Below are 72,089 nucleotides of genomic sequence, written 5' to 3'. Positions count from 1 at the left end.
TGTCGAACGCGTGTTAATTGTTATTTCCTTCTCGCTCAGTGTCAGCAGTTGCAGTGTTTTCCAAACTTTTCACGTCGTAAGCTTGGTAATTAATGTGTAACTGTGAATTAGTTTTTTAAACGTTTGTCTTGTATAGATAAATAAAGTTTAATTTAATACATTAGATTTGTTTTATTTTACTATGTTTCTACATGAATAACTTAAAATTAATGCCGTTAAAATAATTTTCACCGTTGGTTAAAATTCTCCCACATTTTAAAGTTTGAGAACCTGTAAACAGCATGATGACGTAGGCCCGTGTCAGTTAGGTCATACGCGAATCTCGGAATAGAGTACCAGGCGGAGTATATTATTATACCATGGAGAAGACCATGTTTTATTAGACCATGGGCCGCTCCTATACGTTTGCATTTGTTTAACATGCACGCCGCACGACCCGCCCCGCTGCACGCTCAACTCGAGCGTCCACTCAGGCCTTACACTTACGTCCATATTTAAACTTACGAGCAATGAAAATGAGACATTTGGTAAAGAAGATTCCAAATTTTAACGTGATGTTAATAAATGTTAGCCTGGGATATTGAGTTAGTACCTACCGTGGTCGTTATCTCCATTTTATTAACATGCATGTCCATTTTCCACCCTACTGGGCACTGTTTGTTGTAAATTGACAAAGAAATTAGGAAAAGAAGGCCAACCAAAATAAATATTAAAATCTTGACGGCCTACCGCGAATCACGTTCGACGTGTTGCACTTGTAATTTAGTAGGTACGTTAAGGGGCCCACTGATTAACAGTCCGCCGGACAGTATCGGCCTGTCAGTTAGAACAAAATTTTGGCAGTTCTGAACAACTTACAGGCTGATATCGTCCGGCGGACTGTTAATCAGTGGGCCCCTTAAGTGTGACAGGTCGAACGTGGTTCGCGGTAGGCCCTCTGATATATTAATCTGATGATAATGGTATATTACAAATGGAAATTTCAAGAATTTCCTCCTCGCCCATAATCCAAGAATCCCACATATTCTAACGATAACATCACAATGTACGTGGGTATACTATTCACGTAGCCAAGTCGATACCCGACAAGGCACGGTTCCACGTGAAACGTACTATTGTACCCTTGTCGGTGACGCCTGACAGCTGAACTATTATTCTCGGCCCGATTGTGTTCAAAATGTACGCTTTAAATTATATTTTGTTGTGCACCTTTGAAGATGGCAGGCGTATATAGATACGTACTAGAAAATATAATCTCATTACAATTTATAATAATAGGTGTTGACTAAATGATTTCGTTTTGCTATTATGAGCACGGGAGTATTAAATGATTAAATACGGGTAGTTAAGTAGTTGACGCAAATTCGTACCCATGGTCTAATAAAACATGGTCTTCTCCATGGTCTAATAAAACATGGTCTTCTATTCCCAGAGTGACACGGGCCTACGTCACAATAACATTGCCACTTTATTTCAACATAACATGTTACATGGGTACATTATAGCTATGGTTAATAAGTTAAAATATTTCTTTATAATTTTATAATTTTCATTTATAATGTATTTTATCTTACATGTTACAATAACACGTCATTTTTAATTATTCGTTAGCAATATCTTCCGATTCACGAAAGAAATTTCAGACGTTCGGGTAATTCTGTTTACATTACTGGCAACACAGGATAGCGCTGTCACATTTGACAATTCGGATCTAGATAGCTTCATGCCCTGACCGTCATCCTTGTCGAACGCGTGTTAATTGTTATTTCCTTCTCGCTCAGTGTCAGCAGTCGTAGTGTTTTCCAAACTTTTCACGTCGTAAGCTTGGTAATTAATGTGTAACTGTGAATTAGTTTTTTAAACGTTTGTCTTGTATAGATAAATAAAGTTTAATTTAATACATTAGATTTGTTTTATTTTACTATGTTTCTACATGAATAACTTAAAATTAATGCCGTTAAAATAATTTTCACCGTTGGTTAAAATTCTCCCACATTTTAAAGTTTGGGAACCTGTAAACAGCATGATGACGTAGGCCCGTGTCAGTTAGGTCATACGCGAATCTCGGAATAGAGTACCAGGCGGAGTATATTATTATACCATGGTCTTCTCTTCCCAGAGTGACACAAGCCTACGTCACAATAACATTGCCACTTTATTTCAACATAACATGTTACATGGGTACATTATATCTATGGTTAATAAGTTAAAATATTTCTTTATAATTTTCATTTATATGTATTTTATCTTAAATTTTACAATAACACGTCATTTTTAATTATTCGTTAGCAATATCTTTCGATTCACGAAAGAAATTTCAGACGTTCGGGTAATTCTGTTTACACTACTGGCAACACAGGATAGCGCTGTCACATTTGACAATCCGCCATTTTGTCCCTGACCGTCATCCTTGTCGAACGCGTGTTAATAGTTATTTCCTTCTCGCTCAGTGTCAGCAGTCGCAGTGTTTTCCAAACTTTTCACGTCGTAAGCTTGGTAATTAATGTTTTGTTACGAAAATGGTTGGCTGTTCTATTCGGAACTGTAAGAGTAGGAGTGAAAAGGGCAGTATAATACTACTATGTTTCTACATGAATAACTTAAAATTAATGCCGTTAAAATAATTTTCACCGTTGGTTAAAATTCTCCCACATTTTAAAGTTTGAGAACCTGTAAACAGCATGATGACGTAGGCCTGTGTCAGTTAGGTCATTCGCGAATCTCGGAAGAGAGTACCAGGCGGAGTATATTATTATACCATGGTACCAGGCGGAGTATATTATTATACCATGATTGTACCCTTGTCGGTGACGCCTGACAGCTGAACTATTATTCTCGGCCCGATTGTGTTCATAATGTACGCTTTAAATTATATTTTGTTGTGTTTGAATATGTTAGGCGTATGTAGATATGCCTACTAGAAAATATAATCTCATCACAATTTATAATAATAGGTGTTGACTAAATAATGTCGTTTTGCTATTATGAGCACGGGAATATTAAATGATTAAATACGGGTAGTTAATTGACGCAAATTCGTACCCACATAATTATTTAGTATTCTTCAAACTATGATTGTGATAAAAAGTATAGAAAATGTTGGTGTAAATGAATATTAGTTTAACGTGTTTCAATTACGTTTTAGTGAAATAATGTGTGAAAATGGTGAAGATTCCAAAACTATTTTAGTACAGTTAAGCGGATGTAATGGAATTCACTATAAAATAAGGTAAAATCATCCATTTTTTAAAAAATTTTAGTATAGTCTCAGATATATGTATATAATTGTGACATTCTCAACCAAAAGGGTTCTTATTGTCGGTTGTCAATAAGCAATAAGGTGTTATTTCCATAAAGATAGAATTTGAAATCAACCTAATCGACTACTGACAATGTGGTACCATTTATTTGAAAACGTCAATTATATTCGTGTAGCGTAATATAATTCGCTGTAAAATGTCAGTATTTCTGAATCAGGACTGCATTTTAAAAAGCTCAAAGTATTATATTATCACAGGGTGGCCCAAAAATACGTTGACAAAGATTTTTTAGGAATATTTGTCTTACTAACACGTCTTTTGCAAAATGTCATTAAAAATTAGAAGTAGGTACCTACCTACAATTATTTAACAATAACAAACTCAAAAGTTTGTTAAAATTATCTACTATATTACGCAATAAAAAAAAACAACGGGTTGCACTCAGAGAGTGCCGGCAGAAGTGAAAACTCAAAGACTAGTGCAAAATGTACTATGTATAATTGAGGTTAACGCCATCTAGCGTTATTTCGTCGCATTACTTGAAACCCCTAAGCACATAACTGTTAGTAGGTACTCATATTAATACCAGTTAGAGCGAAACTCACTAGATGGCATTTAAATCAATAAAGAAAAACTCAAAGATATTACATGTAACAGGTCCATCTTACGGTCACGTGATCGTCTTACGGTGACGTAATCTCACGCGAGTTTAACATTTTTCCCCACATCAAAAAGTGCACAGCGCCGCTAAAGAAGTTTTCACTTCAAAAATCAACTTAGATTTTACACAATACCTAACAATTAATATTCTAGTCTTTGAAGAGCTCAGGGGAGTTCGTAGAAAATTAACAATGTAACCGGCGTCTTATGTATTTCCAATACCTACATTAATGTCACGGGGGTATTCTATGGACGAGGCTATCGAGTGTCTCTCTTTGTTTTGCTAAAATACTATACCAAGGAAATTACCAAGATTTAGAGAAGCTGAAGGGGTTTTTCAGGGGCAAAAACACACCAATTCTAGGGTGTTCTGCCTTTTAGCAGAACTATTTTTGGCGGAATTTCATTTGCCAACCAACATTTCGCCGACGTTTCACTTTGACAACTAACGATTAGCAAATTTTTGTATGGCAACGTTTCAATTGGTAGAATTATTGTAAAGCAGATTCTTATAACGCCACTAAACTTTTGGGAGACTTATCATTTGTCAAATCTTTCACTTGGTCGAACAACTCTTGGACGAATAACGTTTCGTTGGAGCTACAGTTCGCTTTTCATACATTAGGCAAGTTACAAATAAAAAAAAGATACATACCAAATAATTAAAAATGGCCGAGTTGTTGTACTTTTTATAATGTATATTTTAATATTTGAAGCCAGTGGCAGCGAGCGAGCGAAGCGAGCGAGCAATACCTTCCTGAGCAGAGCCGACTTGGATATATGGTTAGGTTAGAAGACTAAGGCGGGAGCTTTGCTTTGCTCCCGCCTTAGTCTTCGAGGTTATTTTTTTTTCAACAACCCAAAAAACGTAATTACACAGCAACTTTCGGGTCAAATATCTCGGCTATTTTTGATTTTAGAGGAAAATTTATTAAGAAAAAAGTGATTATTTCAACAAAATCATGTAAATTATTCTAAGTGTTTTAAAACCCTGTTTTTCTCATTTTCTCAAAAAAAAAATTAAGGTAAGTACCCCTATTAACGCGCCCATTAAAATCGGCAGTGATTACCGCGGTATGTACAAAAAGGCGTTTTATAAGAAAGCCAAATGACTTTTTTTTAATTTAAGTACACACAAATAAAGCCTTCTCTTTTGACTGCCGAATAAGTATAGCACTAGTAAAGAAACACAAAGTAAATAATTCGAAAACCGTAAACTAACTCATCGGGGGCGCATGATTTGAATGCTCCATACTAACGCGCAACACCTCAAGTAAGCAAACGCGTATTTTATTTAGTGATTTTCATAGTAATGGTGAATATTATAGAAAGACTAAGACTTTATATCAATTCTGAATTATGATATTTATGGTTCCCAAATACTCAATTTGTAAATATTTGCTTGCCAATAGTAAAAAATAGGAATTTCAAAACCTCGGTGTTGGGTTCCATTTTTTTGGTGTGGTTCCTAATTTCGAGGTATACCTCGGTAATAGCGGAAACGGTATTTTAAGTTCGAAGGGTTGTATGTTTATATGTAAATACTCATTTCCATAACTCTTGATGTTTGAAATATTTAACCATCTATAAAGCTACAGAGCTATTAACGTGGTATGAAATCTATTCAAGAACTCTTAATTTTGACTACAGTTTTAAGCTCTTAATTGGAGGTTTTCTTAGAAACCATTATATGAGAATCTTGTTTAAATATTGATATAAAAACAAAAGAATGGTTGTCAAGTCTGTTTTATTCAATGTTTTGTAATATTTAGAATCTTCCATTTTGATTGTATTCAAAATATACACGATCTTTATTTATTTTGATTACTCGTAAATGAGTTTTGCAATAATGTGAATTAAACCGTTTAGCGATGGTTACAAAAGACATCACTCGGTAATAAGATGTATGGGAACCTAATACCGACCCACCTACATCTTTGGTAGGAAATAAATAGGTTCATAATATAATTATCATAAAACCTATTGTACCTATTATTTATTTAATAGTGTTGTAATAAATCTTTCTCCATTATAACATATAATACACAAACATACAATATTAATTTATTTTAACGTGGTAACGCGGCAAGTGAAATGAAATGAAATTTATTATTCATAATAGGTCAATACATAATGGGATTATTTTACATTTTGTATATTTGATACATACTTAATTACATTAGTTTTTATTATTATATTGCAAGAGAAATTGATTGAAAAAATCTTGATAATTATAGAAATTCTTTTCCTCGAGCCATGTCTTCAGCCTAATTTTAAAGCTTTGGACGGATGCTGCATTTCTTACCTTGACCGGCAACCGATTATACACGGAAGGGCCAGGTAGTATACGGATTTTTCCGTTTTGGCAGTGTGATGGGCACCTTTGCACCCGGTACAACTCGCGGAGGTCTTTTAGATTAAAATATTTGAATATTTAGATATATTTAAGTTATTTTTGTATGATTTGATATACCATTAACCTTTTGTATAAATAAATTATTTTTATTTATTTTAATATTTGATTTCCCATATCTTGTATCATTGGATGTTGATATTGTTGATGGGCATTTATTTGTGTGTTGAACACAGATATTTTTTTCTAAGTCATGGGTGTTTTCTATGTATGTAAGTACGTATTTATCGATATAAGTATGTATATCGTCGCCTAGTACCCATAGTACAAGCTTTGCATAGTTTGAGGCTATGTCGGTCTGTGTAAGATGTCCCCTTATATACACCGACTTTTTAAGTTCTACAATTTCTTGTCGGTCTATAATTTATTAATTTTATGTAGATACTCGTATACAGCATGTATTTTTGATACGACCACATATCTATTATCTATGTGTAGGTAGTTAGTAGGTGTAGGCAAAGGAATTAATTTTCATAATTATGTTTTACTAAAAATCCTCGTATGTTTCTTTAAAGAAAAAATAATTGAATCTAATGATTGGAAATCAGATTAAATAAAATCCCTGCTATTTATGTAACTATGTCAAATAAATATAAGTAGGTATATAAATAAGGAACTAAAAATGCGATGGGTTTATCTACCCTCGTAAAAAGGAACCCTTATCCGCGGTATTTGGGTAACAATGATCAATTACCACGGTAATAGGCGATTTCGACGTTTTGGTTTTAATAATTATTTTTTTCTATATAATTGGCCAAAACAAGTCCAAAAACGAATGAAATATAAATTTCGATATACAAACTATCATAAAAAAATATGTCTTTGTTCATACAGAGCCAGCTTATGTTTCATTTTTGGCTGTTTTTGTAAAAGTTGCTTAACCCCCTCGTTAATAGGGGTACTTACTTGTCCCAGAAACGGCCCGTACCGTTGGTACAGTACAGTCTGACCAAATGAAACAATTGGTAAACAATAAACAACTAAGTGTATATTATGCCAACTAAAACATTCTACGACATGAAAGTTGGCATTTTGAAAATTGGCATTATAAAACACAGACCAAACGTTTAGTTGGTAAGTGTGCGGTTGGCAAATGAAAAAAAAAGATTTGAAAAGTTGGGAAATGAAAATTCGGCGAAATAATAATCCGCCAAACGTGAGTTGGGAAGTGATAACCGGCCATACCATTTTCGGCGATAAATAAGAGAACCCAATTCTAGTGATTAATTATTTAATTAAATATGGAATGTAGTGTTATCAATATCTATAGCAACTACGCCTGCCCATGTTTTATTAACTCAAAAGACAAATACTCCATTCAATTACACACGTGTTACATATTTACCTCAAACTAACTCAAATCGATTAGTCTAACTCTAAACACTGGTAATTTAGCGTTATGTTTTGTCACGTACATATAACAAGTTTACGTTTAAGACAAACACTCAATTTTGCACCTTACCCCATCGTAATAAGGCGAGAGATGTGTAGATATTTTTGACGTCAACTGTACGTATGTCGATAGTACAGACACAGATCACTTGAATATCAGATGAAGCGTGAGACGACTCGCGGTCACAACACTGACATTCCTTTATGGGATGACAATATTACAGTTTATTTCAGTTCATTCATCATCATAATCATATAAGCCTTTTATCGCCCACTGCTGAGCATAGGCCTCTCTTTGAGTAGGCCACTTGACCCGGTCCTGAGCTAACCTTATCAGTTCGTCTACGTACACGAAAGTATCTCATTAATCTATTTTTATAGAAAGGGACTTCCATGTTTTGTAATTCATAAAAAATAAAAAATAAAAATCTATGGGCCAATAGTTGCCTGAAAATAAATATTTTCATTTCATTTCATAATTCAATTTTTTTTTCGCTAAGCGGACCCTTCCCTGCTCTTTTCTAAGTTATAATTATCAACATAATTTTAGTTATAGGAGTAAATGGTGTAGTATGAAGCTGATGCTGCTCATACAGGGTTCTTCGTCTCAAGAAAACTGTCAATGTCAAGTTGCAAACCTCATAATGAGATTGCCGGCGACCACGTTAGATGAACGACCTATTGCATCCTAAATTGTATAACTCGCGACGCATTTTACGAGTATAAATGGGTTTATAAACTAGATGTCATTTACCGTAAACTAGGGCCAAGATGGTCGGCTCTTTATCATTTGTCACTATGTCTGTCACGTTCCAACAAATATGTAAGTGCGAAAGAGACGCATGACCTGACAGGTGATAAAAATTCGACCGTGATTCCGCTTCTGGTAAATTTTTGGCGTCTACAGCTAACGAGACGTCGGTATCCGTCCCAATTTCTCTAGTACATACAAGACGCCGGTTCGAATCCGGCCTCTGGAGGGCTTGAATCACGCTTGGTCACTTTTTCTTTATTCTCGTATACTTATGACATCTCGGACTACTTCAAAAATATTTTTATTTGTTGTAGGTACCTATATATGAGTTTTTTGAGTGTTGACCGCGTTTTCATAACTGCTTTATGGAGTCCATCGCCGGTGGTCTACGAGTCCAGCACTCATTATATGTATGCTTCGTTGCTATGTCAGACGCTGCCGCCATAGGATTGTGCGCGTTTCCATAACTAAGTTTTGATTTATTGAACTGGTGCTGGAAGTAAAATACATAAAAAAACCGGACAAGTGCGAGTCTGACTCGCCCACCGAGGGTTCCGTACTTTTTAGTATTTGCTGTTACCTATAGCGGCAACAGTCTTGAAAATTTCAACTATCAGGGTTCATGAGATACAGCCTGATGACAGACAGACAGAGAGACGGACAGTGGAGTCTTCGTAATATTAGGGTCCCGTTTTTACCCTTTCGGTGCGGAACCCTAAATAGGCTAGTGAATTGTAAATGGTCCTTCAAATTCAATACGATTTATCTCATTTATCCTATTCACTCTCCTTATAACTCCTCTCATATTTACTAGCAAATATCCCTGTTTCATTTCATAAGGTCTAAAATGCGTGAGCTTAGACAATTTTCATAAAATTATACATTACTTACCTACTTAATTATGTAAATTCTGTTATATTATGAAAATAGGGTACTTTGTGTGCAAAGTAGACATGACTTTAATATATGGCTTAATATCAGAGTCTTTTTGTTTCAAATACCTACTTAACAATTAAAGGGTTAAATTTTGACTTAGATTTATATTGCTATGATCCAGTTAATTTTACTTAGGTAACCTAGGAAACGGTAGCTTTGTTGACAAACTTTCTAATTTATTACAGATATGTTCGAGCTCATTTCATTTGCGAGAATAATCTGTAATAGGAAAAAAAATACTTACTAATATATACTTATTTAGAAATGCCATATGATTTATGACTATAGTGCATCTCAAAACTATTACAATTAGCCGTGGAAGAATTCCATTCTCGTTTTCATCAGCAGTTCAGTTTCACCAAATAGCACTGTTTATACAAATGCTTGGATTTCAGATAAAAGAATAAGAAATCTCTATAAGTATGCTATAAACTTTGAGGAGTTCCCTCAATTCCTCGTGGAACTCATCATCAGAACCCGACCGTGACAAATATATTGCTTAAAATCCTAACTTGGTTAACATACTTAACGTCACTTGCGCCACTTGCACCGTGCCACTAATCCGAGGTTAACCGGTTAAACCGTTAATCCAGTGTCAAATTGTACTGGTAACCATGGTAACTCCAGATTTAACCGATTAACCCCGGGTTAGGGTAACATGTGTCTCTGTTTATTGCACAAAGAATCTGACCTAACGTAAATTCTCATACAAAAATTTCTAAAGCCGAAAATAAAGGAAGTAAAGGCATATTTTTTACGAGTTTCGGATGGAGTTATGCCAAAATTTAAGCAACTACTGTATCTCCAGAATGTATCGTTTAGTAAGTAGTTTTCATTCCGCTAACCTTATACTCGTACATTTTACCAAAATCCAAGCCGGCCTAGCGCTATAGAATCCCAAAAAAATATCGCAACTCTTTATTTGTTGTCTGCCTCTTTCGCACTCCTAAAAACGTTCTTATACGGATGGCTTCCCTTTTACACACTTCAAAAGTTCAAATTATCTTTAACCCTTTACCTACGGGTGTCAACCAGAGTTGCCAGTAAGGCAACACCGCTGCAGTACGGGTGTCAACTATAGTTGATCGAAGTAATGGTCGTGTTCAACATTTTTTTAAAAGAAAACGAGACCTTGTGGCTTGGTAATAGCAGTCACATTATGCTCTGTGATTAGTATAGATACAAAGAAAAAAATATCATAATATTTCGGTAGATGGCTCTGACATTAACATAATTTTAAAATTACCGCTTTTTTGCTGGCAACTGGAGTTGACACCCGTACTGCAGAGGTGCTAATAATTGAATTCAATATGGCGGACAATAGTGTTGTTTTCAAATTTCATCGACTTGTTGTCGATATGAGAGTATGGCGTGGGAGTGTTTGGAGTGTTATTTTTAGTGTTTTTTTACCGTTTTTGGTTAAAATATTGGAATTTAACATGTTATAAAATCATTATTAGGTACTACCTAGTAATACTTGTACCTAATAATAATTTCACCACAATCATAACTTGTTAAATTTCAGTTTTACATTTACTAGATTATCGATATATCGACAAATGCGTCGATAGACGCACATCACTATTTTCCATAAGTGGCAAATTGTTTTAGTGCAACGTTTTTTGTGATTGTTATTTATGCATTATTTTCATAATTATCGTTATTTAAGTGTTTATTTGTGTTAAGTATATTATAAACTATACGGTTACCATCAGTTTGTCACTGACATAAACGCCGTCGAGAACGTAATTTACTTTCTATACATCTCGCTCGCACTCGCATATTAGTGCAAACGGGATGTATAGAAAGTAAATTACGTTCTCGACGGCGTTTATGTCAGTGACAAACTGATGGTAACCGTACTAATGTTCTTAAACGTAAACTTGTGAAATCCGCGAGTAGTAACTTAAAAATCTTCAACTTTCTTAGTGACTGGTATATTGCTTGATAGCAGAAAAACAAGTGAATATTATTACTCCAAGTGATTATTTATTGATTAAGCACATTATACTTCTTGTGTGTGTGAAGTTTCAAGTGTGTAGCTGTAATACTTCAAAAGTTACAAGTAAGTGAAATTATGCCTAACCGCTGACTCTCGCCAAAACATGCCCGTATTGGGCGGTGACGGAGCGATTTAATAGCCCGTAGGTAAAGGGTTAAGCGTACGTCATTCTAGATCTGTGTCATAGCCATACTCCCTGACGTAAGACAGCGGACACGTACCCTACCTAGCTCATAGCATTAAACGGTCAATATCCACCCACACACGCGTAGGCACCTGTGTGCGGCTATTAGCCCGTCGATACATCGCCACAACGTGGTAAGTGAAAATTTTCATTTTATAATCGATGAAACAAAACCGTCAAAAATTAGAAATATTATTTATACATTTTATTTAACCCCGGTATTTTGAGAAGACCCATTTAGGCCTGGAATTTTTGCTTAGCAACGTGATGGGACCTTAAATTGACATGATATAATTACAATTTGTATTTATTTATTTAAAGATTATTGCACAATACATGGAAGTATAAATGGTGGATCTGAAGTACAAATAGTACAATGGAGGCCATAAGAAATTCTCTACCAGTCACCCATGGGTGGCCTAAACCGAAAGATTCAATTGGTGCAGGGTCATGTTATAGTTCAAGTAATACACAGGGTCATTGCGCTAGTTTTCGTCCACTTGACGAAATTTGAATATAAACCTACATTGCTGCACAAATTTGGACTTAAACAATTTATCTATGTATCTACATAAAAATTATATTTCGCAAGTAGCAAATTAAAAATGAAATGTATTATTTGCTAATCCGTCAAATGGACGGAAACTGACACTGGCTGACGCAATTACCCTACTATTTTTTTTTAACACACAACTATATAATGTATAGTATAGATACATAAATAGTAAATACAAAATAATATAAAATTATTATTGTAAGGTGATTCTCAAGATTTAACTATAGATATGTCATATTTAAATACAATTTGTAAGATATATCAAAACAATCTACCCTTTTAAGATGTTAAGAGTACTCATAAAACATTTATTTTAGTTTTACGACCGTTTTAATGAATCTTTTCTCAAGGGGAAGACAGGCAAGTCAAGTATCTATAATTAGATACACTTTTATACTATACCTTATTTATTATTATTAGGTAGGTTAATTATACATAGAAGTGCATGTTTAAGTTATATAAATAAGCACTGTTTTCAGATTAGAAAGAAGTTCAGAGACATTGCAACATTTTCATAACGTAAAAATAGAAAAGTCAGGAGAAATTTAAAAATAATTAGTTTAAAAAACACTTCAACTATTCCTTTCGTTAAAATAAAAGCTTTCTTGTAATATACTCGTACTTCAAACGGCAAACTGATTTTCTCGCTAATTAATCACGAAAACGCAAATAGCTTTGCTAAATCGTGATCTAATTTATCGAAATTTAAATACACTCATTAACCATTGTCAGCTGCTACACGCAAATAGGTAAATCAATGGAACATCCGTTAGTTAATATTCACAGCAAAAGATATTTTAATTCCCCGTTGCATGATACATGCTTTCTCAATCAGACCGTGGCGCGAACGAGCCCATAGTAGGTCTGTATTACAGTCCCACTAGCACTCAAGATAGACGGTTGTTTTTCATTAGGACACGATCTAAAAACGGTACGATTTTAAAATTAGAACACTTTTTTTTTCTATTCCTGTCTTTGGTGTTTAGTGGCCAGTGATGTAAATAACAAAAGTCAATCGATATATCGATTGATTTTAGTTATATCTGCCTCTTGTTTTTGAGGTAAAAGTGACGTGTTTTTGAGGTAAATTCGTGGCAGTGTCGTGTCAAGCGAGGATTATTGGAGTAATTAAATTAGCTCTAATTGAGTTAGTGTCTCGTCGGCGGCGAACGTCAGAGTAGGCCAATATTTTTGTTGAAATAACTACATTTACGCTTGTTTTTGGTGTTGTGCGCGATTGGATTGTGCAAAGTTTGTATGTTTTGTTTTACTTAGTTTTGCTTGGGAAAATTATCATGTCATAAAGCTAGCTCAACGTTGTACCTACAGGTAATATTAGAAAATAGTAGAACTGTTAACCTGAAATTCTCGAATATGCATACATTTAATTGAGTGTTCAGTGTATGTTACCATATGTCTTAATATTCGTATTTTCACCCGGCGGCATAATAGCAAAAATAAGGTTATGTTTTTGGCGTGTAAGTACCCATAAAAACTTTAAATTCAAAGTACCAGGCGGGCGGTTAGATTAGTATAATTACAATTGTTTTAATAACACTTGCTAACTGTAGGTATTAGGTATAAAGTAGATTGCGAAACTCGATACTATGCGAACAATAATTGCACCTGCTGTTTTATATAACACGTAAGTAACATCTGAGGATATAAAAACAATATTATGAATTATTGACACTGACACGTAACAGTCTATTTAACAAGAAAATTGAGTTTTGAACCGTAATTTGTAAACACACGTGTTTTCTCTATTCTATTATTGGTTTATCTTTGATTTTAATTTCGTATAATTATTTAAATTTAAGGCATATATATGACTTGCATATAAAATATGTTAATAAGCATATTCTGAAAATACCAAAAGATAAATGATTGCATTATAAAATACCCATTACCTCACGCACAAGGAAAATTGTCCAACAATCGTTTTTTTTTCCCTTCGCGGACGTAAGCCACGATGCGGTAAAGTAATCCAATTGTTCTGTTGTCAGGCAGCGGCTTAAAAGGACTATTATTTCATTTGCTCCTAGCAAACATTCACAGGCAAACCAATATAATCGAGACCTCAACTTCCCTTAACTATGACTACTCAAAGACCAACTAATACTGGTCGATTTGAAGCGAGTATATACTTGTGAAATAGAAATAACAGCGCAGTTGCCATCTTGCGGAATTCTCTAGACACCAATTTTAATTAAACTCATTAACTCATTTAGAATTTGAGGTTAGCTGCGCGACACTTTGACTGGACTACAAATTGGTAGGCATCAATACGGCTACCACCAGTTTTGACATTGACATAACGCTCACGTTTACGTAACTTACTTTCTATGCATCTCGCTCGTACTCGCATATGCGAGCAATAGTGGAAGCGAGATGTACAGAAAGTAAATTACGTAGACGTGAGCGTTATGTCAATGTTAAAACTGATGGTAGAGGCTCAAGTCTTTAAATGGTCTTATCGATGAAAAGTGAATTGCAAATGTTAACGTGACGCATTTATACATAGGTACATATGTATTATACAACTAAATAAGATAATATTTTTAGATAAGATAATATTTATTCATTAAAACTTATGCTAATTTGATTTATACAATGGTAATTATACAATTTATACTTAAATACTAGTAATTCATGGATTCAGGTTAAGATAGGTACAGATCAATTTAACAATATTAATACCGATACAAATATGTATTTTCTAAACTCTAATGGAAATTTGAACAATACCTAAACTAAGTAAACATTTACTTGTATCTTAGGTATGCACGTTTTGTAGGTCAGTGTATAAGTGGGGAAGTGCTTACCAAACAAGATGATTATTTATTTATAATAACAATAAACTATATGACTATGACTATATTCTACTCTTTAGAACGTTAAATGGTGACATACTTAGCAATTAGTTTGTACAACACACATATAAATCTTTCTTAACTTCTATGTGACTATTTCTAGTAGTCTTTCTGTGTCCTCGTACGCCTTGCCAATGAGCAACGTTTGTACCGCTTTTATACAGACTTTACTGGGCATTGGGTAAATATTCAATAGGAGATTGAATTTATTGTAAATATGACCAAAAACATTCGTAATATAAATCTAAATTATTAGATCAACACATTACAATGCTATGAAACAATGATTGTAATATCGATGACAGACAATCGATTCTATCACGATCGAACCGATTACGATTGTAATCGCTCATCGGTTACGCGATGTAGTGTTTCACGTTGATTACTTTTACACATCATTAGGTTCGACACGGTTATAATGGTTAAGCCAGGGTTCGCAAACTTTTTGCGTCTTTTGATTTTCCTCCTTGTCGTTTTGTCGAGTGACGCCTGTTGAATCTAGAGCGAATCATTTTTCCAAAATAAAATGCATAGATTCTAGCATGGAAATAACTTTCACGGATTCAGTTAGTGAAAAAAAAGTGTGATTTCTCTCTAAAAAAAAATGGTACATATTATCTTCTGATGCTACCTTCCCATTTTCATCTCGTACACGAAAAAATCGCGTTCAGAAAATGACCCATCATGGATTGAGTTTAGTGAGGGATTCAAATGCCTCTTTGAGATAGAAATAAATTTGCTATCGTTTATTACACTGCATATGAGATTGATGTTTGTCAAAATATCTTGTATTGTAGTTAAGTTTTTTCAAGCGCACGAGGTCTATTTTGATTTCCGTGCGTGCATTTGATTTCGGTGTTTTGAAAAAAAAGGTAACTATTTCAACAGTTATTTAAGGAACACCATTTCCTAAAGTTACAGCTAGTTTGAGCCACATACAAAATAGACAATGAATAAGAAATGACCACCGAAGTCACGCTAAATTGCTTACCCCAGAGAACCGCCTAATTATGTTCATATTCGTGACGATTACCTTTTAAAACTGTCACCACTGCTGCCATAAGTAGTTTAAGAAACAATAGACGTGGCATGGAAGGTCGGACGTGTACAGTAGCGATAGACTAATTAGATACACTCATGCTAAATAGGTACATCGTGCACAATGTTAGCTGACAATTCGTCAACCTTATTGTAAAGACATAAGGTACATTGTAGATCAGTTAAGATTGTTGCTATTACTCGTAGTAGGGGTTTTCCACAACAAAAAAAACTTTGTCGGGGATGTGACGCGGATGGCAGATACGTTAATAACCTGCAGAAATCTATACCTGGTATAAAGTCACCTGATTTACAACCTAGGTCCAAATTAAAGTTCCAGTAAAATATGTACGTATAAGTATTTTTAAAGTTATGTTGAGTATATATTATAGAAAGAGTATTAGTGTATCTAAGCTCCAAAATGGAACGAGTTGAAATCATAAAGGCTCGTTAAGAATCAACTTTAAAAACTGGACCATAGTTGTACTTAAGAACTTTAGTTACCTGATTTTACGGTACCTATAAAGCTGAGTTCAGTAACTAGTTCAAGTAGTTTGCTGCTAAAAAGAGTTCTGATTATTCTGAAGAGTCCATACGGAGTCTGTTCCGAAATCTTGATTAGTTTTGTCACTCAGCCATTTTCGCTCGAATCTTTGTTGGAGTTAAGCCGGTGTCCACTCGCAGTGGAAACCCGACTTAAAATTGCTGGCCATCGATCTGAAGGCGGGCAGACAATGTTTCCATTGGGTACATGCTTCTAATCCATTGATGACGTATGTAGTACAAACAGCAACATTGTACTGTACATTGTGTACATCGATGGACCTTATTACAAAAGGCATAAAGTTCACCGATGTACAGTTAACAGTGTGTGCGATGGTACCTACTGATATGTCGAAGAAAAGTTTCTAAATATTTCGTAATAAAACAATTGTTAATAAATTATGCACGCTGTTATGTAGTGATTTGAACCCAGGACAATTTGCTTCGTAGTATGGATCGCTAACAACAAGACTAGGTACATGCGGGCATCAAAATCATTACACAGGTACATCTGAACAACATATATTTTTTCGGCAATTTACAAGCGACCATACGGCTAATCTTTAATGTCGGGTGAACCGCAAGCTTGTTTGTCACCGATGCCGTATGGAATAAAAAAAATCATATGTTTAATATAATAATTATATTTCAATAATAATGATAATTATTCTGAATCTTTCAATGCAGAGAGTTGAGTTCAAGTCTCACACATGGCAGTAATTTTTCCACTTTTAAAGGAGATCGGAGACTTTTTAAAAGAAAATAGACAAAGTCTGACATGTAAATGAAACTGAAATCGTATCCGCGTTCAATAAAAAGTTATATTTTGATCTTATTCGGAAGTTCATTGTTACTTCTACGGAGAGTGAACAGATTCATTTTAAATCTTCTTTCAATGAAGTAAGGTTTATTTCAAGTTGGCGTTACGTGAAAATATTTGACAGATTGTTAAAAATGGTTGCGTTTAGTTAAATAAAAGTAGCATGATATCGTCGTATTCTGAATTCGTTTAAATCTCCAAACTATGTAACTAAATAAAAAGTCAAATTACTATATTTCTTAACTACTTATTTTAGGCATTTTTACAGTCGATTTAGAATTTAATAGTAGGTATATATTAAATAAATAATGAATGACACTAATAATATTTTGAATAGTATCGAAACGCACTTATGTCAACTATGACTCATGGCTACCCACCTTATAGTTTAATGCAATGAGATTTTGTTACTCCTTAGTGAAAAAACCTCACGGTTTGTGTGAATTTGAGCGTTATGTCAATGCTAATAAAGATGTTGACGACGGCAAGGCTTTTGTTAATATATAATACATTGATTTACGGAAATGAATAATATAATATCTTTTAATTATATATTTCTAATTCCCGTTTCATTTTTACCCAATATTATATCTTTTTCAGTAATAAAATGCGTATATAATTACTGTAATAGTCTGTACCATATACGTGATGGTTTACTCTGGGCCCAAAATCGACGATCTCCTTTATTCTAAGCTTAATGATAGAATCTTGTTTGTTTTTTGATCGCTTATTTATTTTACTAGCTTATTACTACATTAAGTGTTTCATTTACCGTGTCACATTTTGGTCATTTTTAACATAACATCACATTTTAAAATAACTGCCCGATTCGAACTTTAAGATACATCAATTAATAGATCTAGAAACGATATGGATTAGATGTCGTGTCAGTGTCAAAAGTTACGTTTTTGTTTGAAGAATCGTCACATTTGACACTGACATATCTAATCCATATCGTTTCTAGATCTATTAACTGACGTATCTTAATGTTCGAATAGGGCCGTAAGTTCCATCTTTCAAGTCATACGCCCAACGCCCAACCAATCCAAGCGAAGAAATCAATGAAGGTCTTCGAGAAATTAAGCCAACTCGCCAACTCCGTTGCCCTATAAGGGCATTTTCACTTAAAAGTGTACCATTTACTTTTTTTCGAAAATCCATCAACTTTTGAGTTATTTTACTCAGAATCACGAGGATTATCGATGTAAAAAGAAAAAAAATCTAGTTCAAATATGGTCTGTGGCTAACACCGAACCTATAAACAAAAGACTTTCGAGCTCGCAAAATCCTGTCTTTCCACAGAAGATGTTGTCTCAACTCAACTTCTAGCATAACTAATATAACTTGAACCCTAGATCTGTAACAACTGTGCGCAATCCAAGGTCGAAATTATACCGGTCTTGTGGTGTGAATATTTTACATTGTACAAATGCATGACATGACATAGTCAATAAAGATGGTATTCAGTGGGTCTCATCGGCGGTAAATATACGGTAACGGTACGAGGGAGGGTTGGGGGATGGAGGATCTTGTTGATACGCAAGCTAGACAGGTTCAAATTCGTGAAGAAAATACTTTTAATATATTTTCACCACACCAGCCTGGTAAAGGATCTCTTGAATGTTCAAAAACTGATAAGAAAGTTGCATTTTATCCACATGTGAGGCAAAGTAATCAAATGCAAATTTTGAGTTGTTTTCTTATGTTTGCTGGTAGAATTGACTTTTAAATGATGATTTTGAATGATAAATATTTAATAACATTCATGTTGAATCGATTTGCTTCGATTTTGTTTGATATTTTACGGTTAGTGTTTTCCTTGTGTTGGTGTTGTGAAAATGTTTGTGTTTCACTCGGTGGCTAAATTTGTTTCACCCTCGCAACGCTCAAGATTCAATTTTGGAGTTTTTCGCTTGCTCGGGTATCAATATTAGCACGAGAGGTTAAACAACAACTTTGCCCACTTGTAAAACAAATAACTATTACAATACATATGGCCCCATTTTCCCGCACTAGTGCGTAAAATAGCACTTTTCGTGTGTATGTCAAAAGTTTAAAGGGCCATACGTACTGTAAAACGTTGCATGATACACGTGCGAATAGGTAATTCGCAACTCCTGTCGATTTAAAACACTCCCTTCGGTTGTGTTTTAATTTATCGCCACTCGTTTCGAATCTCCTCTTTTCCGCACTTGTATCGTAAATAACAATTCCAATTGTGTCGCTTAACTTCAAACTAGGGTCTTACACTTAACGTAGTTAATAATAATAGTCTTAAATTGTATATAATTTTACTGTAATAAATTGTCAGCCACCATTGCTGCCCTCCTAAGCTAAAAAGCGGTATTTCCATTAAATTTTCATTGAAAATACGTCCTTTTTGCTTAGGAGGGCAGATTGCAATTGATGCACCACATACAGTGCAATGGAAACTTGCACGGATTCATTAAATATTTCTAGAGGCTTCGATCGTTTCATAACAGCATGCTTTCAGGTCATTCCTGCAACAAGAGGCTAACGACTAACACTAGTTGACTGGAAGATATTTCACTCTACGAGGAAACCACAAGTGAGTACAGCTATCATTTAAAGTTAAAGTAAGTAAGTACCTAAACAAAAAGGAAAACTTTAAGCAAAGCGCCTCGCCTACCGCTCATAAAACACATCTCGGGACTCGAACATAATGGCACATTTTGTGCACGTGCCATAAAATGTACTTGAGGTCGACCAAGGTTTTTTTTTTAATTAGAGATAAATCACAATTACATAATATTATGATCCAAAAGCATCGTTAAACCAGAATGGTTTGTCTCAGATAAGTCTGCAATGATTAGCACACACCGTGCTAGTGTTATTTATACGACATAATTTCATAGAAGTTTGACGTTTAAAACAACACAGCATCTGGAACTACCAATCTTGGGCAAATTTTAAATTATTTTTTTGTTACAATGAATTTACCTACTCGTATTAAGTTCCCCGCGTAATTATCACTGTCAAATAAAAATACAATCTAAGTATTTTATACCACGGCGGTACTCAACAAGCGTGCTTAATGGTAAGCAGATATCATAGCATATGGACGCTTGCAACCAGGTAGTATCACATGCCTATTGCTGCATGTATGTAGATGTATGAAGATGCACTGTGTTGACAGCTGGTATTTTTTAATTTATCGAATACTCAAGTGGATAGCTTTTGCTGGTTAAAATAAATTGCTTTAGGTAGCTTCGGTAGGTTCAGGTTGATTAATGATTTTGTTATGTCTGAATATAATCCATGGGGTGAATATATACTCAAATTGAAAAAAAAAATTCTACAGAACCAACCCCGTAATCTCAAAAAAATCTGCTATTATAGATATCTAGAGAAAAACTTAAATGTGATTCGCTAAAATGTATGAGACAAGCAGTTTTTTTTGCGAGATCGGGGTAGGCCCCATAGTTTCACTATGTTGTTTCAGTATGACCTACATTTTCAACCATTTTCAACATACCATAATTATGTAGTAAAAATAAAGTGTCAACTTTTCAACTAACACTGGCCAAAGATGAATTTCTAGGAAACCCCAAATCGCTCCAGTCTTTATCCTTCAATACATTGAACGAACGTGTCACAGATCACGCACTCTAGATACTACATTAAGATGTCTCTCGTTTAAAATGCTTTTGTGTTGCATGTTTGAATATTTTGTATTGTACTGTATTTTGTATAAAGTTTATATATTTTTTTAACTTTTAAACTTATCTCATTTCGTTTAGATATTCCTGAATAATCTTTGTGTCAGAAATCACAATTTTTAAATAATTATAAAACAAAATAACATAAAATGGAGCATTCCATGAATGTCTACCGTTGTCCCATACAAACGCGAATTTTCTGAAGATTTGCAGGAATTGCAGGTACATATAAGAGTTTCCTTTTCTATGACAAATGGTCAAAAATGTGCACAGAAAAATAATCGCCTGCTTTAAATACCGAAAAACAGTCGCAACACAGGAAATAAAATGCGTCTGTACCGGACAGCCCGTGGAATGCTCCATTTATAGTTCGTTTTTTTAGCATTAGAAAGAACTTGAAAGAAGGTAAGTGATCTTGACATGTCTTTTAATTGCTTAAAAACGCTTTTTATAAATCAGTAACTATTACTTATGAAAGAAGAAGAATATAAATGATCGTATTATATTTATATTTATATACATATTTGCTGTAACTTATTTTTAAAATGTGTTTTTCAATTTAAAGACTCATCAAGATTATTTACCTTATTTCTAATGCTAAAAAAAACGAACTATACAAGATAACGCGGGATCTATGGGAGGTAGTCTGCGTTATGTGATCACGCCGACATGACTCAGCACTTGTGCAAATCGCCCGGCGTGTGCAATTGGGCATGCACATGCACTTGCAACGCCGGTGCACAACCGAGCATGAGATTGTAAGCTTGTTACGGGATGGGTAAAAATGTGCACAAATATGTGACGTACCACGGATAAAGGTCCTTATGGCGGTTGGCGCTTAAAATAAATTACGACGCGAAGCAGTGTATTCGTATTGGCGCGTCGTGAATAACAGCGTAAGCGCCAGCCGCCATAAGGTACCTTTTCCTGTGCCACATATAGAGAAAAATATAAAAAAAACAACGTGTGTGAACAATTGAACATCGTTTGATTGTCTTTTGAAATAACTACAGGTGTATAAGGTTTATAAATCAGATGTCTTTGTTTGACATAATTATTGAAAGTCATAATGTAATGATTGTCAGATTATCATTAGGTAGTCATAATTTTGAAACCGTTAACTTTTCAGGGTTTTCGTAAGGTTATCCTATAGATAGGTTAGGTTAGGTTTGTTTTAAAATGGCAATACTGAAAAGTTACGTGTTTCTGAGAAAAACCAAATTATGACTAACAAAAATGTCGACAAACAATACATTATGACTTAAAACTTTATGTGAAACAATAGAGATCATTTACAAATACCTATACCTACCTACCTATAGAAATAATATCCCTAAAATATAAAAGAAACAAATCAAGCTTAATATGTAGAAGCTTTCAATAAAAACTACTTCTGAAATTTTCGGTTGAGCTTACTGAAAATACCAGCCGTATTCGAACAATGAGATACATCAAATACTAGATATAAAGGACGTAAGTGCTTGGAAGATACGCCCTTTTTGCTTTTACCTTTTACGGAAGGAACTGGTACGGAACCTTTCTAATAGGTATAATGGGTACTTCTTTATTTGCGATGATTTAAAAATATTTACAATCTGTGACTTTTTTTTGCAATAGGTACCAAAAAAAGGAAAGCGCTAACACTAAAATTAAAACGGAAGCATTAATAGGTACTAACTTGTTTAAATTTTGACACAACTTGAAACACAAAAAAAAAAACTGATATTATTCATCTTACAAACAATCGACTCTTTTAACACGCCGCACCATTTAGAATATAGAATCCCAGACTTAAGTACCTATAATAAGTATTTCAAAGGCTTCAACATTCTAATCCCTCTTACTTTGTACAAGCCGCCATCGCCTTCACGCCAAAATTGAATACAATCAATATTTTAAGTAGTCCACTTGACCCCATTGTCCCCGTTCTGGGAGACGGGCCGAAAGGCCGTCCAGAATTATCCACTTAATACGATGAATAGGTAATTTAATTGAACGAATTGGTGTCTGTCTATCTATCTAGATATTTAGATATAGTAGGGCCTGCCCTAGGTAACAATCGTACATCGGGAAATGCCAAACGAGAAGAAAAAAAATATCTAGATGACAGATGCTACGAAAAGCCACGTGACTATTTTTATACATAACCTATTTAAGTATCAATTTACGGTTTTCTACTAACGATTGTCATCTTGGCTAGGCCCCCAGGTTATATACAGTACACTTGACGTCCCCTCCCCCGCAAAAACTGTTTTGTACAGAAAATGACAGCCATGACGTCTCCACTTATTAAATGCTCTAAGCTCTATGGATTAACTAGCTCTTTTATTTCTCTATGGATTAATGCAGTTACTAACTAGCTCTTTTATTTCTCTATGGATTAATGTAGTTACTTACTAGCTCTTTTATTTCTCTATGGATTAATGTAGTTAATAACTAGCTCTTTTATTTCCATTTGGATTAATGTAGTTACTAACTAGTAGGGTTTCTGGTTTCTCGACCTTTTTTATTTCTCGAGGCACGGGAATTCTCGGCCAGGATTTCTCGAGTTTCTCGAGTATCTCGAGAAATTTTGAAAGTTTCAAGAAACACCTTGTTATTTTAATTTTTTAGCTTTAATCCAAATCAGACTCATAGGAGTCGTAGGTCAGATCAATAATCAAACAAATGGCAAATTTTTAGCTACCAAAAATTGCCCTTAATTATCAAAATTCAACAACAAAAAAAACTATAGGTGCAGGCGTGCGCGCCGGCGGTGTGATATGCTATACCTAGTGTATTTCTTTAGGTATTTAACAAAATGTACTTAAATAAACCACAATATTGTATTTTTACCATCCAAATTGAGGCAAGAATATTCAAGTTTTTCGAAGTAGGGATAATATGAATACTTAGGTAGGTACTCAACGTAACAATGAAGCTGCTAATATTGTGCTATTTTGCTAGTAGGAATAATATGTATCGGGATGATTTGATTTATCAATAGTAATTTAGTTTTCTAATATTTTGTTATTACATGGCCATATAATTCGTTTTTTTTAGCGTTAGAAAGAAGATAAGCGATCATGACGTGTAATTCACGGCAAATATGTAACAATTATAAATTATATACCTATATCATACGATCATTTATATCATTTTGCTTTCATAAGTACCAGTTTCAAAATTTTTAAAGCCTGTTTCAATAGAAATATCTTGACGTGTCTAGATTGTTGACCTTTTTTCTAATGCTAAAAAACGAAGTACCTATAGTAATAAACATAAAACGAGACAAATTATGTAGACATTTAAGGGTAGTAGTTTAAAAGTAAAACCGAAAGCAGTTCTTTATTTGGTTGGGTAACTAATAAGTGTTTTAGGTTAGGTACCTGAAAATGTAAAAAAAACATTGTTTACATTTATTTAACTGCTTAAAGAAATACACTATACACACATCACGTCTTTATACGCGTGTTTCTTGTTAGTTTATCACAAGAGATTTATTTCTCGAGTTCTCGAGGCATTGAGATTTTTTTTCCCATCTTGACGAAGGACAAATTTCTCGAGATTTCTCGCCCCGAGAATTCTCGAGCAGAAACCCTACTAACTAGCTTTTTTATTTCTCTATGCATTAATGTAGTTACTTACTAGCTCTTTAATTTCTCTATGGATTAATGTAGTTAATAACTAGCTCTTTTATTTCTGTTTGGATTAATGTAGTTACTAACTAGCTCTTTTATTTCTCGATGGATTAATGTAGTTGCTAACTAGCTCTTTTATTTCTCTATGGATTAATGCAGTTACTAACTAGCTCTTTTATTTCTCTATGGATTAATGTAGTTACTAACTAGCTCTTTTATTTCTTTATGTATTAAAGTAGCTACCTACTGGTGGCTATATTATAACCAGTTGGCTCTCGCCCTATCCGTTTTATCCGTCCACGGCTGAAAGATGACAATATAACTCAATTTGTCGCCATCCAACTATTACTGCAATTACGCCATTTTGCCTGCGAAATGACTGACGTGATCTAATCAAGCTGCTCTGTCAACTTGCGATGGAAATAAAGCTTTATAGAAGGTTTAATTTAGCTTGAGTTGAAGCCGATGTTATAGTTTGGGTATACGTTACGTACTTATGTCAGTGTCAGTACTGAAGTAGGTACCTAGTTTTTCGGAATATTCTGAAAAAGTTTCAGAATATAAAAAATACTTAGTGAGTCGTATGTTCAGTTCAATTGCGTTTTCTTACCTACATAAATAAAGTTCGTTACCTAATTAAAGTGCCACAGTGACAGTTGCGTTTTGATCGCTTCTATACGGAGCGTAAGCGATTGGCATGATGGCTACGTGGCCTGATTAGAAAAATATAATATCGCTGAGTTTCTTGACGATACATTTTGGGCAGCGTATTTCCTTTTAAAACAAAAAAAGGTTGCAAATAATAGAGGTATATCGAAATATTAAGCAAGAAAAAACTATTTTCACCACACCAGGTCGGAAAGGCTTACTTTGCACTTCAAAAACGGATAGCAAAGTTGCACTTTGCTATCAGTAATTCACATGTGAGGCAAAGTAATCAAATGCAAATTTTGAGTTGTTTTCTTATGTTTGCTGGTAGAAATGACTTTTAAATGATGATTTCGGATGATAAATATTTAATAACATTCATTTGAATTTGATTTTGTTTGATATTTTACATTTCATATTTGCTTCGGGGTGGTGTGGTGAAAAATTTTGTGTTTCACTCGGGGGCAAATTTTGTTTAACCCTCGTGCTTTGAAACCCTCGCAACGCTCAAGATTCCATTTTTCGAACCACTCGCTACGCTCGTGGTTCAATTTTGGAATCTTTCGCTTGCTCGGGTATCAATATTAGCACGAGCGGTTAAACAACAACTTTGCCCCCGAGTGAAACAAATAACTATTATACGGTCATTTGCTAAAAAGTGTGTATAAAAATCCTTTCATTGCCTTATCAGAGTTGTAATAAACGAGTAACTAGATCTTGAGAAAACCGTATGAAAATATACGCTCCTCACGAAATCTTCGATAAATGTAATTAGGAAGACAAAAGCCGTGTAAAAAGTCGTTTATGGGCCATTGTGGCTTTATCTCGACGGCTGCCTGTGATGAGAAAAACATTAAAAATTAATTATGAGATGTTATAGGAATTTTTCCGTGAGTTTACCGCTACCAGCGGTTTTACGTGGCGTCAGAGCTAAATAATATAGAGTAGTTCATCTTTGAATAAAATAATAAATTACGCGGGAACGCTCGATACTAGGGGTGCGAAACTCCTTCCTTCGGGCAAACTCGGCTCCGTTCGGCTCAGCATTGCTTCGAGCAATTATTAGGGTTGACACATCCTGACGTCCCTTTGAGTGCACGACCATAGATAAGATAATGACTTAAGTGAATTTTGACAACCCTAAATAGCCGAAAGGGATAGTGCCATATAATAGAAAGGTATAGCATGATTCGACCTTGTCAAACTTCGATTTTGTAGGAAGTTTCCTTTCTGTACGGTAGTACTATTAATATTTATTCTGTGTCGATACACAACACGTAGGTACCCATACGCGTGGTTACGCGATTACCACACTGGGTGCGTAGACAAGTTGCCAATCGTTCACGCTCCGTAGCCCGTAGTGCCTGTCCAATTTTTTGTCCAATGTCAGTGCGTCTCACTCTCTCATTAAAGCAAAATGTGAGACGCAATACCCAATTGGACAAAGAAATTAGATAGGTGGAATACCACCCGCGTAGTTATCTCTCTAATCTCTCTATCACTCTTCCATATTAGTGTGACAGAGACTTGTCTACGTACCCAGATGTTGATCCGCACTGCGCTCGATGTGCAAGCGAGTTAGCGTCTTACACGCATGTCCCGCTCGCACACAGGAGTGGTGTGGGGATCCGCATCCAATGTGAAGTCTTCACTGAAGACTTGAAGACTGCCTTGCAGAGGCTCAGTTATCTTGGAGTTACGTGAATTAGTAATAGGGATCGAGCATAAGTTAACTGGAATATATGACCGTCGAACGTAAATTTCAAAATTATCGAAGATAGGTTACTGTTTGTAGTCCTTACACTATGCATGCTTGTTGGACGAGCTCTACAAACTTTTTACAGGAGTTTGTTAAGGTTCCGTTCCGTACCAGGTGCAAACATTCTGATGCCAGTGCCGAAGGCATGTTTTATTCAACTTTTTTGTATAACAAGTTACTAGAATTATTTGTTCGAGATCCGATCCAAACTTCACTAGTTAGATAGAGATCGACTCACCCCATCTCGTCCAATTGACCTGGGGCTTTACCATGATGTCTTTATTGCGATTCTGTTTAGGACCTAAACTGAATTGCTAAAGGAGGGAGCTATATAAGTCGCATAACTCCGTCCCTTAGCAATTCAGTTTAGGTCCTAAACAGAATCGCAATAAGGACATCATGGTAAGGCCCCTGACCAGGCGTGGCTCACTCCGCGATTTCGTCGCTTTGCTACAGGTAGCTAAAAGTACATCCGTTCGGCCCCAATTTTGGGGTTTGCCATAAGCCGCGCGTGGCGCTGTCGCCACCTAGCGGCCATATCTGTGCTGATCGTAACGCGTTTTTGAGTCTTCTGTACCTAGTACTATTATTTATTCTGTGCCCTGACCTGCTAGCATGAGTTCTGTTGCGTTCTCGCGCGCGACTCCATAGTTACATGTAGCGCGACTTCAAGTATGGACTCGCGCGCGAGAACGCAACTCATGCTAGACTGTCTAATATAAATAAACATACACCGTCGGTGAATAACCATTCGCATCCCGACACAGTATATTGGTCATTTCCTGCACTAATGCAGTTTTGATTGAATTTTGATAAACTAAGTAGGTAATGTCGCAAGTTTTTATTGACAATTAACAACAAATACCGGGGCACATCTAGCACATTTCGCCGCATCTTAATTAGCACTGGGTTCAAAAGTGCTGTTGTTGTTCAAAACGCCACAATACATCCCTATAATTTTCACACTAAAACGATTAAATACCTACCTAATATTTCGAGATGTTATAAAAAAATTGGAATCAATATGCCTCTTAACTCCATAAATTATGTGATTGTTTTAAGAAACAAAAATGGTAAGTGCCTAAAATTCATTTTCCATATTAGCGCTCACACACACACACACACATAGGTACGTGGTGCGTTGTCTCTTTGTACCAAACTAAGGGAAATCTATTGAATATAAACATTTATTAGAACACTTGTCTTTTCCATTAGATACAGACAGTAGCAGAAATTGCTAACCGGGCGGGGTGATCAAAATTATACGCTCTTATTATCTGCTCAATAAAGTTCAGTTTAGTTCATTTTATTAATTTAGAACCCATTAATAAACTTCTGCTGCTAACTGTATCATTATTAGTCTTTAATCGACACACGTATCTAGGTTTGTATGGACAATTTGTATGAATCATGCATTGTTTGTAAGTGGTCTATTGTATGGTTAAGCGTCCATTGGCATAATTATCATTCGCGTAGCCATTTAAACTGTGTTGTGGATGTGTATGTTCGTATGTCTGCAATTAGGTACCTATGTCTTCTCATACATAAAAAAGACTAGTGACCCACCCAGGCTTCGCACGGGTTAACAAATTATACACCTAAACCCTCCTCAAGGATCACTCTATTAATACGTAGGTGAAAACCGCATTAAATACCATACCATGAAGCCACGTCACCTTCTGTCAGTTTCTTTAGTCAAATTGGCCCCCAGATGATCAATATCACCGTTCATCATTCATATGGGCATTTTCACTTAAACGGCCGGTTAGCAATCGTTACAAAACTGACGGTCAATGTGAAATCCCATACATTTTGTCAGGAATGTAACGGTTACACCTTACTGAAACACGACGTAAGATTCGCTTTAAAGTGCAAGTTAAAATGAAAATGCCCATATTTATGTCTAAAACACCATCTAATTCACATTTTTCTCTTCTCTAATCCTCTTCATATTCTTTACAAAACGTCCGCCATCTTGTGCCCTATTGTCCTTTAACGTCGCCGAAATACGCCTTTTGTTTCGTTGAACAGAATTATTTAAATATCCAGACACTATTGTACTTTTGATTTAGATTTTAGTTGCAACTTATTAACAAATTCAAAATAAGTTTTTGGCAAAACTTTCATTTTTGGTACTAGCTTTTATCGCTGACTGTACTTTTCTTAATACTCACCGAGACAATTCTAAAAAACCCAAACACAATTAGGTTTCGTTGTTTTATCACAGAGTTCCTATGTCCACCTCCTGTGTCCTTCATCAGATCGGCTCGATGGTACCATAATATTACATTGTCACCCGACTTACATATGTACTTATGCAAATTTTCAGCTTCATTGGAAGTCGGGAAGTGGGTCAAATTTAAAACTTGCATGATTTGACCCGTACAAAAGGTACATACTTATACATTTAACTTGCAATGTATGTAACATTGCAAGTTAATAAAAAGCTTGTTAGGGCTCGCGTGGTGTAGTACTAGTACAAGTGACGATTTAATGTACCATTTTAAAGACGAACCAGTATCAAAGCCATTAACCAAACGAAAGATTTTATCCCTAGCCTCAGCTATATTTGATCCCCTAGGGCTTCTAAACCCGACCCTAATTATTGCTAAATTCATTATTAAATAATCGGCCAAGAGCATGTCGGGCAATGCTCAGTGTAGGATTTCGTAGTTACCATTCTGTCAAAATAGGCAAAACAGGGGCTATTAGTAAGTATCATAAAAGAGTACCTTTGCACCGCTTTGTACTTAAGCATAGAGTCTAATAAAACATGGTCTTCTCTTCCCAGAGTGACACAAGCCTACGTCACAATAACATTGCCACTTTATATAGCGCTATCGCATATTATCATATAGCGCTGTCGCATGATGACGTAGGCTTGTGTCAGTCACGTGACCACGAAAAGACGGAAAGAGCGGAGTATATTATTATACCATGTACTTAAGTCTTTTTACTAAGAAAATAAGATTTTTTGCAATAACTCAAAAACAACTGGACCGATCATGTTCGCTATAGTTTATATTGAAAGTATTACCAGTATTACTAAGCTCTTGTTTCACGATTTTTTTTCATATTTATTGGACCCGTGGTTCAAAAGTTAGTGGGGGGAGGAGGGTTTTAGAAAACCCTTATTCATTTTGAGAGACATATCCACTAGTGGGACAAAGCAAAATTAAATTTTCAACAAACTTTTTGTATGGGAGGTACCCTAAAAAAAATATTTTTATACTTCTTATTTTACCGTTCTGTCGCAATGCATGATTTATGTATCCATGCCAAATTGCAGCTTTCTAGCACTAACGATCACGGAGCAAAGCCTCGGACAGACAGACAGACAGACATGGCGAAACTATAAGGGTTTCTAGTTGACTACGAAACCCTAAAAATTGTGAGACAATAAATATCAATGGGCTTACCTACAGATGTTATAAGTGAATGGGAAACCTTCTATAAAAGGTTGTTTACGCTCAATTCACTACAAAGCTTGTAAAAAATGTTTGAATCAAATGTAATGTCAATGTGGGTAAGACCGTCTACAAACTTTTTCGAATACAAACAAATTAAGAGCTTTAGGAAATATATGTACATTATCTAAAAATGCCCGTGTTTAATGTTAGTAGGTAGGTACCTAATGAAATTAAATCTGCTAAATGGATGGATTTACTCCATAAGCTGTTACAAGTGTTACACACTGCATCTTCGTATACCTATCGCGACGAGCAGGCAAGGCGCATGTGACACCCCTTAAGTTGCGAGCACTATGGTATCCGCTTACCATCAAGCAGACCCGACTTATTGTCATCGTTTTCAGTATCCTTTGGAGTTATTGATCATTTAAATATAAGTAGGTCATTTAAATATAAAAGGGTCAAAATCTTTTTAGTATGAGCTATTATGCAACTTTCCTGTAGACATTATACAATATTTAAACGGACTTGTATCTAATCTAATATATCTAAGCCTAAGCTTAGTTTTTAATTTCGTCTTAAAACCTTCTATTTCTCTAAATTAATTTGATGAAGTCTTACAAAAATATATAATAATTAACTTTTGTAAGTCCACAGAATAGTAGCCGGCTTTTCCGAACACTTTTGACCCAAAAGTATTTTTTAAATAATTATTTTTAAGTGACATTACTTAATTGATACATTTGTGCAAATAAGTAATCTAAATAAAAAACTTTTATTTTATTTTAATAATGATATAAATTACCTACCCAGGTAGAGTCACCTGCAATAATATGTATCTTCGAAGGCGGCAAAAATATGTGCACGCTCTTATGGCTCTACAAATAAGATCGTGTCAGATATTTTTGCGGCCTTTGTTGTGTAACATATTATTGCAAATGACTGCACCTCGTGAAAAACAATACATCTTTCTTTGTTGCAAAGCAATCTTTGTATATTCCCGAATAACTATTTATTACATTAATTACAATACATTTGATAAATACACCCATTTTCCTTAATAGTTGACTTGTTCGTGAGCGTGATATTTCGGCCATATTTCCCAATATGTCGTAGGGAAACCGCCGAAGAATAATGAACACAAAACATCAACAACTACCGGGCATTTGCCTTAATACATTAATTTTACACCACAATAATACCACAATAATAAACTTTAATATCACACAAATAGAATTCAAAATCGCTTGCAGTTACATCCCATACCAAGTTCGCGCAAGCTAACTTTTGTGTGTATAAAGGGGTTGTCATAGAAACTTAAAATGTACTGCGCGCGCATAACTCACACAAACACGATTGAAGCTCTCCCCTTATTGTGCGAGCAAGATAAAAGATAACGTACAGTCAAAAGCACACTCTATTACAATCAGTTAAAGATTACCTTTCAATAAACTAAATTATTTTTAAAAATTAACACATTTTTGTTTAAATTTAAATCCTGGCCGAAAACAGCGCATTCCATTTACAAATTCCAAATTCGAACGCTATTCAGAACGCCGCGTTCCATTTCAGGCGTTTATGTTATCGGATGTACGCTCCCCCGTCCCTGTCTAACATTACTCATTCACTCTAATACATTACACGTGTTTATGTGTGCGTGCTTTATACCACAGATTCTGCGCGATGGACCCCAGTATTCTCGCAGCCATGGACAAAGAGGCACTGAAAAAGCAGATCGAAAACATGAAATACCAAGCCTCCATGGAGCGCTGGCCGCTATCAAAAAGCATTGCTGCGTGAGTAAACATTCCATTCTTAATTTAAAAAATCGAACGCGTGACGTCATATGTGGAGTGTACGAATTAGGGCGACGCTCCCGGGAGTGCCCTGTGAATTGTGCATATATATGGTGCTTTTTTCAACGCAAACGTTACATGGGATTATTGAGATAGGCGTCTGCCGTACAAGGCAGCTTTCTGTGGTTTTTGCGGATGCATTCAAGAGAGGGGTTTTCTGTGAAATTATACGCGATTGTTTTTAAGGTTATGTTGCTAAGGTGGAGTTGCCTGTTGCAATTTGTAGTTTTCTTACATTGTTGTTCTAAGAGTGATATTTTTATTTATTTTATTTTATACTTAATATTATGTATTTACGATTAATAACAAAATTATCGTTCTTAATTTCGTGATAACATTAAACTGATGTTTTGTTATGCTTCATATCATAAATAATACGACAATAAATTACTTAAACAATAGATAAAGAAAAGAAAAAAAAACAAAAAAAAACATAGGTATTTATTTGGAATTTTTAATATTATCAAAACGATATATCTTCATAGTGAAAACCTTTAATTAAGTAAATATATGTTAATTATAACAAAATGATCGAACCATTGCATTTAGTTAAATAGTACAAGAATAAAAGTAAACTTAGTTTTTATTTTTAATATTTTTGTTACTAACGAAGTTTTGAATAAGTATATATTATTTCATAAATCTAAAAATCTGCCTAATAAATAGATACAATTTTCACCTTATTTAAAAGTAGCAATTTGTGCCCGTAGCGAAAACTAGAAATATAATTCAAATCATTATATAAAAGTAATAAACTATATGCAAAATATGAGAAATGAATAAGCGTTGCTTAGATAAGTAAACGGACTATTCATAAATATCTAATCATTATTTTGTTTTTGAGATGATACTAGGAAGTCAGAAACCATTATGTTAAATCTGCATTTGTCACTTATACAAACTCGTGTCGATTTAAAACACTCCCTTCGGTCCTGTTTAAAAATTAGCCACTCGTTTCGAATTTCCTATTCGCACTTGTATCGTAAATAACTACTATCAGCTCCTACTTTACTCCCCATAAATATTTTCACAAAAAAAATCTAAATTACAAATTATACTGTCACACTGCACTGCAGTCAATTTACTATTTCTTATTCTTAAAATCACTTAAGAGGATAGTGGAAGACAGACCGCTTCTCCATTTAAACGTAGTCCCCAATTTCCACCCTGGATAACTGACATAATGGAAAATATTTTTACGCAATTGAATGTTTATTAATAATATCTATGCCCTTTTTTTTGACTTTATTGAATTATTATAAAAGTTATCAGCAAAAAAGGTTTTTTTTAAAAGCTCTCACCTCTTATAATCATTAAAATCAAACAAAGGGGCATAGCCGGTGTTTATGCATCAAATTCTGTATAAATATTTTCTATTATTTTAATCTCCAGGCAGGAAAATGGGGACTTAATCGAGGGGTGGGCGGTCAAACCCGATAAATCGAGATATTTTGTCAGTTAAATAAGAACTCTACGTACGTCACATATAGGTAGTTCTAATTTCAAAATCGCTTTTGCACGACTTATCGGGTTTTACCGCACACCACTCGAAATTTGTATGGAAAAGCAGTCACGTGACCTCGTCGCCTTTCCTCTTAAGTCTAACAGTGCCACAGTTGCTTTACATGTTATCTATTCTCCACCATACCGACAAACATATTGCACATGTAACGTAAATATATAATATATTAGTCATATCTCGAGTTTTATGCGATCACAAAAGGGATTGTGTGCCCCACTTACTGTATTTTATAGGTCGTGGTTCATTTCTCTTTGCTTGGAGGCAGATGTTTTGGTAATTTTCGTAAAAATATTATTCTTTTGTAGGAAAATATTCATTCCTACATGTTATATTACGACATATTGTTTTCAATATAATTGGAGAACACATGCAACATACAACCAAAACTTTATGACACGCAAGCATTTTAAAGTTACATACATTATTATACAGTCTACTAGTAGAAGTGTTGCTATAATAATTAATTTTATATGTATGTTTCTTTGTTCGTATTTATTATATTCGTTCTTTTACCCGTCGGATTTGCAGATCGAAAGTACCATCACACAATTGGATTAACAGTAAAGTTTTCTTCGCAATTTCAAGCTTACTACTCTCCGTATTAGGCTATAGATTCTGACAGACAAATTGGCAAAATAAATAGTTGTATGTACTATTTATATGGCAAATATGAATTGCTGTTATATTTATTGCTCATTTTAGCTGTCATACCGACTGACCCTTAGTAAAAATTGTTGAGTTTGATATAGTACCTACTTATTCTGTGTACTTGTAAAATTGTAAATTTTAGCCAGACGTTGGGTTAGAAACAGTCTGCTAATAAAGTGCTCCTAAAATGTGTTGTTGTGGCTAGTATTGACCTGTTTCTCCAACGTGGACGATAACGTCCACGATTTACCTTACAATTTTCACGATAAAGTGTAAAAGCGATCATTAAATCCCTTATTCCAAAACTTTTCGTGGATCACTAGCCCACAGTGCTACTGTAACCACAGCATAACCTTCCCTTTTCTCTACCCAACTCCAAACTTTTAGCTAGCTTCTAGTGGTTAGCTGAGATTAAAAAAAAAACCTGACACTCGTCAAGAAAAAGAACTAAAAATCAACACACACACACAACACACAGGAGAAATCTTGACATAGCAACTCTAGCTGTAGCTAAGACATCGCGAAATTAAAGCAAAACCCGACCCAGATGGTCCTAAAAATCAATTTAGTTAAATCATTACACACTGAGCGAGTGGAGGGCGCAAGTTCACAATCCACTGCCTCCAACCCACTCCCTCGGGCGTTCATTGAACGCGCTACTAGCCTTATATTTACCCACGTTTCTTTGTAGATATTTTTAGAATACACATTTTTCTTACTACGACATGACCTTGATTGTTTGACAACACAGCGAAATGTGCGTAGGTTTCAAGGCAAGAGAGTTAAAAAACAAACTTTTCACATCACAAATTCGAGAGAGGGCTTTTTCATCCCTGCTAGGAGGAATCAATGTAACACTTTTCTGTTCTAGCACACTATGTTTACATTTTTTTTGCACATTATTTTTTTTAGCTTAAATAATCTGTTTAAGCATCATAATTCATAGTTAGTTTAGTTTAGTTTTTTTTTTATTTTCCTCATAGTTGAAGTGAAAAGCAGTATGTGTCACACGTCACACTGTATCAAAATTATTTCGTCTTGGGCGTTAACACTTGAATCCCTCATTACGTTCAGGATTAAACGTCCGCCCTTGACGAAATTATCATTTTGATCCCTTGTAACATAAACTACTATTGCTAGGTACCGAGAGAAACACAACTTTTTTCACCACACCTACGCGTGGAAAATACTACCATTACTTCAAAGTTCAAATCCAATTGAACGATATTGAACATTTATCATTCAAAGTGATCACTTAACAGTAAATTCCACCAGCTAACATTTTGAAATACTTAGGTAAATCAAAATTTTCATCAAATTACTTTGCGATCTTGTGGCGTTCGTTATCGTAGCGCAAATGATTGTCACCTTGACTAGGCACCCTGCCCATTTGTAGATACGAAATCTCCAAAAAACTTTTTACAAAAAAAAGCAAACCGACTTCAAAAAGGATGAAATAAAATATTATCCTTTTTGAAGTCTATGCGTTACCAACTGATATGTTTGAAGTCGGTGCCAAGCCAAATTTTGAAGCATACCATGATTTTGGTGCGATTCGATAAGGATGTACCTACGTTGGATTGCCTTACACGACGACAATGAACGTACTTTCTGTAGGTACAGTCGACGTTAAAAATATGTTTACACTTTTCGCCTTATTACAAAGGAGTAAGGTGCAAAAGTGTAAATATATCTTTGACGTCGATTGTATCTAAGAACACACCTCATAACACACGATCAAACCTTCTTGGCGCAGTCTGTACCATGTTTGTCGGCACATTAGTGGAAATCCATTGCATTTTTTTTTCGTCGTATTATTTAAAGAGCATTTCTTACTAATGCTCGAACAGTCTATAGCACGCAAGTGTGAGATTGGGACTGAGTAATTTCCCGTCCCTTATCCAGAGGACTACATTTCAAAATATAAAACAATTTAAGAAATTTACCTTCTTGCCAAATTTCACCTAAAGCGGCTCAGTTGTTTAGCCATGAAAAGGCGACAAAGAGGCAGACAAAATTACTTACACATTTGTAATAGTTATTAGTGCAGTTCTAATGGGATTTATAGCTATAAAGCTGATTATTTTGACTGGTATTGTTACTACTTGGCTTGGCACCGACTTCAAACATATCAGTTGGTAACGCATAGACTTCAAAAAGGATAATATTTTATTTCATCCTTTTTGAAGTCGGTTTGCTTTTTTTTGTAAAAAGTTTTTATTTTTCCATTTTTAGTTTTAACGCATTGTTAAGAGCGCGACGCATGAATGAAAAACAAGATCATGTTTAACACTAAATTCGTGTACCTATTACTTTAATAAATATGTATGTAATCAGGAATTTTCTCGAGTCCGTCTGGGAAATTATAATTCCTGTCACTACTACACTAAATCCATCCTCCGCCCCGCCACTGGCCCAATCCCTCAACGCCCCGATCACTTAACCTCACAGCGCATCAACCCCTGATCCAGGAACCCCTCGACCCTGAACCAGGAATTGTCTCGAGTCCGTCTGGGAAATTATAATTCCTGTCAACTAAATCCATCCGCCCGCCCCGCCACTGACCCAATCCCTCAGCCCCCCGATCACTCAACCTCACAGCACATCAACCCCTGATCCAGGAACCCCTCGATCCTGAACCAGCAACCCTTCAACCGCCATTCCCCGACCCGTTAATCTCTGACCCCTTAACTCCTAACCCTAACCCCCGATCAGTAGCCTTACCAGCTTACCACGAGTTTGACATTGATATATTCGCTAGCATGTGTGTAACTTTCTTCCCATGCATCTCGCTCGTACTAACCTTAGTGTGAGCGAGATGCATAAAAAGTTACATTTAGATGCATAAGACGTTAGCGAATATGTCAATGTCAAACTCGTGGTAAGGCTACAGTTGCAGTACATCAAATTGGTGGTTTTCGGAAGCAAATGCTCGAGTTACTTTAGAAAACCCCGAAATCACTTAACACGTGCCTTTAAAAATTGAGGAGTTCCCTCAATTCCTCATGGATTCCATCATCAGACCAGAACCAAAAATAATACGGAAACACCTTGGAGGTAACTTCTTCCAAACAAAAAAAGAATTACTCAAATCGGATCACAGGTGCCAGAGTAATCGCTGAACATACTTACATTTAAAGAAATCATCATCATTATCATCAAAATAATCATCATCATCAGGTCTATTTCGTCAAATTAGTGGTTTTCGAGAGAAAATGCTCGAGTTGCTTAAGAAAACGCCCAAAACACCATGCATGTGCCTTTAAAAATTGAGGAGTTCCCTCAATTCCTCATGGATCCCATCATCAGAACAGAACCAAATTAAAATGGGACCAACTCGGAGGTAGCTCCTTTCAAACAAAAAAAGAATTACTCAAATCGGACTACGGATGTCGGAGTAATCGGTGAACGTACATAGAAAAAAAAAAAAAAATAGCCACAACCGAATACAGAACCTCCTCCTTCTATGAAATTGAAGTCGGTTAAAAAGGCAATTTATTTACGAAAAACTCATTACACACCCCTGCTTAACAATCCACTGCCTTGCGCCCTCGAGCGTTCACTGAACATTGTTGTATACCCTTATTAACTTTAGATGTACTCTACATTTTCCTTATATTGATTTGGCCTTGATTTTGAGGATGAGTGTATGCAATACGTCACCGTTGATATGAGGGTTTTGATTATAGAAAACTTGAAGAAATTTAAGTTTTTTTACATGTCCTTACTTACTACTATTAGCTTTCATAGTGGCTCACATTTAACGTTTAAGTAAACCTGTAGCCGCCAGGAAATACCCAAATTGTAGCATAGGTATAGGAACAATATTATTTACTATGAAAATAGAAAATAACGATACTGTCAAAACACTGTCAGAACAACTGAAAAATGTCCAGTTTTTCGTGGAAATAATGACATTGACAAGTTTCCGATATCATTAAAACGTTAAAAACTAGAACAGGCAAAATGTCCAAAATTAACAAAAAATGGACTAATTGCAACATGATTTTTGTTTTATCATTTTTCCTTGAAATAAACCAACATAATACTAAGTAGGTATATTCACAAACACAGGAAAATAAATCTTATTTATAGGTACGTAAAGACGGTAAACTAAATTTCCCTTTAGCAAAACAGTGTTTTGCTTTTCAAACGTCATCCTGAGACTTTCTTATCCAACTTTAACCAGACTGTAGCACTATCATCAATCACTAGCCATCAATATCGATAAGACAAAAGAGCGTAAGTCCTGGCATTTCAACGGCGCTTACGACTTTTTATCCAAGCGTAACAAAATCGCTAGACAAAAAAGCCTAAGTTCATGCTTTTCGAAAGGCGCTTAAGCCTTTTAGTAAAAGCAGCGGTGTCTCTTGGGAGATATACTGAAAGACCCCCACAGTTCACGGTTTTCGAACACGTATACTGAATTTTATTGACATACATTGGGTTATACAACGTTACGGTTGAATGTTGTATTATTCTCGCACAAATACAGGTATATTTTTCGGTATTTCGGTTATTAGACAGACTCGATTTGACATTTTATTTCAATGGATCAATTTCGAAGGGTGAGTAGTCAAACCCGATAAGTCGAGGAAATGGGTTTATGAAATTAGAACTGTTACGTGACGTGCGTGGAGTTCGTTTAAAAGACAAAATATATAGACATATCGGGTTTTTCAAAATTAATATACATAAAACTAGAATAATTAATGGCGAAATTAACAACCCTAAATGACAGCTGTAGGTAAATCTATGAAGATCGTACTGCACACACTAAAAATAACGCACTGATTAACGTAACTATTAATGATAGGGAAGTGGTAAGGATAGATAGATAGGTGGATAGAATACTCTTTATTGGCACACCTCAGTAAAAAGATACAAAAGAAAAGAATAATTGATTGATTGATTGATCAATTGATATTGAAGAAGGAATAAAGTGTCAAATTATGTAAGCACCAACCACTTTTCTACCGAAAAGATAAACTTTATTCAAGGTCACACTTTGCCACTGTCGTTCCCGTACCTACCGTCGGCGCGATTCGGGAAACGAATTAGAGTTTCACTAGATATGAAATAGTATAGATATGTGACTTTCCACGGCAAAAGGTACCATTGCCCCGGCTGAATATTGGAGCGGCCTTAATAATAGCGTAAGCGCCAGCCGCCATAAGGTACCTTTTGATGGAACGTCACATTATCTTTACTATTTCATATCTAGTGAACCTCTAATTCATTTCCCGAATCGCGCCGCGTGTCTATCGATTTGGATTCTCTTGCGAGTTTGCGTCATATAAAAATGTTTCAAGCATTTGACGCTCGTATGTCCATACATTAGCTGCATTGCTTACTATCATACATACATATTTTATTCCATAATGTAGCATAATTCATAAATTATTCATACATAAGTAGCTTATATTAATTGACTTCTGATTGCGCTGATTAAGGAATAAATCACGCTAGAACGGTCCGGGTCCGGGCCGAGTCATCCGACACTTCTTTTTCTATATAAAAAAAATCACGTGATCACCCGCCATAGAAAACTAAGCCCGTCTGGACCCGGACCGTTCTAGTGAGTCATCGTTTAGAAGAAACTACAACTTCAAGAAGTCGGAGACATTAATTCAACATGATACTTACCTCCACGCATTATTGAAAAAGTATTGAATTGATAGACACATGGACAAAGACGTGATCCTAATTATGAAAGTTTTTTTTAAACTAGTAGAACCCTAAAAGCCCATTAGGTACAATTTAAAATTAATCCTTGACTTGAATTTTCACGTGTAAGCGGTCAATTAGCTTAACAAAAGACATAATGATCTCGTTAACTTTACTGAGCTCGCTTTAACGTAACGTTATACGTACCCGTTATAAAAATCCTGCGATAAAATTTATCGTTAATAATATCAGGGGCCTTCGTAAGCGTGTTTTATGTTTTATCGTATGTGGAGACACCGAGACACGGAGATTATAGTGACAATTTATCGTCACAGCAGGTTAGCGTTGCTGTTCAGCATTGCTGCCGGCATTGCTGCAAAATGGCAAACTTTTAGTATGTTATCCGAATCTACTACCGAGCCCCGAAGTATACTTTCTTAAGTGTTGATTAACACTTGAGTCCTTTGATTTATCTGTTTTATGGTTCGGCTCAGTTTTTAAGACTAAGAATTGAGTAAAGACTAGTGTTCTTTTCAACTTGTTAGACCCGAGTCTGTTGGAAATACTTGAGTCGTTATTTTCTGAGAACTCTCAATTGTTTACAAAAAAAAACAATAGGTTGCACTCCGGGAGTGCTGGCAGAAGTGAAAACTCAATGACATTGTAACAGTTTTTCGATCAGGTCACGTGTCCGTCTTACGAATCTTACGGTCACGTGACCTGTCGCGAGTTTTACATTTTTTTCCCATCACAAAAAGTGCACAGCGCCGCTAAAGAAGTTTTCACTTCAAAAAATTTGAAACGCATTTTAGTGAGTTAGGTACACAAATCAAACAATAACGCCTAGTTTCTTTAGGTACTGTTAATTTCGATAAAAGCTATACAATTGTTGACGGAGGGAGTCTTTATTCAGAGGCTTGATTCCTGAGTTGAGCTTAAAAAAGACTTGATGTACGACTCGACTCGTGACTTAAGACTCTTAAGTTTTTTTTAAGTACAGACTTAGTAAAAACGAGGCGAATTCTTCGAATGTAGACTCAAAACCTTCGAGTTCCTACCAACACTATTTCTAATCCGTTATTAATAACCTCGCATACAATTATAATCCGCTCTGGTTCATAAGATTAACCCATACTGGGTTAGTATGTTGATCGATTGGCTATTTTATCGTCGGAAATACAAGTTGCATCAAGATAATAAAGCATAGGGATTATGCTATCAGACGATTACTCATCGAAATAAAAGCAGGATAGTCTTTTCGGAAAGAGAAGAGCCGTGTAATATATTGGGCCCCATACATTCCACGACTCTTCTCTTTCCGTACAGATGCTAATATATTGGGTTTACTTTTGTTAGTATTTGTATTATCGAGCGTGAGGAATCCGAAAGATTTTAACCAGCGGCGGAATATATACAGACAAAGCGCTTAGGCACTTTTTTGACTAAGATAAACGATCCATATGGCCATATGACTGTGGCCTGTAATATGAGCAAAAAATTTAACTGTAGGCTGTACTCCTGTATTGTATATCCTGTAAATGTAACTGTAGACTGACCAACATTTGTTCAGCAAGTATTAAAAATAACTTGTGGTTTGATTTTTAATACACTTTAAAGTTTATTCTAAGACGCAATGTATTGCGAATTTTGTTATGTTTAAGGCGTGACAAGCAACGTCAATCACAATGATATGGCGTGGCGATGGCGTCCATTGAAGATAATATTTATTTTGTAATGAAAAATAGAGACTCATACTTCGTAATTTTAAAAGTTGTTGAACAAGTGTCATCGTTTGAGGAGTACAATCTATGTTTTAATTATTTGCTCGTGTTACAGGCCACACCCGGTATAACTCCTGAAAGTTAACTCTTCTATATAAACATACGTCGTTCACAGCTTTGAATACACAATTTTCCGCCAGTTAAATTAGGAAGTACACTCATGGACAAATTTAAAGGAAAGCAAAAAAAAAGTTTTATTACTAATTTTGAAATTACTTTAGGTGTTGTAATCCAGTAATCAATCCTTTTTGCGTTCCTCTTTTGTCCATGACTCCCATGAGTAAATACTTCCTAATAATAAGATTGTTTGTTTGTTCGGCTTTATCTGCTTAAGCTCAGTCAACGCCGGACAGGGAAACTCGTCATTAATTATAATATTTGTTGTTTTATCCATAACTTATGGCATATGTTTGTAGAGGAATAACAATATTCTGAGGAATATCCTACTTATCCTCTAGCCGCCCATACGTCAAACCTTGCCAAGCAAAATGAAACTTTGATCTAGTCAACACAAAGTTCAAATTAGAATGGAACAGGAGACCTTTTTATAGGTCTCTGGGTGGCTAGAGGTTATATTATAAAGGATTGTGAATCTCCAGAGCTAAATGGCTATAGCCTAAACCTTATTGTGGGATGTATTTGCCCAGCAGTGGGATGATGTGATAATGTCTATAAATGATTTGTGCAAGCTTGCATCCTACTTAATCCCACAAAAACAGCTAGACACATTTAAATTGTAACTTCCCACACCTATTAGTTTAGAGTCTATACGTAGCCTCATGTATCATAGTTTTTTTTTTTAATTTGGGGTTCTTAATTAGGTAATAATCTATCCTTTTGTTTGATGAAACATCACTACTGACAGCTGACAGATCATAAGATAGGTACACAACCGTTTCATAATAGTTTTTTGTGCAACAGATACATAATAAGGGTTCTAAAAATTCACTGGCCGAAGTTATAAAACGAAACGAAGTTGAGTTTTGTAAAGATAGGCCCCAGAAATTAAAGACCTAATAATTATGTACCGTTGCACACAATATTTTTTCTAAGGCAGCGGCAAACACTTAAAATTAGAAATAAAATCAAAGTAAATATTGATTTGTAGATCTTTGCCTAGAAGTCAGATTTTTTTGTGTCGTTGAAAATACATTTATTTACATAAAATATATATACAATGGTAGTACAAAACGAATTAATAACTAGCTTAAGTCTAAAATAGGCATTGTATAAGAGTGCTGGAGTAGAATAAAATACGATCTCAATAGGAAGTAATTCCCTAACCTATAATAACATATTAAACTTCTATCGCGGAAATCATCCCCTTAGCTGGAAAAACAGGCGTGACGGACGCATTTAGTCGGGAACGCCCTACAGGCCTACAATGACAAATATCACGTTCGGCCCAGAGGCCCACCACGTTCGATATGTTGCCTCCTTGTCACACTTACGTACAAATTTACAAGTGCGACAGGGAGGCAACACGTCGAACGTGTTTGTAGGCTCTTAGAATTAAGATGTCAACAAGGTCCCGGAGGACAGAAATAAATGGGTCTTTAGAACTCCGTGCGCGTTGTCAAGCGAAAGTTTGATGTTTGGACCAAATGAATAGTTATTTGTACAACAAGAGATCAAAGTTTGATATTTCTTCGAGTGCTTATTTTGAGTCCCGTGCAAGCGAAAGCTTCTATAATAGCAATCCTATCTCGCTACGCTCGTGAATCTAATTTAGAATCTTGAGCGTAGTAAGAGACTCAAAAGCGCACGAGATGTAAATAACTTTGATCTCGTGTTGTACATACAATTTTTCACCTCAAAAGTGAGAACATATTAGACAACCTGAACCTGAAAAATGTAGGTAAATCCTTCCTCATCACTTATTCACTCATGTTTTCTTAAGATATTATAACAATCAAGTTTAAATACCGCAAACAAACACGAAAACAAAACGAAATAAATTTCAGTAAAATAATATATGGAAATAACGAATACTTCAAACAACAACTTTTTTTGTAAAAAAAACTTTGCAAGATACGGTCCGAATTGCGGACCACTATGTCCACTATTTGTCAACATAGTAAAGATTGTTAAATGTAAAATTATTTATATTGCTTGTTAATCTGTGCATTTTTTGAGTTCATTATTTTAATTTTACAATAAAATACGTAAAATATAGTGTTTTATTATCTAATAATATAGTTTATTGTCATTAATTAATTATTAAGAATTCATACTCGTAAGTGATTTGGAACGATGCGTTCTGACTTTTCGGGGTCTATTATAAACCGGCAATATACCGTTGAATGTCGTTTGAACTTTTTTGTCTCTTTCTTTTTGGTAACGACGTGAAAGGGGCTGAGAGGATAGAATCTAAGTATTTCGAACTTGTATTAAGTTCCGCATGTTGAAAAGACATATGAATATGAAGGTCACTTGAATGTCATTTTGTCTCACTCAGTGAGCAAAATGCGGTTTTTAAGATTTAAGATTCGAAAGAAAGTTACAAGAAAGTTTTTAACATTAACATTTCTTGGATCTATGGGTAGGCCCCGAGTCCTTGTGAAGGATATTAAATTATAATTGTAAAATTAAACTTAACTTTGCAGCATCAAATTTAATTACTGGCACAAAGTTAACTCCTTTATGATTCCAATATAGATCATAAACTTCAATTACCTACCATGGGAAATTAATTTAACTACCCTTTCATCAGATACAAGAATTTGAAAACAAATAATTACGATTCGCAAATAAATCCATCTTACAGTCGATCAAATATATCGGAGCTGCCAAGGTGATCAAAAATATCTGAACACGCACTTTAACGTCTTGATAATAAAGGCTTTGATCAGATATTTGTGAACACCTTGACCGCTCCGAGTTATCTGGTGACTAACGGCGCGATTCGGGAAATGAATTAGAGATTCACTAGATATGAAATAGTAAAGATATGTGACGTTCCACGATAAAAGGTACCATTGCCCCGGCTGAATATTAGAGCGCTGTTAATAATAGCGTAAGCGCCAGCCGCCATAAGGTACCTTTTGCCGTGGAACGTCACATATCTTTACTATTTCATATCTAGTGAATCTCTAAATTATTTCCCGAATCGCGCCGTAATACTGTACTAAATGATATGATCAATAAGTTTTTAATCACACGGTGGCATATAAGCGTACGGCCTACTTGATGGACGGCTGAAATCGTAGTCTATAGACGCTTGCTGCGCTTGCAACTACAAAGTTATTGCATGTTTTTGACGAACCAATAAGGAATCACTTTTGTTTGACGTCGTAACTTTGTAAGATATGAATACAATCAAAACAATGCATCCTTAGGAATACCTACAGAGTAACATTATTTTAGTATGAGTCACGCTAAAACGATCCGGGTCCGGGCCGAGACGGCTGACATTTCGTTTTCTATGTTGCGATTGGTGAACACATTGCGGACTGTTGGTTACGTCCAATTCAACCGACCGATCAAAAACCGCAATGTAATGAAACTCGCATGCGAATTCTCGCATCGTCTAAATGAGCCCTAAGTTACTCGGCATCAGGAATACAATTAATACGAAATACGAAGAACAAAATAAATGTGTTGTTTTGAATAACGTAATGATTGAGTAGTGGTACTAGTGGTATATAATTAAATCTTTATATAATTATAATGTTTACAAGTTACAAGGAAAATCAGTTTACGTTCTAATTAAATAACCATTCGTGCTAATAAACTGTAGATTTATACGTGTGTAGGTGTTGTGCAGTTGGCAGCATTACTGTGGCAGTATTGCGGCGCGAGTAGGGTCCAACCTGCAATAAGCGGCAGATTCCTGCAGCCGACTCGCCTTTCCTGTGGGATAAGACAGTGAAGCCGAGAGGGTAAGGCAGGTGCTGGGCATCCCTGCGTTTCCTTAATTCCGTCCCAGGCGATGTAATGTATGTTACACCATAAATCGTCTGCAATAGACGCAAAGGCCAATGATGATGATGATTGCGGCTCGACATTGCTGCCGACAGCATTACAGCCGCAAAAATCTGGGCAGCAGCATCAATTTTGAATTGATACTCCTGTACGGATATGATGGACGTTCTTGTCTACATGACAGCGTGATAAAACGGTGTCCGTCACTTTCTATCCCACGGTGTTAAAAAGTGACAGTTATTTTATCACGTGGATCAAGATGGATAAAGCTATCCATAATACGCCGGCTGCCCGGATTTTTGACATTTGCGGCAGCAATGTAGTCAACAGCAATGTGCCGCCGCAATATTACCGCAGTAATAATCTACGATAGCAATTTCATTATGAAATACATACGTACGCATTTCACCTCGGAGTATTTTGAATACGCGACGTTCCATCCATATATTTGACCGCAGACTGTGTGCTTATTGGTCGGAATACACACAAGCACATGTGAAACAATACATTTTGCATTTAACACCGCAACGTGTAACGTAATAACGTGTTGCAGTAAATTTGGCTTGTTGTCTGACCATAATAGCATTATCGCCAATAATGCTATTAATTCGTCGGTCGGTCGGTCGGTGATCAAGTGTATGACTCAATTTGGACGCGCTTGGCCTGGCCTATCCTTCGAGCAGTATAGTGACATTTGTTAGGATATCTGATGGTAGGAGTTCATGAATATTTGGACATCTTAAAAATATTTTGAGAGAATAGCAGATTTAGATCAAACAACAACAAACGTTGACTTCGCAATTGTGTGATTGCTTGTTTACATTACTTCATTTTGTACAACCAAAAACTCCTATAGAAATATTTCTCCTTGCGTCGTATTCCTCAATATTGAGGGTCGTGACCTCCCTTTTGTATCACTTTCTCACGATCTTTCTCCATCTGTTTCTATCTTTGGCGGTGTAGAGAGCCAAGTGAACGGTGGAGTCAAGAGCGGTGCGGATCTGGTCAGACCAACGTATTGGACTGCGTCCACATCCAGGCCTTTCCCCATCCACTTTGCCGGTCACAAAGAGCTTTTCGAGGCTGCCACCGTCTTTCCTTGCATATTCCAAATCGCCCTAAAACTTAATATTTCGTGTTCTATGGGTTTTATTTTTTCCTTACGTGAATCTCTTTATGCATTAGCAAGATCATTTACCTGTGAATACACTACGGACTCCTTAATATGGCCAATGCAAACGGAAACAACTCCCCTCATATGCATATGTTATTTCATTGCTTATTATTTGTCTCTGTTTATATAATAGTACATTGTGCAACATGGGGCGTAAGTTGAATATTGCAAACGAGAGTAAGTTAAATCGCGACGGCTTGCCGGAGCGATTTATAGACTCGAGTTTGCAATATTATTACGCCTCGAGTTACACACAATGTTTTTCATCACACTTGCGATACAAAAATTAAGTATAAAGACAAAAAACTGTTAATAATGGCACTAGAAACTTCATAACTCCCTAGGGAGAACGCTTTTTCTATAACTCCCGCTAAACCTGCGTGCAATTCCACATTTACTAAGCGAGTGTGATGAAAAAATCAATTTTATTACATAACTACAAAACCTCGCGCCCCGTAAGTAGGTTAACTGGTTTTTGTCGAAGGAAAACAAAATTTATGCGTATCCCAGCCCTCCTAGTATAATGCAGCAATAACATGTCATCACCATATTGCGAGCACTTCTTCGGAATAACTGACCCAAAAAACAACCCCCTACCGTCTACCCCCTGTCACAGATTACATAAAATCTCCACTAGATTTACCACATGACAAAAAGGTGTCTGCGAATTATTAATGCGCCGTCAAATTTTTCCAAGGCTATTTTTGCGTATAAGAGACAAATAATTAGTGAACATTTTGGTGGGTGGTATATCTTCTTTTCAGATTGCCGTGTCGCATTTCGGTAATCATTCAAGTCAGGTTAATATTTGAGAAAGGAGGTCTTACGAGTGACAGAGGACTTTGTCACTGTTGAGGCATTCCACGAAGTTGTCGCTTATGAAATGCCATTCTTCTAAAACTTCTAAGACAATCATACAGTGTGGAAAGATAAGTCGGGCCCTGGAGGGAAACTACCTTAAATCCTTAAGCTGGCTCATTTTACTTAAAGGAGACATTCCTTTATTTTAAAAAGAAACAAAACTGCATTCAGTGATTTTCTAAAACTCGCTTGCCTCGCCCGGGACTCGAACCGACTAAAAATTCCAAAAAATAAAAACTCGCAATTTTATTCTACTAGTCGATACAGTTATTGTTAATGATAACATTTCTCCAAGAAACATTAGGTCAATATTTAAAGTACTCAAGATTATTTTAGACAAGCCAAATTGAAGAAAAAAAGAAAAATATTTTGAATGCAGTTTTGTTTCTTTTTAAAAATAAACGAATGTCTCCTTTAAGTAAAATGAGCCAGCTTAAGGATTTAAGGTAGTTTCCCTCCAGGGCCCGACTTATCTTTCCACCCTGTATATTATATTATTTGATACGGTAATATTTTATTACTTGGCTAAATAATTGGCAGTATCTTTTAGAGCTTTACCTACGTAATTGATTGAGGTAGACAGACCCCCATGTGAAGGTCAGCCACACTTACCCTTATACCACTTATCCGTATTTTACCCTATGTATATTTGTTGTATTGTGGTGTATCTGTGCATTGTTTTATCTGTCGCCCAGTGACAGGGGGGTGGGCCTATTAGTGACGTCAATATGGCACTAATTTCGCTTCTTTTGCTTTTAGGAAATTGGTTCAAAGTTTGGAAAGTTTGAGTGACGGCGCGCTAGTTAGGTTAATGTTATTCGTTTATAATTTATTTAGAGTATTTTAGAGAGCTGGCAGTGGAGAGATTTGAGGTCAAACCGGGGATTGTGGTTTCGAACACCTATTTGCTAACGGTGCTAACCTAATCTGGGGGCACGGCAGTGCCCCCGCCAAGTCGAGCAAAACAAAGAGGCACGGCCGAACCATCCTTTTCTCGAAGCGATTCAGGCCATTTTCAACGGCCTGTTATTTTGTGCTGGCTGAAGCTAGAACCCTGAATTTTCAGTTACATATAGGGCTTAACATGCTTTAGATATATTCTCAAAAACATTACATCTGAACTTGTAGTTTAAGAATTATTGTACGTCAAAGTTCCTTAGTTTCGACACTGACACACTCACTCACTCGCTCACTCACCGATCATCACAATTCTAAGGTACTTCTAGCATACCCACAAGCTTCAAATTTTAAACATAAGTAGTTTTCAGCTTATCAAGCCATAGAAAACCTAAAAATATTGCAATATCAGTCACGTTTTAAAGATCTAAGAACTGCATAAGTAAGTTTGTAATTCCATATAAATATATACTATTACAAAGTTACTGTTGCAGTTCCTACAAATAGTAGGTAAAGTAAAGGTACACTACGATGTACGATGTGAGTATGAATGAAGATGTGTTTAGTTATGATATGTGTATATATAGTATGGGTGTGAGTACCCGAAAAGAAGGACTGCCTACAAAAAGAGATGAGATCCCATAAAAAACATTACATGTAAAAAGGTGCAAGTCTCGCAACGCTTCTACTACAAAAACTTTTGAGATGTAATGTGAAACCAAGTCGGTTATTTTAATCAGTGCCAGGGGGTGTTAAAACAGTATCAATAAGAAATATTTATTTTGTTATACATATAATGACTTGGCAATCGCATATAATGCTTTACTCGTACCGTACACGTAAATACGTGTAATGCTCAAACTGCAATTAGCGCTAGCGTTATGTTCAATTAGAATTATTTTTATATATTATGTAATAGGTGACGATGATCCTTATGTCATTATGCAGCCGTGCGATGGCCAGGTCATTATATGTGTTGCAAATTAAAGATATCTTATTGATACTGTTTTACAGGGCACTGATTAAAATAACCGACTTGGTTTCACATTACATCTGAAAACTTTTTTGTAGTAGAAGCGTTGCGAGACTTGCACCTTTTTACATGTAATGTTTTTGATGGGATTATAATTATGTGACACACTTAGCGCCCTTGCACCATTCCACTAACCCGGGGTTAGCCGGTTAAACCTGGAGTTTCCATGGTTACCAATACAATTTGACACTGAGATAACAGTTTAACCGCTAAACTTCGTGTTAGTGGGATGGTGCAAGTGGCCCTTAACTACGTTAATCCTGACAGTATTGCGAGTTTGATCATAACGGCCACGACATTGAGCGACTCGCGACGGCGGCAGCGACAACCATAGGTGAGAACGAAAGGTCCGATCGCTGTGTCTCGCTCCAACCGAGCCGTAAGGGCTCATTTAGAGTAATTTAGACGGTGCGAGAACTCGCATGCGAGTTTCATTACATTGCGTTATTTGATCGGTCGGCCGAATTGATGTAACCTCAATGGTCCGAAATGTTTTAATATGTATCTTTTTGTGTTATCTGTCGTGGCATCACCGAATGGGCCCTACGGAAGACCAGCGCTGGCTTTATAGCTAGCATTATGCTGAGTTGGGTCCATTTCGTGATGCACACTTATTGTTCTCTTCTGTTCTTGCTGTTGTTGTCTGTACATGTTCGTACATGTTTTGTGATCGTCACGAATAAAAATCTTTTATCTTTTATCTATCTTTTTTTTAAATGTAACTAAAATCGCATGCGAGTTCGAGCGCCGTCTACCTAAATGAGCCCAAAGTACTTATGTAAAGTTTTATCGAAATAATTTAGATTTTCGGAACAAAATTAATTTCCTTCATTAGCTCTTTGCAAGCAGTGCCTTCAGGTCGCGCTACGATATTACGAACAAACAATTTATTATGAATAAATAAAAATTTACTTACTTACTCCTATGGCGCAGCGACCCAAAGTGTGTCTTGGCCTCCAACACGACTGCTCGCCACTGATCCCGGTCCTGTGCCGTTTCTCGCCAGTTTTCAACCCGGAGCTCGCGCAGATCAGCGTCCACCACACCCGCCCGTCGATACCTAGGTCGGCCGACCCGGCGGCGTCCTATCGGTTTTCCCTCAAACGCTCTTTTCACCGCCCGATCACCTTCCATTCGCTCAAGATGGCCGAGCCACCGAAGCCTTTGCGCCTTTATCACACCAATGAACCAGCTAGTTCTTCAACTTCGGCGTTTTTAACATACGGATGTGAAGCCTGGGCACTAACTCTGAAGGAGGAAAGTAAGCTGTTGGTGGCCGAAAGGAAGATTCTCCGCAAAACCCTCGGCCCAACGCAGAGACCCGATGGCAATTGGAGAATCCGAAAAAAAAACGCCGAAATTAAAATATCTATCATGTTTTATTCTAAAATAATAATTCTCGCCAGAGCATGTGAATTCTGTTTGATTTGAATGGGTTTCTCTAAAAAAATTCTGTTCAAAAATAACTTTCGATTTTATGGTTAATATCGGTCGAACCAAACAGTAATTTCATATACAAAACAACTTATTATTCCAAGCATACCTCTACGTACATTTTAAAGTCCCCAAACTTGCCTAATAAAATATATCAGGGCTTCCCAATCTTTTACAGTCCGCGGCACACTTTCAAGTTTAAAATTTCGACGGCAGTGCCCTAACCTACCTAAGCTATTCGAAATGAATAGGTAACAAATGTCGAGAAGCATTGTCTCACGGCGCTCCACTCTACTGTGTATGGCGCCCCAGGTCGCCGCGGCGCACAGTTTGGGAACCCCTGAAATATATGATACTTATCTGTTTGCGGCAGAACCAAAGCGGCCTCTAGGGCAAAGTTTAGAAGTAGCAATTTCATTTTTGTGTATATTGTAAGCCAGTGGACGATTCTTGTTTAATAATTTGATATTTTTTTCATTATTTTGATACGATATTGAGTATTATTGAGTCGTGTCATCAGATATTCCGGGCATCAAATAAATGCGAGTTAGATGTATGAGACAATACCTAATTAGTTGATTATATTTCGTGAGAAGCAATCAGCGTTAAGGATGGCTCATGCAAAATCAAACGGTCCGGGTCCGGGCTGTGGCTTTCGACACTTCTTCGCTTCACGCTATTTGTGATTGGTGATCACGTGACGCTTTCTATAGAAAAATAAGTGCCGGACGCATCGGTCCGGACCCAGAACTTTCTAGCGTGAGTTATCCTATAGCGGCTTAAGGTGACAGTTCATTTCCAACGACAGCAGCACTACCGTTCATTTTACTATGGAAATTGACAATAAAGGGGCCCACTGATTAACAGTCCGCCGGACGGTATCGGCCTGTCAGTTGTTCGGAGCCGTCAAAATTTTGTTCTAACTGACAGGCCGATACCGTCCGGCGGACTGTTAATCAGTAGGCCCCGTAACACCGACGCGTTCGTAACAGTAGTGCAGCTGCGGTCAGAAATGGAATGTTACTCTTAAGGTGACAGTCCATTTCCAAATACAGTTGCACTACTGTTCATTTTACTATGGAAATTGACAATAACACCGACGCATTCAGTACCAGTAGTGCAGCTGCGGTCAGAAATGGACTGTCACCTTTAGTCTGATTGGTGCAGCGGCGGACGCTATCTCAAGGTATCAAAATCATATCAAATCTAAAAACAGAATTGGCCTTCTGGTCCTAGTATAATGTAGGAGTAAGCCTGTCCTTAGAATGTTATTATACAACTTTTGATATAATAATTTCGGCTTGAATGCAAATTTTATCGCTCATTTTGCCCAAAAGGGACGGAATGAGAAAATGAAGGTCTTATGGCCATGCGTTTAGTGGATAAATTCTTGTCATGAGTTCTTATTAAGATAAATATCAAAACTAAATATTACAGCATTTTTGCGGAATCGTCCTATATTTTTATCTCATTAAGCATCGATAAAAAAGTAGAAAAAAAAGTAAACGTTTTCCGGGCTCTTCGGGCCACTCGGTATAGTTGATGTAATAATTAATTTACTTAACTGACAGATATTGTAGCCGCAAGGTATTGTTTCAAATTACTGCCAGTATATTAATAACGTCAAATTTGCTTTGATTTCCACCAAGCACCACGTATTATGCACGCACCAACTGGTTTTAAATTGAATATGAGGTTATGTTTCACTTAAGAAATAAATAAATTTAAGATAGAAAGGTATCCAAATGCCAATACACACATTATTCTACCATAGAATCTTGCCATAAATGGACCGACGTGCTCATTTGAGATTTCTTCCACGTATCAAGTAATTAAATGTAAAAATATTAAGTATTCATTGTTTTTATTGCACATCTCTATTTCGCATTTTCAACTACTCAAAAGTTATCTAGAAGAGATCGCTCTTTAGCTATATGATCGCTTGTTATTTACCTGTACTTTTAATCTTCTTCTTTTTTCTTTTTTTAATATGATGTACCTGTACATTGTATCGATATCGGTATATGGAAAGTCGATAAATGAGAAGTCCCTAATCACAATTAAAACTGCCACGAGAATTCCGGCCACTGAACATCAGTCAGAGAGTGGTTACATTACACAGTATCAGCCGAATTCGAACAATGAGATACGTCAAATACTAGATATTGAAACGATATGGATCGGATATGTCAGTGTCAAACAAGTGTCAAAAGTGACGTTCCTTCAAACAAAAACTTCACTTTCGACACTTGTTTGACACTGACATATCCGATACATATTGTTTCAATATCTAGTATTTGACGTATCTCATTGTTCGAATACAGTTGTATGTCTAAAAACACACGTTCGGCAAATTGCGTGTTCGAGGCTCGTTAACGAGTAACGTTCATAAATTAGCCCCTAATTGGACTAGTAGTAATTAGTAGTGGTAGTGATGTAATTAGCACGCTTTAGTATTGTATACAAGCTCGAGGTCAGATTAGATTATTGTGTAAGCTCAGAATACTGAATTTGTTTCAGTAATTTTATAATAAAGACAAAATGGAAAATTTTACGCTTCCGGCAGGACTTGAACCCGCAACCGCCGCAATCTGTGCGTTAGCTCTAACCAATTGAGCTACGGAAGTCTACCAGCATCTCGCGAATCTTTCCATTACTTCCCTTATGTATACACGCCTTTTCTTTTGTATATCGCTCGCAGACGTATCTGCATGTTAAAAAAATTGTTTTAGTAACATTAAAATTTTACTACCTACGTATTTAGTAACGGCCTATTAGCCTAGTCGATAGTGACCTGTACCGGGTTCGAATCCAGGTAAGGGCATTTAAGGATGACTGACGTTTGACCGGGCCGTGTCCGGGCTGGAGCTTCCGGCGCATCGTTTTCTATGTAAAGCATCACGTGATCACCTGTCATGTCATAGAAAAGTAAGCGCCGGAAGCTCCGGCCCGGTCATGGCCCGATCTAACGTGAGTTATCCTTAATTTGTGTGTTTATCACGAATATTTTGTTCCTGAGTTATGAATGTTATCTTGGTATTTACAATTGTACATATGTACATATTTATCTGCATATAATCCATAGTACAAGCTATGCTTAATTTGGGGCTAGGTCGATTTGTGTTTGTCCCCCAAATATTTATTTATGATTATATTATACGTATACGTTTTTTTAAAGCCTATTGTTTTCCTATTGTACCAACGTAATAATCAGATAAATGACATCAATCTTAGTCATCAGAATGCGGTCACCCAAACTTTACTTTTCTCTCTTTTAACGAAAATTCGCTTTTCGCTCATCCTCGTGGCGCATTCAGAAACCTTAAATATGGTACGAAACATATTTTATTGGGTCGCTCTTGCACTAATCCATGAGTACAAGCGGGATGCATATCAAAATATATCGAATCAATTTCATATTATAAAATCAGAATACGCTTCCTAAGATCGCGGCTCAGTACGATATTAATCATATTCCGATTGGATATTAGGATTAATATATTTTTCGAGATAAAGTGATAACTTTTTTATTTTAAGCGGATTTCGGAATGATTTGTTTTGTGGCTAAATTAAAAATTCAGATTACAGGATGGTTGATAATTGAAAACGAAATTAAAATTTGTGATAACTTTTTTACGTAATCAAATAAATGGCACCTGGTTGCCATGGCTGTCTCTTGGGTCACTCTCTCACTCTTTACAATAGTCATTATATGGAAGCATATATTATATTTTGGTAATTTCAAGACCATTTCTTTATTTATCTTATAATTTTTTTCACTGTGTTAAAAAGTATACACTTATACTATCTTTGTAACTAGAGGATAACAGCTCTCGGGGCAAAATATCAGCAAAAAATAAAGCGATTGGTAGGGTCACTATCGACTAGGCTGGGAGGCCGTTAAATAATTACAGTTAATAGACTTAGACCAAGAAAAGTCTGACGCGATTTTGATAGCCCACGCAGTGCAGGTGTTATCTATACGTCATAATTTCATAGAAGTTTGACGTTTAAAATAACACTTGCACTGCGTGGGCTATCAAAATCGTTGCAGACTTTTCTTGGTCTAACTCTAGTACCTAAGTAATCATTAATCGCAAAGCCCGAATCCTAAAACGTAAATTTAGCAAGTCACTTATAAAATTCCAAATATACCTACTTGGCAACCATCAAGCCAACTTAACTAAAACAACACGAAACAAACACAAAACTGATCCAAAACGTTTGATTGATTTCAAATTAAGATTAATAGCCTAACTTTTTCCCATAAAACCTTTTTTCTGTTTCAATTTGAGTGTTTCCGTACAGGTTTCCGTACCCATAAAATTGATGGTTAAATTTGGCAACTCACAAAATGGCGGCATTGCCGGACATCACGTACTGCCAATGCACCACAGATCTAAAATTCGCGTGGAAGCATTTTTAAACTATAAGGGATTGGTTCACGCTGTAAATAAATAAAAAAATGAAAATCATTTATTTCAGACCTTGGTCCATACACTTGCACTGTTAGTTTTAACTTAAATTATGTTATTATTGTACTAAAACTTGACTTAAAATTAAAATTATATATAAATATTCTAATGTTTGTCAGGAGCCAGGCACATACACCAGTAATAACTACACACACTCATGTGTATGTAGTTACTACTGAGTGTACCCTCGTCCAGGGCACAAGAAGCTGACTATCAAGCCTGTTAGCTATAACTGCCAGGAGACTGCCATCAACCATGACTGTCATCAATGGTGCTTTCATCGTGTATTTCTGTTTAGGATGATGTGACTGGCATCATATAATTGTTAAGCTAGCGTTTAAAAGTCAATTCCCTATTTCTCAAAATTTGTTGATCAATGTTTTCCCGAAATTTAAAGTAACCCCAGTTTACCATACAAGATTGCTTATCATCTTATCAACGATCAAAAGCGCCACGACAATCATGATGTCAAGTGTCATTGGAAGCATTGAATCCAGAATTAATATGATATCGCATAAATTATTTGCTTTTGGACTCGCATAATCCAAACTATAATCACCTATCGTATTATCTGAATGCAATAATCCAAAATATAATCACCTATCGTATTATCTTAATGCAATTTTTCTAATTTTCCAGTCCATTATCTTTACGTTTTGGTACATTCAAGCCGCTATAGAATCACTACTCAAAAGTGGTGACGGTTTTCTTATCCGATCTTAATCCTTATCCGATCTTAAGCATAAGAGCCCTGCGCGGCTCTGCTTAAAAGCTCAGTGTCAAAAAAAACAAAAGGTGACGGTTTTGAACTGTTGCTTGTCTCTTGCAGTTCACTTATGAAATGTTCCTATACTTTATAGCTTCCCATTTGTACACCTCTACCTATATTTTTAAACGTAAGTGTCATTCTAGAGTCGGACCACGATAAGTTTTCATACCAAGTTCTACGTCAAGTATTTAGCTAAAGGAATATGTATACGTTCTTACTTCCAAGGTTGTGCAAAGCATGGTCAGAGTTTAGATCTGTGGCCTAACATCACAAACTGCCCAATGTGGTAACAGAAACAATAAATTACCTGTGTCAAAAATAATTTCGGGCGGTATCCCAGATTTGTGTATTATTGTTAGGGAAAGGTGTTTCGGGATCCGATCCCTTGTTGAATAATTTATCAAAGCCGGGGAACCGGTGAGAGGGCGCGGCCTAAGTTGTGGCGGGACAACCTGGCTGTGTGTTATTGGATGTTATTTTTTTAAATTAATTACACAATTTGGTCTGCGCCTGCTTTTTTTGTGAAAAGATTGGTGTCGTGGCCGAAAGGGGTTATTGGATCATGTAGACACTGGCCAAGCTAACTTCGCACAAACTTGGCAATAAAAATGCATATGTCGTTTCCAGATCATAGATTTTGATAATTTCGTGAAATGTCGTTTTAGAATTGATCTGCATGGTGTGGTTAAATTCGGTTTGACTTTTTCATGATGTGGCATTCTCCTGCCAGTCAACTATTGGGTCCAAAAGAAACTTGTAGCTTACAAGCTTAGCAAGAGTTACAGGATGGAATCCTTCACTAACTTACTACAAATTTATACTAACCAAAAAAAAAGATAGAGTCAGACCAAGAAAAGTTTGCAACGATTTTGATAGCATACGCAGTGCAAGTGTTATTTATACGTCATAACTACAAAGAAGTTTGACGTTTAAAATAACACTTGCACTGCGTGTGCTATCAAAATCGTTGCAGACTTTTCTTGGTCTAACTTCTAGGTAATAAGTTCAAATAATTTGAAAATATTAAGTTCAAATAGTTTTTCTACGCGGATTATAATTTAATTTGCTCTACTACTACTGATTGTATGTTCATATAATATTCTTTAATATATTTACTCGTATTTCAACTAATTTTAGCATCGCTCGCAGTATAACCCCATATTTTACACACAAACAAAGGATCATACCCGTTGCTAAACATTATTTCGAATTTAATGTAGATTTGTTTGGACAATTTACGGGATTTGCAGCCCTTCTTTACCTACACATGTCAAAGGTTTGAGCAATTAAGACAATACAAATTCAGATTCACAAACGTTTATCTTCCTCTTTTAAAATACACAATCAATTACCTAAGGGTAAATGTAAATGGAATATCTGACCGCAGCTGCACTACTAGTACGAACGCGTCGGTGTTATTGTCAATTTCCACAGTAAAATGAATAGTATAGTGCTGCTGTCGTTGGAAATGTACTGTCACCTTAAGAGTTAAGACGAAAGTGGAGGACCCGCGCGAAATCGCCTTTTCATACAAACGTAGCCTTCATTTTCCTCTCTGCATATTAACATTATTGAAAATATTTCGACACAATTTGTTGTATAACAACAACAGCTATGCCCCTACGTTTGATTTTTTTCGAATTTAGGGGCATAATGGGCAAAGCTATGGTTAATTAAAGTACATCCAATTATCTAAAAATATTTTCCATTACCTAGAAAGGAAAAATGGGGACTATGTTTGTATGGAGAAATGAACGTCCCCTTTTCTCATAAAATAAGGCAATATTGCAGCGCGGCATTACTGCCACCGACAGTGCCGGCTGTGCTGCTCCCGTAAATATCAAAATGATTGTTGCTGCTGATAGGACTTTCACGACATTTTTTTTTTTACATTTACGGTAGTATTGTCACGCCGCATTACTGCAGCAGTAATAATGGTGTAGTCTGAATCCGAACGTTACCTTAATATGACGTCCCTAGTGCGCACCGCCTAGCTTTCATATTGATTATCACTTTGACAAGTCACTGATGAGTGCCGTAGAAGTGTCCAACTGATATATTTGCTAACGTCTGCGTAACTTACTTTCTATACGTCTCGCACTAATATACGAGTACGAGCGAGATGCATATAGAAAGTAAGATACGCACACGCTAGCGAATATGCCAGGGACAAACCGCTGGTATCCATAAAGGTGCAAAGTAAAATTCCTTGCCTGTAGGTACTCGCTAACAGTCCCACCACATACATATTTATGTTCGTATCCATAAAACAAATAAGGGTTCCATACTATTTTCCAAACATTACTCATCCTTTATTGTCGCTTTGTTTTTGCAATTTAAGATAATCCTTCCCATTTTCGCGTCTCTTTTCAAGTAGGTAAACACAATGAAAATCTTTAATATCCGCGAGCGTCTTTATTTATAAAGGAACGTAGGCATTTATAGAAAAATAAACTTACAGAAAAAATACGGCCAAATGTCGATTAGGTACTTATAGTTATACTTATACCTTATACGTAGTGGTAGAGTAGAGGTAACATTACATTTTGCAACAGCATAGCAGCACAGCGCTGCGGCAGAACGTGTTGCTGCAAGATTTTTTAATCCACGTCGGTGGCAAACTAGTTTACGGCCCGCCTAATAAGCGGTCACCGAAGCCTGTGGACGCTGGCAACCACGGAAGTGTCTCATGCACGTTTCTAACGTTTTAAAAACCTGGACACTCCTTTTTTGAAGATCGCCAATTCGCCATACTGTAGTCCTTTGGGAAAACGTAGGTAGGGAATTGACACACAAAACACAAAACAAGCAAAATAAGCTAGTTTTTTCTTTGTTAACCATATTTCGAATGCTAAGTAAACGGATGCCATTTTGTTTCACATACGTATTACATAAACCGAAATTAAACTTTCGTGAGACATATTTGAAACTGTTTAGACGAAAACGGTTTCACTCACTTGAATTTTTACTCGCTATTGGCGACATGTTTCGGGCCGCCGCGAGCACTCGAGCCTGAGGAAGGACCCCCGACGGGCCCGAAACATGTCGCCAATAGGGACTAACAATTCAAGTGAGTGAAACCGTTGTCATCTAAACAGTTCACATTCATAAACATCAGTAACTAGACACTCAACATTTATTAATGTTTACATCAAAAATAAATTTACGACCGTCGGAGAGTTATCGACTCGTAAAACGGCGCGAAGCACTTTAATCGGTTATCCGGGTGAGTAAGCGAGACAGCGCTGTCCACGTATTATAGCGATGTCCCGGTCGCACATAATAACAACAAAGTAAAGACTTTGTTTAGAATAAATTTATAAGCGCATTAAAACCTAATATTGAGATTGATGTTAATTTTAGGTTTTCATTGCTTCTAATTTGTGCAAACTTATGATGTGAATAAGATAAGGGGAAATTTCCTTGTTGCGTCACTCAAGACCTGTGTGCACGTGCACAGTGCACATACACGCACATGCGGCGGGTGTGTACAGGTCTTTACCGCTAAGATGCGATCACATTGACTGAGTTTGAATGTGTCCTTACTTTTCTTTTAAGTATTTATTTCATTTTATTAAATTGTTTATACTTACGTCTTCCAGATCTTAACATTAAGGGGCCCACAGACCAGGACCAGGACCAGTTCGCCGGACGATATCAGCCTGTCAGTTGTTCGGAACTGTCACCTTTTGCGTTTAACTGACCGGTTGATATCGTCCGGCGAACTGGTAATCTGTGGCCCCTTTAGATATTAGTATTATCGTCAACTAAAATAATTAACTATTTTATTTACCTATAAGAAGACGAACGAGGAGGTTCTGAGCATGGCAGGAGAGAAAAGATGCCTGTTAGACACAGTAGCTAACAGAAGGGGCAAGATGGTTGGCCACCTGATACGACACGACAGATTCTTTTTAAACATCCTGGAGGGCAAGATTGAGGGGAAAAGACGCAGAGGAAGGCCCAGGCTCACATATCTCAGCCAAATAAAAGATAGAGTTTCTGTCGTGTCGTACGAGGGAGTTAAAAGGCTGGCCCAGAAAAAAGAAGAGTGGCGATTACTCCACCGACAAGAGCATAGCTCTTAAATTCTGACGATGATAATAAAGTAATACAATTGTTAAAAAAATATTATAGTCCAAAATATGTAGAAACTTTTTTTATATCCGCATATTGTTGATAACGTTTAAACGCAAACTTATCAAAGATAAAAGAGAACAATAATTGAAAGACAACACGTTTTTATTTAGTTAAATCATCGTAGTTTTAATTCTTAATGAGATTTTGTAAAATACTTGTGGGTAATAATACCCTACGTGTAGTAGTGTAAGTAAGAAAAATATCCCTAAATATTCTTTGTCAACGTGTTTTTGGGCCACCTGTATAAAGTTCAATTTTCGAGTACCGTAAAATGGGGTGAGTAGGGATTACAAGGGCAGTTGGGTTATGAATGGGGTGAGGAGGGATGACAGAGGGGTGAGTTGGTTTTTACAGGCTACTGCTACGTAAATTATATATTCTAATAACAAATCAAGCTATTATAATGTTCATAATCCCAAAGTGTCGATCCAACAATTTTCAAAACTCACCTTAGTAGGAAATCCCTGCTCACCCCTGCTACGGGGTGAGCTGCGATTTCCTACTATTTCGTATTTATCTTTAAAGTTATGAAATGGAACTACACAAAATCATGAAAAAACTAAAATTCAAAAGACCGGAACATTTAATATGTATAAAATCAGTTTGCCACATGTAAAAATAAAGTTTTATCGAGGTTTGAATGTCAGTTTTGTCCCTACTCACCCCATTTTACGGTACTTGGAATGGAGACAACGCAACAAAAACAAATTAAATAAATTCATAAAATTTATATCACTTCAAACATTTAACTAAAACCGTAAACCACTATCACGCATAAAACTACTTTAAACTCGCAGTTATCCAAAAACTGCTCCGTTTCAGCCTCCGAAGAATAGGGAAGTTTAAAATGGAAGTCATACGTAGACGTAATTTACGATAACAGTCCAACTTTGGGTATAAACTGGCGGATATTTTGAGGGTAAACAGCCTCTTTATTTTCCATTTACTTGTGCGGATTTATCCTCTAGCGACCCAGAATTTTAATACTAATACAAATTACCTCCGATGAAATTTAAATCGTTATTAAATGGAACACTGGAACAGCAAAGGTTGCTTTTGTTTTGGTTTGTTCGAATTTATATCGAAACAAATTAAATTCTGTTTTCTATAGGTACTATTAATTCATTTTTTTGTATGGTGTGCCGCTAGAGGTTTAATTGCCTCGAAAGTTGTTCGTTTTGAAACTTCTTTTGTTTTTAAGTGTACAAAGTACACCGCGGTTAATTCTTGTCTTGTGATTAATAAACTATAGACTGCTGCGCATTCTTCGCGCATTTTTTCATCTGTTCCGAATATGAAAAATGGTTTGGAACAAAACTTATCGCAAAGTTTATGCTCTACAATATTTACCTAGATAGATATAAAATTATAAATATAATTGGCGTAGAACTTGATATTTGGTAAAAACCGACTTTCCAACTTAATAATTCAATATCAATATCAATATATTTATTGCTTACTTTTACATAAGAACTTAACTTAGGTACAAAATGCGGTGTGGTACATTGCTATACATATAGATATATTTTTACTTTTATGGATATGCAAGGTATAGCGAAAGCAAGCTACCCTCCGTACTAGTTTACACTGTATTACAATTATTCCGAAACCCTTTATTTTACTGAATCATGGTTATTCTACTTAATATTAGAAACATACATATACTTTTAAATATACTTATGTAGATAAAGAAAATATTAACGGTATTAAGGTAAGTACCCCTATTAACGAGCCCATTAAAATCGGCACTGATTACCGCGGTATGTACAAAAAGGCGTTATATAAGAAAGCCTATTGACTTTTTTAAAATTGAAGTACACACAAACAAAGCCTTCTCTATTGACTGTCGAATAAGTATAGCACTAGTAAAGAAACACAAAGTAAACAATTCGAAAAGCGTAAACTAACTCATCGGGGGCGCAGGATTTGAATGCTCCATACTACGCGCAACACCTCAAGTAAGCAAACGCGTATTTTATTTAGTGATTTTCATAGTAATTATGAATATTATAGAAAGACTAAAACTTTATATCAATTCTTAATTATGATATTTATGGTTCCCAAATCCTCAAATTGTAAATATTTGCTTGCCAATAGTAAAAAACAGGAAATTAAAAACCTCGGTGTTGGGTTCCATTTTTTGGTGTGGTTCCTAATTTCGAGGTATACCTCGGTAATAGCGGAAACGGTAGTTTAAGTTCGAAGGGTTATATATTCATATGTAAATACATATTTCCTTAACTCTTGATGTTATTCAAATATTTAACCATCTATAAAGCTAAAGAGCTATTAACGTGGTGTGAAATCTATTCAAGAACTCTTAATTTTGACTACAGTTTGCACTTAATTGGAGGTTTCCTTAGAAACCATTTTATGAGAATCTTGTTTAAATATTGATATAAAAACAAAAGCATGGCTGTCAAGTCTGTTTTATACAATGTTTGATTGTGTTCAAAATGTACGCGATCTTTATTTATTTTTATTACTCGTAATCAGTTTTACAATAATGTGAATTAAACCGTTTACCGATGGTTACAAAACACATCACTCGGTAATAAGATGTATGGGAACCCAATACCGACCCACCTACAACTTTGGTAGGAAATAAATAGGTTCATAATAATTATAATTATTATAATACCTATTGTATTACTTATGTTGGTGTATTATAATTATGTTCTAATTAAAATAATTTGAACATATAATACACCAACATACTTATCGTAATCCAACGCGGCAACGCAGCGAGCGTGATGGGCACCTTTGCGTCGGGGGCAGCCCGGGACGGGTTTCAGTAGGTTTTTTATTTTATACATATTTAGTTTATATTTATATTTTAGTTTAGTTTTTAATTAATGTAAAATTGTGTCCGGATTATGTGTTGTGTAAAAGATGCAGTACATTGCATCCAATATTAATTTATTTTAATGTTTGATTTCACATATTTTGTATTGGATCAATTTGATGTTGATGGGCATTTATTTGTGTGATGAACACAGATATTTGTTCCTAAGTCATGGGTGTTTTCTATGTAGATATATAAGTATGTCCAGCAGTGGGACGTATATAGGCTGAATTATTATTTTATTTTATAAATTTGTATTTATCTATATAAGTATGTATATCGTCGACTAGTATCCATAGTAGAAGCTCTGCATAGTTTGGGGCTAGGTTGATCTGTGTAAGATGTCCCCTTATATTTATTTATTTTATGTTGTTTTATGTAGATACTTGTATACAACATGTATTTTTGATACGACCACATAATATATTAATTATCTAAGTGTAGTTAGTAGGTGTAAGTAGACTCAAAGGTATTCACTTCCATAATTATGTTTTACTAAAAATCCTCTTATTTTTCCTTATAGAAAAACCTAATAAAAATATGAATTGAATCTTATGATTGGAAATCTGATTAAATATAATACCTACTATTTATTTAACTACTATTGTCAAATAAATATAAGTAGGTATATAAAGAAGGAACTAAAAATGCGATGGGTTTATCTACCCTCGTAAAAAGGAACCCTTATCCGCGGTATTTGGGTAGCAATGATCAATTACCACGGTAATAGGCGATTTCGACGTTTTAGGTTTAATAATTATTATTTTCTATATAACTGGCCAAACCAAGTCCAAAAACGAATAAAATATAAATTTCGATGTACAAACTATCATAAAAAAATATGTCTTTGTTCATACAGAGCCAACTTATGCTTCATTTTTGGCTGTCTTTGTAAAAGTTGCTTAACCCCCTCGTTAATAGGGGTACTTACCTTATGACAGGCTTATTATATTCTGAATCTTGATGCAAGAATAACAAAGCCAATATCTTAAACTCCATTCGATTCAACCGGTACCTAACAGATTAAATTATACCTGAAAAGAACGAGATTAATTGGAACGCCGCGACTCTCAACTAGTGAAAAGGCTGTTTTCTTTGGGGGCTGAGAACTTTTCAAGCGCACCTACTAATTTAATTAAACTTTCTATATAATTGATTTCATTCATACTGAATTCGTATAAAGCGAGGAAAGTTGAAACGCCAAATTCCATTGTGACTTTAGTGCACTATGTAACTTATTAAATGCTTTATTTGAAATTAAGGAGCATAATAAGGCTTTAATAATCTTTGACGTAGTGCAAATTATAGGGTTTTACCATTTTTTCCAACTGCTGTTTAATCTTAATAGTTTTATAAATCCTAAGTTTCTTAAATAATGTTCTCACGGATGACGTAATATTAATATAAAGCAATAGGAAGGACCTAAAAATAATTTCATTTCTATGTATTTTCACAAGTAAGATATTTTCTTCCAACTGTGAACAAACATCCATTTTATTTTAATACTCGAATTGCTCTACTAAATCGCCATATATTATTCTAGCTTAATGAATGTTTATTCTTTGTTACAGAATGAGGGAATACGTAGAGGAAAATGAGAAAAACGACCCCCTCATACACGCGCCCGACAAGAAAAACAACCCCTGGGCCGAAAAAGGCAAGTGTGTCATCATGTAATCATAAATAGGAACTAAAATATCACCAGATTCTAAAATATACACACATAAAGGATGAGGAGTGTAATATCACAAGGGAGTTGCTCAAGATAATCAAGGTTTTGGATGTCACGAAGGACCATCGGGCCAAAGCCTTTCGATGCATTCGATTTCGTTCGTAATTTTCTTTCACCGTTTCTAGTCTGTTCAGAAGAGTGTACATTTTGACTGCGAAGGATGTACTTATGAATGTTTCGTTTAAATTTAAAATGGTTGTAAATACGTTAAATTTTGTATTTCTAGTAATAGAATGTTCGGTCGGATCAATCGGTAGAGCTAACGGGGTGGTTAATAAATGAAAGTTAAAATGTAATGAGAATATAAACAAAAATTAAATGTGTTACAGCCGTGGTGTTCTGTTTTCGTATATTAAGATTTGAGAATTTATTTTAATCTTAGGTATCGAGAATAGCTTCGATGGATATTTGAGTTGAATCAGTTACTTTAATGTCAGAACCCAAGCGGTTCCATGCAAAAACAAAGCAACTTCCTCTTCCAGTAATTTGTATGGAATTGCTGTGGATTCTAAACTTCACGTACGTTTATGTCAACTTTTAACTGATCGTCGAAACTTTGCCATCGAAACATAGCATAAAACGACATTTAAATGTGATAATTCTCTGAGCTCATGAATTTTCGCATTTAAAAATATGTATTATATAATAATAAATCTATAGGGCATCGCATGTCACAACTTAACAAATGTTGGCGCATCACACGTTAGGAATGTTATCGTTAAAATTGGCAATAAAAGGTGTGTAGATGATGAGATCGTGTTTAAATATAGATTAGTGAAAGAAAACTAAATGTAAGGTAACTTTGATGAATAAAAACAACATAATCTTGTTCGAAACCGAAGTATTGTTAAGCTGAATTAGGATACTTTTTTATGAACACGGGTACATTCTGCAGTGCCATTATCTAAACTTAGCGATCTATCTTCTATTCTACTTTCAATACCATATTCAATATTATTAGACTTAACCCCCTCTTCATTTACCGCTCTTATATTCTACATATTGACTGTTTCGTTCCCTTCATTAGGTTTCACTACAATTTTAACGTAGCATTCGATTAGAATAGCATAATTCAAAATTAAATTGAAAATAATCTACCTAAGTCGTTGAAAGTTAATTCGTTCAATGCAAGCTATCGTAGTTTCCAAATAAACTTCTTCTAAATTATCTCTTAAGATTTCTCGGATGAAGACCCTGAAATGTTTTTAGAACTAATGCTTTAAGAAAATCTCTGGATTTATTTAAAGTGTTAGTGGAGGAACCGTCTCAGTGTCCTCGACCTAAGTAGCAATAATCTATTCCATTTAAAAGGATTAACTAAATCCTACTTTGATTAAAATAGAAAAGTTTAAAAACTTATGCACTGTAGATAATTTAGTATAAAATAAAAATCTAACCTTACACTAAAAAGTCTCTATAAATTTTAAAATCTCTTACCCCTTTACCATATCTAGAAATGAATTACGAGAAATCATTCTGGCTGTGAGTAATTCCAGTTTGTTTAGATGCTTCACTCATCTATCAGTCAGTCAATGAATTTTTTATACGAAGAAAATGCTAACACCGACAATAATTATTCATGCTCACGATTCATTTGTCTTAGGGCTTCTACAACTCTTTAAAAAGGTCAATATTTTCGCGTGTTGGATGAATGAACTAGGCTAGAATTGAAACCCGTGAATGAACTTAACGAAATAAATAACAACTGAGATAAAGTTGGTTTCTTGTCATCTCTAATGTTATTAGAAAATTGTACACACAAAAATATATGATCTTTTTAAGACTGTGCTAAGTAGAAGCAACGAATATCAGGAATAGATGCACTACCAAATTGTAACCTAAGTCAATTTCTCATACGTACGCTATCTCGTTCTTAGCCACATCTCCCTTCTGTTCTCCTTCTGTCTCATCACTTAGTTCTCTCTTAGCTACGATAGTCTTAACATAGGCTTAGTAAGTAATTAGTAGACCTAGGTTTAAATAAGAAACAAGAGAGTTGTTTGTTAATCTAATTATACTAAAAATGCAATTCAGAAAATTAACCTTAGACATAATTAAATAAAATGAAGTGTAATCGTCTATATAAAAATTACATAGTTAAAATTAAGAACTTGGGATTACCTTTCGATGGCAAAGTTTCTAATTATAGTATGATTTGTGTGGAATGGGAGCTATTCTCGAAATATCGATATTCCGCTAAGTTGTTATCATTTGTTTTTATTTATTGATTTTAATGTAAGTTTTGTGAAACCAAAGATTTCCTTGTGTGATTCAATGAGTTTTGTGTTCATGATGATACAATGACATTTTGATATTATCATCGGATGTCATTTGGATGTCATTGTATCGTTAATGTCACATTTTTTAAGCTAAGAATAAACTTAAACAGTAATTTTTAATGGATCAATCCAAAATTTAATAACTAGATAAGGTGATATTGGAAATGATTTTTTTAGAATCAATAGGTTTAAGGTATCGTATGTTATTATTAATATGTAAACAGTAATCACTGAAATAAATGAAAATCTGTACTTCTCTTGTTTGATTATTTTCCTTAAAATCCAGTCATAAACAAAGGAAGAACATAGGTACAGTCAGGGCCGTAAATTTAGAATAGAATAGAATAGAATAGAGAGCGTTTATTCGTGACAAAAATAAATAAATAAATAAATAAAACAACAAGCACCACAATAACACGGTCACGAAATGGTCCCGACTCAGCAGGTGCTAGCCTGGCTAGGCTAGCGCTGGTCTTCCGTCGGGGCCATATTTAAACCCACCTATATTCAATTGTACCTTTTTTAATGGCCTTGGGTATTAAATACATTTTTGGGATCTTGACTATACCTATTAATCTACAAACATTAAAGTGGTTAAATCTATTCTATGAGACAATTTAGAATCTACCTAAATCTATTCTGATACTTAGAGCCACATACACAAAATTGGTAAATCCTGACTATGTGAAGAAAATTTTGCAGATTAAATCAACTGTGAGTGCATATCTGCTGTTTTGTTTTTCTGTTTTTATTTTACCGGGTGTCGCCGTCGACGGATACGTCTGGGAGGACATCATCATCATCACTGTTTTCTAATAAAGGTAAGTGGTAAGTAATATAAGCAAATAAATCAATATAACACCATAAGCTGATAAAAAAAGCAACACTAAGTTACTCGTGGCTAACTATAGTTATACAGGATGGCTAAAAAATAACTGCATTCCCGTTGCCAGGGAGGTTTTGGGATTATACTGAGCAACTTTTACTATGGGACCAACCCAGAAATCGCGATGTACGAGTATATTAAGCCACCGTGTATATTTATTTATTTATTTAAGAAACAAACAGTCTTTTATAGTTATATATAACACTGGAACTTTTCTTAAAACTAGACTTACAGTTTCCTTAATGAAAATATTTTAACATCATGCTTATTAAGTAGTTTCTACATAGTAAAACAGTAGTAGTATATTATGTATATAAGGTGCTACCTTATTACTTGCAGATATTTATACAGCTGATAGTACTCGGTTCCTGGAGTATATTTAAGTATGAAACATTATAGGTTTTACGATGTATTTTGGAGAAAATTTAAAAACACATTTGCTACTTATAAACATCCTGTTAATGTGATTATTAAATGTCAACACATTGAACAGATTCTAGTACCTCTTTTACCTAACACCTCTGGCCACTTCATCCTAATAACCTTTTGCAGTTTTCCCGCCGAACCATAATGAAATATAATTCTTTGTTCGGTAAATTAAAACAAACAAAATATTAATTTCAATTTAAAGTTAATTGTTTTAAAGTAAAGTTTAAAATATCTGCAACTAATAAGGTAGCACCTTATATAAATATACAGGATGTCCCTAGCCATTGGACAAAGCCGAAATGTACATATGCATTAGGGTATTAGAACCAGTATACAAAGTATCATAACAATCGGTGTAGCGGTTACGAAGAAATTAACAAATTACGATTTTTTTACTTTGGAGCAACCTGTATGTGTTAGTAGCTCCTGAGGTAATAAATAGTATGAAACCTTCTTCGACCGTTTTGATTATCTTTTTTATTTATGACATTAATAAGATTCTAACTTTTGACAAATGTCATCATTGCCGCACATTTTCAAAAACACTGCCAATGTTTTTGCCAATTAATACAGCATGTTTCTTTTTGTTGTCGATTATTGGAAATAACTTTTGTTTGATAATTTATTTTTTATCTTTTGTTCTAATTAAAAAAATATTACCATTAGAGCATTTCTGAGAAGTAACCCTACGTGGGATTTCAGGGTTTGTCCAATGGCTAAGGTCACCCTGTATATTGTGTTAAGGTGAAGAAAGTGCTTTTAGATTAGTAGATACATATTTGCCATTTACAAAATTACCCTATTAAGGTTTCGAAGTAAGTACCTAACCCTTCGTAAGGGTAATGTTGTAAATGGCAAATATCTATTAATCTAAAAGCACTTTCTACGGTAGATATCAACAGTATTACAGTACTAAAGGATGGTAAGCATTGCAGTAGCAGCGTAATTAATTAGGCCACTTTTGACGCGGACCTCGTACTAAGAAAAAAACATATTAACACTTGCTAAGAAAATTTTACTTGTTCTCCTGCACAACAGATAGATATATGTTTTAATTTTTGGATATTATTCAATGAAATAATTTTTATCTTATCTTTATCTTATCTTATCTTGAAGTTTGACATCGTTTAGTTCATACGAAACGAAATGGGTCATAAATTAAAACTTGACTGTACACAGGTGCAAGTTAAAAATCTAAAAGTGTTTTTTGCTTAAGTACCTAACACAGAAGAGAACTTTAATCAATATTATGAAAAATAAAGAAAGGCATTCACGCTATTTAGTCGTATTTTGACTACTAAACGCGTGTGTATGACCCTTAAGAAAAGTCGTAGAAAATAGCACTTCGGCACGTACGCCACGAGTAACTTTACATCGTTAAAGAGAAGTTGTGTTGACTGCAAAGTTCATTAGTTGTCTAGGCGTGAGACTTTTTGCTTAGTAGAACGAACTTAAGCATTATCAAGAACGAACTTAGGAAATCTCATTACACTCGATTTGATTTACAAACAAAATACCTGTAAGCTAAACGTACTAGTGCTCGACATGCTAATGCCCAATAGATGACACCTTGCTGTCACCTCTATTGACAATGACTTAAGTTTCAAGATGACATGTACTGGGACCGCGTCGAGCACCAGTACGTTTACCTTAGTACATTTTTACTTCTTTTCACACCCATAGTGACACAACCTTAAGTTAGCTCATTTTACTTAAAGGAAACATCCTTTTTTTTTTAAATAATCAAAGCTGCATTCACAGATTTTTTTTAAATTCGCTTGTATCGCCTGGGAATTGAACCGACTAAAAATTAAAAAAAAAACTTTTGCTAATTTTATTCCACTAGTGACTAGTGGAACAAATGTATACAGTTCATGTTAATGTTAAAATTTCTCCTAGTAACATTAGGTCTTATACTCGTCTGTCGTACAAAATATCCATAAAATCGCATATTTAATATTTTTTGAATTTTTAGTCGGTTCGATTCCCGGACGAGGGAACCGAATTTAAAAAAATCTTTGAATGCAGTTTTGTTTCTTAAAAAAATAAAAGAATGTTCCCTTATAAGTAAAATGAGCTAACTTAAGGTTTTGAGGTAGGTACTTTCCCTCCAGGGCCCATTATTTTTTTCCACACTGTATATTGTACATTTAGGATAATTATGTACATTTTATGCTTGGGTAAGTATGGCGTGCAATCTAAAATGATACTTTGATACTTCGCCAACAAGCTTTCTAAACACAAGATATTCAAATTAGTGTAGAAGTTTAGTAAAGTACCTACCTATGATGGAGTATGATCGAATGAGTTCAAAGTTTAGTAGGGTACACACAGGGTACATAATATGTATTTACGTAATTAAGAATGAAGTATTAAGGTCACGTGGGGACAGAGAAACGTGGTTTATTTTTGTCGGGGCAAGAGAAAACGTATGATAAAAGTCCTTCTACGCGAGTGTTTTTTATAAGTTGATTTTACGTATTTATGCATTAGTTTTATTTTTAGTGTTAGGTATAATTTAATTTATTTTCCGTGTATGCACCCCAAATGTCCCCCTTTATCAAACATATGGCAGAAACTATATCTCAACGGTGGAACCGCTCTCTAAGCACCATACTGGGCTGGCTGAGATGCAGGATCAGTATCGCCGTTATACGCGCCACCAGCATGTGCATTCGAGGCACTCGCCACCGCTTTAAGTCCACTGCCAGGTGGCTTGGGTTCGACGACGGTGCCGCCCTTCCACACATCGATTGAAACCCCTTTTCTACCCTAAATTTTTTAATGTATATATTAAATGTTTATATACTCTCTTTGTAATATTTTCCCTACAATAGTTCCTCTTGTCTCATAGTTTGTTTCTATTACCTAACCTAACGTTTGTTCGAATGCTAGCAATACTATAGTCATTTGCAGATATTCAGTAAATATAGACCGTTTATACCCCACGGGGGTTCGATTATATTCGTTAGTAGCTACTAAAATATACTTGTCCAATTTAGCACTTATATTTTTTTTTGTACCAAACCAAAATGTTGTTTATTTATGAACTATTATTAAAATTAAGTATAAACTAAATAAATTAAAACTTATAAAATGAATTAATAAATAAAACTTACCCACCTATCTTAGGTTCCCTGCGGAAGGGTGCCCATAAGGCTGGCTACATTCCCACGCTGAATATATAGC

General features: G+C 35.5%; 1 protein-coding gene across 2 annotated transcripts; it reads left to right on the top strand.

The window, feature by feature from the left end:
• Nucleotides 1–12,996: 12,996 nt before the first annotated feature.
• Nucleotides 12,997–67,837, top strand: LOC134791326 (guanine nucleotide-binding protein subunit gamma-e). 2 transcript variants are annotated; one of them, XM_063762343.1, is made up of 4 exons: nt 12,997–13,088; nt 19,926–20,000; nt 32,222–32,344; nt 65,146–67,837. In XM_063762343.1, exons 3-4 carry the CDS (start codon nt 32,232–32,234, stop codon nt 65,249–65,251), a joined length of 219 nt encoding a protein of 72 aa, XP_063618413.1. In that variant the 5' UTR covers nt 12,997–13,088; nt 19,926–20,000; nt 32,222–32,231; the 3' UTR covers nt 65,252–67,837. The 2 variants fall into 2 exon arrangements, with proteins under 2 accessions (XP_063618413.1, XP_063618411.1); XM_063762341.1 differs by lacking the exon at nt 12,997–13,088 and adding an exon at nt 13,261–13,408.
• The last annotated feature ends 4,252 nt before the right edge of the window (nt 67,838–72,089 follow it).

Source organism: Cydia splendana, chromosome 6, assembly GCF_910591565.1.
Source record: "Cydia splendana chromosome 6, ilCydSple1.2, whole genome shotgun sequence".
Lineage (NCBI taxonomy): Eukaryota > Metazoa > Arthropoda > Insecta > Lepidoptera > Tortricidae > Cydia > Cydia splendana.
The sequence above is the reverse complement of the archived record's forward strand: the minus strand, read 5'-3'. Positions and strand labels throughout refer to the sequence as shown.

What these genes read in the sequence shown, in the direction of transcription:
- LOC134791326 (XM_063762343.1), top strand. Translation starts at nt 32,232, where the DNA reads ATGGACCCCAGTATTCTCGCAGCCATGGACAAAGAGGCACTGAAAAAG. An exon ending in CTATCAAAAAGCATTGCTGC is followed by an intron (nt 32,345 to 65,145) that starts GTGAGTAAACAT and finishes TCTTTGTTACAG; the next exon opens with AATGAGGGAATACGTAGAGG.